Source organism: Parasteatoda tepidariorum, chromosome 4, assembly GCF_982258835.1.
Source record: "Parasteatoda tepidariorum strain Cologne lab strain chromosome 4, Ptep-v5.0, whole genome shotgun sequence".
In the NCBI taxonomy this organism is placed as follows: Eukaryota; Metazoa; Arthropoda; class Arachnida; order Araneae; family Theridiidae; genus Parasteatoda; species Parasteatoda tepidariorum.
The window spans coordinates 71,888,297-71,960,385 of NC_141758.1; positions in this window are offsets into that span (position 1 = coordinate 71,888,297).

Consider the following 72,089-nt stretch of genomic DNA (forward strand, 5'->3'; position numbering starts at 1 on the left):
AAAGATAATTTAACTTTACCCTATCCTCTTCAGAAGTTACAGGTATTTTATCCTGAAATTCTGAGGGTGGGTTGAGTCTATGCTCATGAATATTTAAACTATTGACATTTCTTTCATCATAAAAATTATTAGTTTCGAAATATCTATGATTAACACAATCATTCACATTACAATTCACATTTTTAAGATCAATTTTTTGTTTATTGTTGTAAAACAAATTAGTATGATATTTATTTTTAGCGCTATAATAATTATTAGACTGAGAAAATTTATCATATGTAACATCTTTAAATTTTTGAAAAACTCTGAAATTTTCAAAATCAATATGTAACTTAAATAATGAAATTTCATTAAGACCAATTATTGCATAATTAAGAGGGGTGTCTATAAAGGCGCATGTTATTACTTTTGTAATGTTTCCTATTTTAACACTTACCTTTTGGAGGTTTCCTTTGATATTTCCTTGAAATTGCGAAATTAAAATCCTAGTAGAGTTCGAATGTTTTTTTGATTGTCGTATAAAATGTTTTGGAATTATAGTGATGTTGGATCCTGTGTCCAATATAGTTAGTAAGTTCTTATTGTTCACTCGCGATGTCACACATAAATAGTCATTTGATGGTCAGCTGTTGTTATTGCTGGGCTGCGGAGGCTGGGAATCATGCTGAGGTACTCCATAGCGGTTAAGAGAATTCACAAACCTTGGCTGCTGCATTCTGTACTGATTTTGGGGAATCCACTGCCTTGGCTGCTCCATTCTGTACCGATGCTGGGGTATCCACTGCCTTGGTTGCTCATAGTATCTTGGATTATCATTCCAATTGTGTCGTTGGGGAGTAGGTCTATTGATGGCACTCTTTTCATTTTTTTCTAACTTTGAACACAACTTAATAAGTTCTTCAACAGTAGAAGGAGATGCTATACTCAGAAAATTACGAAATTTTTCTGGTACGTCAGCTTTGATGGATTCTAACAACAGCTCCTCATCTATGCTTAGATCCTTCGACGCTCTCCACTTCTCTGTAGCATATTCAGAAAATGTCTTTTTTGGAGATGGCCTCATAGATAGAAAAAGTTCATACTTATCTTCTCTAGAAAGAGAAAATTTTTCTTGTAGTTTTTCCTCGAGTTCGGTCCATTTTTCAATTTCTATGCATTCATTTACGTAGAAGGTAAATAAGTCTTTTTTCAGGTATTCAGATATGTTATTTATTTTCCAGTTTTCTTCCAAATGTAGAATTTCACATTTTTTATTGAAATACTTGATCCAGTTGGGGAAATTATTTTTATCCTCACACGGAGAAATATTAACGCGTGCTGGAGCATCCACCTGTTTTTCTTCTGAATCAGACATTATTAGTTTAATTTTTCTGTTTCTTAATTCCAAAGTCATCAAAATAAAGTTCTAATCGGTGATTAAAGCGAGAAGAAGACAAAACAAAGAGAGAAATAACAGTCCTCGTTCTTCTTAACCACACCCACGCATTCGAATTTCTAATCCAAGGTTACGAATCATTTAAGAAGCGAAAGTCGATTATCAAAAGATGTATTCCATTATTAAATTAAATATCATTTTCAGTTTTCAATAATAATTTTTCGCGACAGGAACTATCACTGCCGACTTATCTGTTACGCTTTGAAAGCCTAAACATTGTAAGTTGTAGTGTGGCCGGTGCTTCTTGGAAAAAGATACAGGAAAGTGCAGGAATCATAATATAATTTTATTAAAGTAAGGGCCAGAGCCCCAGAATGACAACCTTACATGTTGGGGGATAGGTAGAGAATAGCACATTTGACCTTGGAAAGAGGGTTTTTATATCTTTCTGGACAATATAATTAAATGTTAATAGGTCTCAGTAGCGTGGGACTGATCAATTTCCCAAGCTGCTAAAGCCACATCATCACATTTTTTGAGATAATTAGATCAATATTATTACTTTCTTGTGGGAAAAGTTTTTAAACGTTTGCGCGTTGGATAAATGCTCTATTTAAGGATTATATTTAATATATAATTGTTTTAACATTACATATATATATATATATATATATATATATATATATATATATATATATATATATATATATATATATATATATATATATATATATATACTTTGTTGATCAAATAATTATTTTTGTACGTTAGAAATTCATTAATTAATATTTTATTTGATTTCCTCTTATATTTTCGCTTGTGATTCATAATATATTAGTTAAATTGAAACAACAGAGATTGGTTCAATAAACACAGTCAGGAAAACAACTTACCTGCTTACTAGATTTCTTTCATTTTTTTTTATTTCTTTAAGATATTAGACATTATAAATTCATAAACTGAAATAGCATGTTCATCTGAAACAGTATAAGTTTATAAGTAACAAATAGACTACTATAAATAAATATTTACTGATGAAATATTTGAAGAATATATTTTTAAGATATCAAATAACAAGGGTTTCGGATATGAAGAATATCAATAACTATTGTTTGGGGGTAAACATGAAAAAAAAGTTATTTCTTTTACTTAGTAGAGCATATCGAGTTACGTAGCTTTTACGAAATCTTTTATCTTGTCATTTCTAATTTTAAAATTTATTGACAAAAAATACAGCCTTGCTTTTAAATTTTCTTTTAACGGACAAGCAAATGGTTATCTTTTTTAAAAATATATTTTGACTTACAAATTAAAAAGCAGTAAAAATATTTTTTTACTGTTTAATTAATGTATAAATTGTATTTGCAGTATCACTGATATATTTAAGGAAAATAGTCTCAGATACTTTCAGAGAAAAGTTAAGTTCATGATAATTAGATGTTTATGGTGAGCGGTTTTTAAAATGAAGATTTTGTGACAAAAGAAAAACTATGATAGGCTTTACAATTGTTAATCGATATATATATATATATATATATATATATATATATATATATATATATATATATATATATATATATATATATATATATATATATATATATATATATATATATATATATATATATATATATATATATATATATATATATATATATATATATATATATATATATTTAGTTATTCTTCTTTTTCTATTGCCCTGAGTATTCCAGTCGAAAACTTGTTTACTTTAAATTTTTTCATGTTTGCGTAAAACATGAGTAATCCATTTCCATTTATGTTACTTAATTTCCAGGTCAATCGGTTTCTGTTTGGCTTTTCTAAGGTTATCTGCATAACAAATTTTATGGAGCCATTTGATACGCAAGGATCTTCTTAAACAGTTGTTAATGAATCTTTGAAGTTTTTCATGTTATTTTTATTGCGGTTCCTCGGATCCGGTTAGTAGGACAAATTTAACATTAGTATTGGAAATACTAATTTTTGGTGAATTTGTTGTGTTTTTATTTTTTCAGAATTTATTAAGAATAGGGTAACTTCTTCGGACTATGTTTTATCTATTTAGAATATCTTCATCAGTTCCTCCTTTGTTGTTAATTTTATTTACAGTATTCGTAAAGCTGCTTTGATCCTCATGTTAAAAATTTTATAAGAATATGTCATCTTATATATATATATATATATATATATATATATATATATATATATATATATATATATATATATATATATATATATATATATATATATATATATATATATATATATATATATATATATATATATATATATATATATATATATATATATATATATATATATATATATATATATATATATATATAATTTTTTTTAATTTTAGTAAATTTTTTCTTACGGTTACCATAAAAGTTCGTTTGCTGTTTGGGATAATTGAAAGGTGATCTGGTTGGCCTCCAAAGGCGGCTAGTTAAAATGAATCTTTACTGTACGTAGCAACATTTATGAATAAATTTATGAATGTATGGTTGAGAAGGTTTGAAATAAATGTAATATTTTTTACTTATCTCGTGTCTCTACGTTTCTCATTTGATTCTTATGAATCCTCTTCTATTTATTTTTTACTGCTATGCCTTATAATGAAAGGTAACATTACTCAGGACCCTACTTTCTAAAACTTCAGAGCATCATTTCATTAACTGTTAATAAATGTCTGCTATCTGTTCTCTTATCTTATATTAGTAACATAAAATGAAATAAATACTTTCTTTGCTTGTGCGTTAAATAAAGTGCTGTACTCAATGTCTTAAATCTTTTATGATATATTTGGTAGTTCTCATCGACTTTCAATACTTCGGCAACTTATGTTCTGATGTCAATAAAATGATATTCTTGAAGAACATTTTTATTTCTCTTGTGGAGAAAAGAAATTGTAAGTATCGAATAATTTTTGATACTTAGTTTATTTAAGACTTTTTTGTCACCAGAGAAATTGATGGGAATTTTTAATAAAGTTAAGAGCCCATTCTAATTGGTGTATACGAAGAATCTAACATATTGGGTTGGCAAATTCGTGTTAATTTTTTAAAATGTTTTAAACGCTTTCAATGTGTGAGAATTTCATCATCTCTGCCAGTTACCTTGATATATAACGTCAATTTTCAAGCAAAGTTTGATTAATTTGCATTACACTAGTTTAACTCGATTAGAAAAATGAGATGCGTTTTAAAAATTATAAATTTTAAAGCTAGTAAACTTGGCGTATCTATGACGAGTGATTTTTTGCAGCTATGTCTACACTTTCTCTTGTTTGTGACACAACACAAATGTCAGGAAAAGCTTTTTCTGAGACCTTAGAGTCTTAATTAAGAGCAAAAGGGTGACTCATTTTCTCAACTTGGCCTTTTAATTGATCAATTTAATGAACTAAAAATCAACATTCATTAATTAAAAAGAGAAAACATATCCTTGCTAATAGAGCATTTCTTCACTTTTGAGTGAACTAAAAACATTTGAAGCCACGAGGAAAGTTAAAATTGGAAAAAAAACAGAGGGAAACCATTTGTTGACCCAATATTTTAAGCCCACGATGGTTAAAATTAATGACCCCCTTTTCATATCAACATAAAGTATCCCCTGGTTGGCAGGTGTTAATAATATTTAGTATATACGTTATATAAACCGTGAAAAAAATCTGCAAGGAAAAAGTTTAATTAAAGTTTAGATCACCTGGTGAAAAATAGGCTCATATAAAAGAGAGAAGAAAAGCAAACGTTAATTATTCGAAACTCTGCTCATATCATATGTTTAATGCGGAATACAATTTCGACAAGCATGTGTTCTAGAACATTTAACAAGTAGCTCACAGCTTTTCTTGCATAATTGCAGCAACTTGTCTTCATACAAATATTTTTTGAAAATCACTCCCGTTTTCTGTCTAGAGGCATTTATCTAACTCTCATGTCTCTTGAAATTCAATAATCATCATTTTCAATAATCATAAAGTCTGCCTCACACCATTGTTTAAAATGGAAAATGTTGGGCAGGTGGTGTGAACAGTTGGGATTGAAATAGAAGAAAACAGGATCGTAAACTTAACAAAAGTTTATTTCGTTGCAGATCTCGAGGTACAAAATGAAAAGAATATTGTTATCTAAGTGACATTTCAAATAAAATTATACATTTTGAAGAAGAATATTAATAGGGATAGGTCAGGGGTGACAAATCCCTCACGATCTATCTAATCAAAAGTCGATTCAAAAGTGGCATTTAATTAACTCGTTTGGAGTGCAAGGGTGATATATAGCTAGGCACATTATCAGAAGAAGGACACTGCCAAAAGTAAAGTCAATTCAACCATCCTCACGATATCTCATGTTAATAGTTAAATAATTTGGCGGCCGATTTAAGGTTAAAAAGTTCGCTAGAAATTAAAATAAATCTAATAACGTATATGCTAATGTTTAGTGTGGTCGTTGAAAGGAAGGTTTAAAATAGATATTGATGCTCGTCGTGACATTAGATAATAAATATTTACATACTTGCATTGGAATAAAAAGTCAACCAACAATTAGACATGAATTAGACTAGAAATATTTGCATCGGCTTCTTATGATATTGAATAAAATTAATTAATTGATTTATTTATTTAAAGAGGAATTAGGAGTAATTAAAGAAATTTAAAAGCTAAGAAATATGTAATGCATATTAATAACAAAATCCTTTTAGTAGTCTTTTTACCATCGATATTCTTCCAGTGTGAGGGATGAATTACTTTCAATCTGATTAAACAATTTTTTTTTCAAAATCTTTTTTTTCTTATCTTTTGGTGGGATACTAACTGATAAATGCACTTATTTTGGCACAAATAGTCTCACTTAACATCCATAAGTAAAACTTACTTACTTATTCTTTCGTGCTTTCTGGTACATAAGGCCTTCAGCATCTGGTACATAAGGCACAAACTTGGCCTTATTCCATTCAGAAATTTCAAAGAGCTGTTACTCATTTATTGACTTGTGTTGTAAACTTGAATTTTCCTCTAGTTCTTTTTCCTTCTGGAGCCCATGTGACAGAATCATATGATATATTTCGTTGGGTATTATAAATAATTCACCCAGTCAGTCCCATCTCCGTGAAATCATGTCTTCTTCTATCTCTTTTACTTTGGTTTTTTTCTAAAATTTTTGCCTGTTGTCTTATTAAATAAAAATTTTTAAAATTAATTTAAGGTATCTGATTTTGTTTTTTCTCTTTTCCTTTTATCTGTTTCCATGTTTTTGAACTATAAATAGGAAATGCTTTGACAATTGCTTCGCAAACTACAACTTTTGCTTTTATTTCAATATTTGGTGTTCTCTAGAATCCATACAGTCCCTTAAAACATGTCCTAGATTTAATTATTTTCTGCAGTATATCTTAACTACTACTACATTTTAATCAACGTGTAAATCCAATCAGTTATATGATTTAAATGAAAGAGTGTATATGAATAGTAGCTTGTTTCCTGACAAGCAACCAAAATAGTGCACAATTTCATCTGATATGATCTAAGTTGAAAAAAATAACAACCCAGTCTCAACTCAAGTTTGCATGTTGTACAGACCATCTCGATGGCAAAATATATCGACACTCTCTGATTGGTAAATTTTTATAACACAGACTTTTTTCTTTGATCACGACAACCATATACTTAAGTTGTGGGTTATAGTCCATTATGGGTATAGTCCAAATAATAATTTTAGAATCGGCCATATTAACCTGCATCACTCTATCGTGGCTCACCACCAGCTTGATGAGGATATCATAGATCTGAATTTGCAAGTAATCAGCCTAAGTGAGCCCTATTTTGACGGAAGGAACAATATTGTCGGCTTTCCTGTTAAGTGGAAAATCCATTATAAGAGTATAAAACCAAGAGCAGCAATTTTAACTGCGCAAGGGGTAAATAACCTGTTTAACGTTATGAATGAACGTGACATTGTTGCAGTCACCTTTAACTTGAATAGAGAGGAGATAATATTCATATCAGTATACCTTTCTCCAAATGAGGATATTACGGGGAATCTTTTGACCCTGGGAGCACTCTTGACCAAACACTCTGACAAAAAAGTTATTGTTGCTGGAGACTTTAACGCAAAGTCAAGAGCTTGGGGTCCCACTACAAATGCCAGGGGAGAGATTCTTCTGGACTTTTTCGCACAACATGATCTTGATGTCGTTAATGATCCTAATGGACTGCCAACATTTAACTCTATCCTGGGCCAGAGTTGGGTGGATCTTTTTGTCACCAATATTAAGGAACTGGCGCAATATGAGGTCCATGACAACATTTCTTGTTCCGACCATGCACTCATTACTGTGGGGATCGATAGGAGCGAGATCATTCAGAAAACTAGACAATGTAACATTAAATTTGAAAGACTAGACTGGCTAGCCCTCAGGATGAAACTACGAGATATCATAGAAATGCACGACCTCAGTCTCATTGAGACACCAGAACAAGTGGAAAACAGTATTGTGAGAATAACAGAGGATGTTGTGAATGCATGTAACGCAAGTAAACTAAAGTCAGTTGCGGGAAGGCGTCTGCATTCCTCATGGTGGCATCCGGCTCTGGGCCAAATGCGTCGGCATGTAAGAGCGCTACGAAGACGATACCAACGGACAGTGGATGACCAAGAGCGGGTGAAATTTAGAATTGAATTCAAAAGGCAGCTGTCGATCTATAAAAAAAATATTAGAAAGGCCAAAATAACTAATTTAAAACTCTTCCTAGACAAAGTAAATGAAAACGGGGCATTTTCTGCACCTTACAGAATCGCAAAGGGGGAAGATCTGAGGGCGGAGAGTCACAAACCGGTTATAAATGAGATAGGTATTCCAACTTCAAGCTTTGAGGAAACGATACAGGTCATCATGTCGTACCACTTCCCTAACACCAACTATGACCCTGGGAATCCTTTATTGAGGGGTTTTGATGACCCACCGTTCACTGATTCTGAACTAGAGGCGATTGTCAATGATTTTAAATGCAACAAAGAGCCGGGTCCTGACGGACTACCTAATGAAATTTTTCGGGAAATTTTTATTATAAATAGGGCTTGGTTATTGGCCATTTTTAATATTTGCCTCCTATTGAATATTTTTCCAGCATCTTGGAAATGTGCCAGAGTCGCCCTGATCCCAAAACCAGATAGGGATAAAAGTTTACCGGCTTCTTATAGACCAATCTCCCTGCTTCCCGTCTGGGGAAAAATTATGGATAAGATGTTAACAAAGAGACTGTCTTATCATTTGGAAAGCAGAAAGCTTCTTGACCCTGGCCAATTTGGATTCCGCACTGGAAGAGGAACTGACGATGCTATCTATGAGGCCGTATCTTTTGTGGAGGAAGCAAAGAAAGAGAAGAAACATACCATCGGGGTTATTCTGGACATTGACAACGCTTTTAATAACGCAAATTGGAAAACTTTAAAAAATGAGCTTAACAAATTGGAATTGCCCGATAATCTAGTTAGAGTGATATTTGATTTTTTAAAGGATAGAGAGGTTATCTATAGAGATGAAGAGGGCAATGATATCTTCAAACGAAATATTAATATGGGAGTTCCTCAGGGCTCGTCACTTGGCCCGGTGCTTTGGTTGATTTATGTTAATTCAATTTTTAGCTTTTTTTATGGAATCAATTTTAGCCAGTTTAATGATGTGAAAGTTGAAGATTGCCGTATTATTGCTTTTGCGGACGATATATTGTTGTTATTGAGACATCCAATTCTTTATCGCTTTGACCAATTGGCCACCTTCTGTCTCTCCGAACTGTCATCCTGGGCTCATAATAATAATCTTAAATTTAGTGATAACAAAACACAATGTATAACCTTTCCAAAAACCAAGAAGACAATAAAGAGGTTACCAAATATTAAGATGAGTTATCAGCATACACAATCTATTAAGCAGGTGCAAGTTCTTAAATATCTAGGAATTCTCTTTGACCCAGGATTGACTTGGATAGCTCACTTGAATCACGTCAAGGAGAGAGTTGGTAAATTTAATAATTTGATTAAGAGGGTGGCCAGGGCAACTTGGGGCCTGAAACCAAAAATTTTAAAGATTATCTACCAGAGAGCAACGGAGAGAATCATACTTTATGCCGCCAGTGTCTGGTATCGTAACACTACTAGAATTAACGATAAAATTAATGCCATTCAAAGAACATCCTTAATAGTGATTACAAGGGCCTATTCAACAACTAGCACTGAGGCCCTCCAGATACTGGCGGGGGTGAAACCCATTCATTTAAGAATTATTGAGGATACTTGTATAAAGAGGTTAAGATGGAATTACAGAATTGAGGAATACGACCGTAATATTCAAGAAATTCTAAGAGCAACGATACTCGAGAAACCAGTTATTAATATTCACCCTTCTCTTTATAAATCCGTCCCCTTTGGTGGATTGACCCCAACTAACAAGGGAATTGAGATTTTTACGGACGGCTCGCGGATGGAGGTTGCCGATGCTATGAATAATACCTCTGAACATAGAACAGGAATGGGAATGATAGTCAGGAGAGATGGAAAACTCATTCTGGCAACCTCCATCAGACTGAGCAATAACTGCAGTGTTTACAAGGCCGAGATGATGGCGATTAACACTGCTTTACAATGGCTTGCAAATAACCAATATCCCAATGCAACTATTTACTCTGATTCGCTCTCCTCGTTGCAAGCTTTAAAAAATCCTAAACCTGATTCCGAATTGGTAGAAAACACCAAACAAATCTGGAAAAATAATATTCTTCTCGGATGGGTAAAAGCCCACATTGGTATTGAAGGCAACGAGGAGGCGGATCGAGTTGCTAAAAACGCCATCAGTCTCGGCAATGTTGACATTGAGGTCCCGAGCTCCACCGCCCAAGTCAAAACATTGGTCAAAGGCTATAATCTCATGCGTTGGAAACAGGAGTGGCGGGATTCCGAGAAAGGCAGACAAACGTATAAGTTTATTAAGGATCCTAATATTAGTAGACTTCAGGCGAATTTTTATTTTAATCAATTTCTTACGGGCCATGGAGTGTTCGGTGAGTATCAGAATAGATTTTTTAATAGAGCCCTTGATTGCAATTATTGTGGAGAAATTCAAAGCATTGATCATTTAATTTTATACTGTCCACGCTTCCGAACACTCCGTGGAGAACATTTTAAAAATTTCAATCAAATTCAATGTTTTGCTAATTCGATCTGCAGGGGTATTATTAAATGTATCATAAAAAAGACACTTGAAGATATTTTGGGTGGTGACACTTAAGGATTCGGAACCCCGCACTCCAAATTGGGTGTCTCAAGCTTTTTTATGTGCGTTTATTGTTAATTTGATTGGTTTTATACCTGTGTGACTTGGTTTTGAGTCATGTTTTAAACTGCTAGTTTTTTTACCAATTTGTTCTTAATGTAATATTTCACTTTTACTTATTCCTTTTATATGATCGGTTTTATTCATGTTTGACTTGGTTTTGGGTCATGTTTCAACTGTAAATTTTATTCCAGTTTGTTCCTTATGTAATCTTTTACTTTTATGCATTGCTTTTACCACGCACGATATGGATGTTTTATTCACTTTTATGTATATATTGTTTTTAATCTTTTAATTATGATCTTTGCGATTTTCAATGTGTTGGCTGGATTTGGGGTCATGTTTTTAACTGTTGTTCGCTTGTGTTTTATTCTTTTTCTTCTTGTTGTTGATATAATTTCTGATGTTTTGTGTAAGTTTTATGTATGTTGTATGTATCTACTCTCGCATGCCCTTAAATAGGGCGGGGCGAGATACAAATAAACAATATACTTAAGTTGTGATTTATGAGGGAGATTTTGCTTTGTTGTGTGTAGTGTCATTAAATGGACGACAAATATCAGAATCGAAAATGGGAAAGTTGAATCTGCCTGATAATTTTATCTACTGGACTATAAATAAAAACCCTAATTCAAGACCAACAGAAAATGATATAGAAACCAATCGACATTTTCATCAGCGTAGATGTCATTAACAAAAATTATTGCACCAAATGCATGACAACTTGAATATTAGAGTTTACAGCAATCGCCAAAAAGAGCTGAAATTGTTCACCAATCAGAGAGTGTCAGTATCTTCTGCAATATAGATGGTCTATATAACTTTCAAACTAGCAGTCTCACTACTATATCTTTCACCAATTTTCATGGAAGAAGTTCGATGTATAATTAATATAACAACTCTTAGGGCGTGTGTATAATGCGAAAATTTGTAGCGAAAATTTGTATTTAATTTTTGTTGTGCTGCAGCGCAGGACAGCTGGACTTAGATAAATCACAACCACATGAAGGTACATATGTGCGAAATATAAACATTACCTAAAACGAAGGAGCATATTTTTTATCACTGTTGTAATTTTGAAACAAATTAACAAAAATATTGAATTAAAAATAGAAAACAAAAATGAGCAATTGAATAAAAATCTAACAGATTCTGTTTTCCAAAATATATTAAAATAAAATATATGTTAGAATACTTAGATTTAGCATAGATAAGAGATAAATATTTGTTCATTATATTAATAAACTATTTCAATTTAAGATGCATAAAATGTGATTTATTAAAGCATTATTTTTCAAACAATCAGTGTTTCACATTTATTTAAACGAAACTCTCTGTTGCGCCTTGTAATTTCCATAATGACGTCATTAAATTTCATGTTTTCTTTCATCGGCTTCTTTCAAAGAAGGAGTTTTCTTATTTATATTTTATTTCGTACATGAATTCAGGGATTTTAATGTGTTTTTCACTTCAACAAACACATTTGGAAGTTTGAGAAGAGTGTGTGTTTCTGAATACAAAACCTATTTTTTTCTAAAAGTGCCATTTGTTATTTACTTTTCCGTGAATCTATTCTGTTTCTGTAAAGTTTTAAATCACTATTTCTCAAACCTGTCTTTTTAGTTTTTCTTTTCTCAAATTTGTTTTAGAAAAAAATTGTCTGAAGATGAAATACATACGTCAGTTAAAATTTTCAGAAAGGCATGTTTTACTTTTTTAGCTATGCAGATTGGTTATTAAGTGATTACAGTTCTGTTTTCTTAATCAAATTATAAACATGAAGCTGAAACAAGTCAAATTTTAAACTAAAATGACACGCTGACACAGCAAAAAAATTTTTTGTAAGAAAAACAATAATGCGTTTTTTAAGTAATTAGTTAGGATATTCGAGAGTTAAGTTAACGTTAAAGGATCGTTGCTTTATTGATCGTTGATTTTGCGCACTATTATTAAACATTTTAACGAATGACATATTAAAATGAAGCTGAAATGAAATGTTTTAAAGTGAAGTGAAGTGATTTGACTATAGCAAACGCAATTGGTATATTTCAACCCATAGTCTGTTTTTTAAATTTGTTTTTGAATTAAATAACTTTAAAAATATTCAATCCTTCAATTTAATATTTTCCATAATTTTCTAAGTAAATGATTTGTGATAGATAATTTCTACAATATGTGATAATATAAAAATGTATAATGATATAAAAATATATAATAATATTAAAAATAGCTAAAGATATGTAAAATTCCAAAAATGTATATTAATATAAAAATAAGGAATCTAAAACAGGCCCTTATACACTTTTATCCTACCATAACAGCAACGTCTTTTTTATTTGTGTTACATTTTACAAGTCTTTTTTATAAGTATTTATTTTTTATTTCGTAGTTTATTTTTTAGTTATTTATGAGTCAATTTATATTTTCATCTAAATAATCATATAAAGACAACACATGCGCGGTTTACCGTATTATTTGGCCCAGCTGTAATAGTTGTAAAATAATAATCAATGTTTCGGAATTTTAGTCCTAAACTGCCTCGCTTCACATTAAGTGGACGCATTACTTTGCTCTTTTATGGTTTTAAACTAGTGAGATTTGGAACTTTCATTGGAACAAACAAGCATAAAGCATATTACATATCGAACTATAATGATATCCTAAAGGAATTTTTATGAAGCAAAGTTGTTTCTTAATTATGAATAGTATTCTAATTGTAGTCAATCATGATTGATAAAAATATGCTTCTCCAAATTGAACATAAAGTTTCATTGGATCACACCTACATACAGAATATTACATATCAAACAATAATGATATTCTAAGAAAATTTATATGAAACAAAGTTATTTTTAATCTACGAATAGCATTTTAATTGTAGACAACCATGACTGATCAAATTATCCTTCTCAAAATTGAACAGAAAATTTTCGGCGTAAATAAGCTAACATAGTTCAGTTGTTCAGATTAATATCACAGCTTCAAATAAAGTTTTTCAATTTCTGACCCAAAAAAAAAAATTTTTTTTATTGCTGAAAATTAATGCATGCTCCATTCTAAATTCAAAAATGCAAAATATTTTTGTCAGCAAGCAGTCTTTTGTTTGACCTATTTTTGGTGAAATATGTGATGTCCCGGCAACTGATTTTCTTGTAATGAACCCAAGTTTTATCTTAAAAAAATACACTGAGATAACCTATGCATTAACTCTATTGCTTTATGGTGTTTATTAATATCTGCATAGAATAATTACTAAAATTAGGTAAAAAATATTTTAGGAAATAATTTTCCGAACTTACCATAACTATTTTCCAACCTTTGTGAACGAAAATTTTTTTTCGAATCTTATACATCAGAACTATTTTGACATGGAACGGTGACAATAATGAAACCGAAAGTAAAAAATGATTTCGATTTCAGTTCAAGGTGGGAATCTCACTGCGAAAATTGTAAAGAAAGTAGGACTAGTTGCGCCATGTTTTAGCAATCTTGAGAAATGCAAAAATAGTCGCGAGATTTAAAGAAAGAGACGGACGTGTAAGTAGTGATGGATTCCATTTCACTGAATCAGTCTTTTGTTTCTCCGCACGGCATGCAATGCCGACCATACGGGCATGAAACTTATAAGATAAGACGCCGACAGAGAAGGGGTTAAAAGTAATATTTTCACAAAAGAATTTTGCGAGGTTGCCTATTACAATAAGGACAAATAGTGATGTGTAAATACTGTGTCAGATAAGGGACTTAGCTGATTAATAATCATAAGTTTTGATATAAAAAATAATTTTTAGTCAAAAATAAAGCTTGAGTTACAACGGATGATGCATTTTTATTATAATTAATAGGAAAAAGAGTTAAAAAATAGACAAATTTCAGGTAATGGCAAGGTTTTATAAAATGAAATATCTATTAAATTTTACTAAATTTAAATATCTTCTAATTTGTCGACTGGTAATAGAATATATTTTGGGAATTAAACGGAATTACCGGAATAAGTGAATTAAGTATAACTGAATAATGTGTCGTAAAAAAATTTCAACATGACCTATAATACCCCAAACAACCATACTACTGTCTACTATAATTACGTTACTACATTATATGATGGAATTAAATGTAGAATATGAGTTAAACATTTATTCGTTGCGATGCTATAAAACAATTTGCAAGCGTATATGGTTTTGTATAAATTTTATCATCAACTGTCGAAGTATAAAATATAAACTCAAATCCCTTTGTGTCAATATATATATATATATGTATATATATATATATATATATATATATATATATATATATATATATATATATATATATATATATATATATATATATATATATATATATATATATATATATATATATATATATATATATATATATATATATATATATATATATATATATATATATATATATATATATATATATATATATATATATATATATATATATATATATATATATATATATAAATATATATATATATATATATATATTATATATATATCAATTTTTCAAACAAATATTTTTATATGTCAGTTTTATAGAAATACGTTAAATTGTATAAAAAATGCATGGTTTCAGATAACTTTTGAAAAATAGTAGTCCTAACTTACTCTCCATTGAGCTTAACAAATAAAAAACAATTAAATATTAAAGAACAAGAAAATTCCTTTTTTATTAAATGGAGCTGCAAACTACATAACGTCATTGAAATTAGGTTCTTAATACTTGAGAATAAAAACAAAATATTCTTCAGTTTAATTTATGACAAGGGCTAATTCTAAACCAATGAGAAAATTCATTTTCAATTCATTTTGATCGATTTTTATGATTGGGGATTGAAATCGTCCAAATTTCAGAACACTGGCACTGTCGATTTAGAAAATATAATCCGAATACACAAAGATGTTAATCATGGAAATTCATTCTCTGTTTTTATATAAAAGTGAAATGTAGGTAATTTAACTCTTGTAAGTATTGTTACTTTCACTAATTTAGAAGTTTATTATACTGATGGATAAGTTTCTTATCTGAGTAATTTAGATGAGTTTGGCTCATATACACAAGTATACCAGTACTCTTTAAACAGGTATACTAGACTATTAATTTTTACTTTTTAGCATCATCTGATGAGCGAGCTCAGCAAACATAATTGCGAAGCGATTAGGTATGTTGCTTTAAGGGTTGTATAGTTTGTAATGAGCAGTTAATGAGCAGAAGGCCTTAGAGCCCATATATTTTATGCATGTTATATAATTAAATAAATGATATTCACTTGTGTTGCGTAAGACACTAATATATTGCCTGATTACTATAAATAATTCTAGGGATACAAATATAAATTCTTCCGAGAATAACTTTTCTTCAAATTTGCTAAAGTTGTTCTCTGAAAAGTTAGAAGTAATGAGAATTGAATTACCACGGAAAGAATGCCGTTTAGTAAATTAGGGACACGGCAGGAAGATTAATGAATATCATTTGATCTGAACTTAGCTAATGAAGCTGTTTCAGATGAAAGACAATATAAGACGTTAGACTGAGAGACTACGTATTTTCGAAGTTTTTAGAAATCTTATTTCCAAATCTTTAGAATTCTCTGAAAAAAGGTTTTTAAGGACCAAACATTTGTAAGAGTATATTTTTAAAAGATTTATTTGTCGTCGTCTTACTCGGTTCTCTTACTGCCTTTATTTCTTAAAAATTTTGATCTCATATTTTTCTCCATCCATCTCATTTTTTCTTCGTTTCTACGATCAATCAAACATATTTTTAATGACTGAAATTAAGCTTTCTTTAAACGGAATTCATTAAATTTTGGTAGTGTACTTTTTTTCCGGCTCAAATCTTATTTTGGGACCTATAGTTAGTATACTGCTCAGACTTCATTTTGGCAAGAATTCTAAAAATATCCTTAAATGTACAAATAACTGTATATTTCGAAATTAACACCAACTCTTTATATTATTTTATATGAATTTAAACCGAGTATTTTAAATTTAACAGTTAAAAATTGACTATGAAGACAGTATTATTTGTTTTAAATTCAATTCACTACAGGGTGGTTTTATAAAAGGACTAAAAGCATTTGTATGAAATAGGGTTTTATATAAATGGTTTTTATATTTTTAACCGATAAGTAACTACGAGTTGATTTTTTTCAGGAACATATAAAATTATTTTAAATCAGAATTTATGAAAAAAAAAATTTTTTGTTTTTGTATTTGCAATGAAGAATAAACAATGTGTCAATTCCTCCATGAGTAGTTTATAAAAATATCCTTTATAATTTTTATAATTTAAATAAAGAACAAACAATGCTTTGAATTCCCTCCGAAATGAATAAAATTTGCAACATAATCAGTTTTGTCGTAAAAAAAGGCGAACAACCTGTTCAAATTTACTTAAAAACATGCAAAACTAATTATGTTTACAAATTCATTCCTCTTAAATCTTTCGAAACTGCCTACGTATTTAATTGAGATACCTAGCAACTGTAAAATGTTTTCATCATAAAAAATAATGAAATACACGTGAAATTGTTGAAGCAATGAAGAAAATATTGTTTAGTGTAAATAGCGTGCAAACTAAATTAATTATAATTAAATAGTGTTAAAAATAAGTTTGAACTAAGCAAATTAATTTATAATTCAATATATTAAATAATTATTAAATCACTAAAACGAAAATTGAATTGTTAAATTGTTTACTATAAATATTTTTTTTCAGAAATAAATTTAAATTTAAGATTTTTGGTGAGCAGTAAATGTAGGTAATCATTAAAATTTACAACAGATATAAAAATTATATCCTCGTGAAAACTTTTAATGGATTACATTTTTAAATATCGAAACATCAAAAATCACGTTTCTTTGTTTCTTTTTTTAATGGGAATCCAGCTTCCCACATTACGTAGGAGTAAAATAATTTCGTGAAATACGGTTTTATTTTAATTAAAATTACTAATTTTTGATTGCAGCTTCAGTTTAAATATATACTGTATTTATTCATATTTCATTTTCTAGTAATATATTTTAAAAGAATGTATTAAAAATTATTTAATTTTTTAATTTTCTTTGCTCCAACCCTTAATATTCTGATCTTAAAATATTTTTACGTAAAAAATAACTTACTCTGAAACATTCATATAGGTTTTTGTAATTATTGATAATAGTTCACGCCATCGATTTCAAAAAAGTGAGGGCCCATTAAATTATTTTATTGTATCAATATTAAATACTGAAAAGTTAACTTATAGTTTCATTTAATATTGTGCATTACGTTGATAACATTAATATATCGCTTGAAAAACTTTGTTTCTTTAATAAAAAATGTCTTTAATAGAGTAAACATTGTATGCTCATTAAATGTTTTAAAATTTAATGAAGGGTTTTAAAATCGGATTTTACGGCAAATCTTATTACTAAATTGTTTAGCAAAAGTTTTTTTTTTCAATTTGAAGGTCAGTTTTAATTTCTTCAAAATATAAGTTATTCATCCAACAAGTTTATGGGTTAAGCTTCATTTGTTACCTTTTTTCTTGAAGTATTTTAAAACTTTCTTGTTTTTCTTCTTGTTTGCAGCACAAAAAAGCATTTATTTAATCAATATTAGATTTAGGAATATCCTTGGTTAGATGCATAAAATGTTAAATACAAAAAAAAAAAGAATTTTTACAGAAGAACATAAATTTTCCCTTGTTACTTAGAACATTTTTATCTATTTATTACAGGCATTGGACAGCTAAATAGTATAATCCATTGAAAGTTTGAATGAGTTCGAAAAAAAATGCTACTGAGATGGCAAGAAATTTTGAAACAGATTCTGCTTTGTTGGAGATTTTTTTAGTTGAATTTTTTTCCATATTTGCGTTGAATGATTAATAAAATAATTATTCATTTCTCTAAAATAAACCCCTCATTTTGATTCTATGTTTTTATGTGAATTTTATAAAGTTATTTTCTAAGTTATGCAATTTTTAAATTTACTAGGGGAATGAAAGTAGGTTGGGGTTTCTATCAGTTGAATTGACAAGATAGGCAAAGCTATCTGAACAGATATGCCCTAAACTAAGTCACTGCTGATGGTTCTAATGTATTGGTTTGAACTAATCATTTTGTAATAATGTGATAAACTTCACGAAATATTATCAAAATAAATAAATTAAAATATCATAAAAAATTATTCAAGTTAAAACTTTTATTCTAATTTTTTTTCTTATTTTAAAAACTAATCCAGAAATAATGTAACCTGATAAGAAATTAATATTTTTCAAACAATAATTTTTTTTTTAAATAATTGCATCAATGTTCGCAACTGTTTGTTACTACATTATTGCAGACCTTCCCTAAACTTTAGTTCATTCAATCTGAAAATTTATTTACAAATCAAGAAAAAAATTATTTTAGTTTAATGTAAAAGGGTGGAGATATTCCAGCTAATTATATGCTCACAAAGGAAGCTTTATATTATATATTCATATTGCAAGTCTCTTAAGTGTTCAATAGTTTTGAGAAACTCTATTTTTCTACTTTGCAGGGACATGAAAAACTAAGAATATTGTTAAATGTTGGAGATTTTCCAAATTTAACGAAAGGAAATTATTAAACTAGGGACACATTAGATTTGGTAGCCATTTTTGATTTTAAAATAAAAGTTATTTATTCAATTCACAATTTAAAGCATTTCCTCCATATTTATTATTAAACTAAACCAATTCGTTAAATATTTTGGTAAAATCGGTATTTTAAGATTCTTGAAACTAATTTAACAACCAATATAGTACTAGTATTAAAATAAGCTGCTATTGCACTTTTTGAAAAAGATGATAGATTTGCAAAATTTACTTTCTTGAACTATTCTTTCTTAAAATAACGCTTTAATGAAATAGATTTCTTTTACCTAAGAAGTCACATAATTGATTTAAAACCTACGATTCTTAATAATTTAGATTTTTTCTGTTTTTATTAATTTAAAGTTTGTTGAAGATAATCAGACAAATACATGATATGTACAGAAGTTTTAAGTTAAGATTGTATGCTAACTTATTGTTTTAGTAAAATGACGTTTCTCGTGCAATATTTATTGAATTCGATTTATATAGACTTTAATTTCTTGCGCTCAATTTATTATTTTTTTTTTATCTTTGGATTATCTAATATTAAAATTAATTTTTATTGCGAAAGCATACTATAGGCATGGAATATAAGAAATATATGTATATGAAATATAAGAGAGTATATTGAAGTAAAAGTGATCCATTTATTAAAGCATCCATTTTTTGTTCGTTTAAACTGATCGTACTTAATCAAAGCTAAAACTACTAGCCCTCAGAAGTTTTACATGCAATTTCCTTTTCCTTGCACCCTCAATTTGTCTTTTCTTTTCGCACTTTTCTTATTTTTATCTTACTCTACAATTCTCTAACTTGTTTTTGCCATATTATATTTTCTTTCGGTTATCACTACCTTTCATTTAATTTACAAAATGGCAGTTTCGTTATAATGGTACTGGAAGAAGGGATCGCTATCTGCTTTATGCATAAAGTCAAAAATACTAATTCGAGCTCTGGCTCGAGTCTTCACACAGGCAAAGAATCACTCTACAATCATACAATAATTAATTTAATTGATTAATTAATTCATCAATACTTAAAAATGAATTTAACAATATTTAATACTTAATTAATAAAATTAATTAACTTTCCCTATACAACAAAAATTATACCATGTAATACTTATTTTCATACGCATTAAATTAATTTATTAGTACATATCAGAACACATAATAATTTATTAGCAGCATTTAATAATTCATTAGTTCAAATGCAACAAAATTATTTCATAAAGAGAATTACTATTTATAAGACTAAAAAAGTACTGAGATTGCTTTTATACAAAAAAATGCTCTTTATGTTAAATAACGCAAATAATGTTATTCAGAATTTTTCAGTGAGAAAATCTACAGTATATACAGTAAAATCTATATAAGTAATAATACAGTAGAACCTGCTTATCTTGAACTTCTTTATCTCGAAATCCTCTATATCTCAAAATTTTAAAAATGTACTACATTTACAGTTTAAAATCAATGTATTTTCCATGTCTATGATGAATTTTTTTGAATCCTCCGTTTCTGGAATTTCTAATAATAGAGCACCCATGTCAAAACTTTCTTTATCAGTAGAACTTGCAGACGCAGATGAATTTCGTGAAACTAGAGGAAGTAGGGATGAACAGATTGAGGGTGTTTCTTGGAATTTCAATCACTATCACTGCACTTCCTTAACTAGAAAGGAATACAATGATTCTGGCAGTAAGTGAGGGGTTAATGAGTAGTGACCACCAGGGGTTAGCTTTTCAACATAGATAAGGAAGCTAAGAATAGAAATTCATTTTCACCTCAAAATTCCTAACCAAGGGATCAAAGGATAATTATGAGTTCTAAAGAGAACTACAGAAGACAGTTGGTACGCAAAATTGTAGATGCCATAGATAAAATAAGTTCTCTTCCAAAAATAAAGATGTTAAATGCTATCAGAATTACTGTTTTGCCTGGAGAAATGTATATTTAAAAACTAAGCAAAATGGTTTTAAAAAGCAGGTTTTAAGAATAGCTGTGAAGGTGATGAATAACTGGTTGAATACATCTGTGAAGAAGAAGAAACTGTTGACGAGGAAAATGCAGTGCCAGATTTGCCAGAATGAAATGCAATAAAATCTGGATTTAATGTTAGCATTAATTTTGAAGATTTTCACAAGTAGACCCCTTTGGAAAATTTTCCATAGGATTGCCATAAAAAATGCCATAGGATATTCCTATTGGGTTTTGCCTATGGTAAAATTTTGCCATACTTAACTTAAACTTCTCAAACTTAAGAAAAGATTAAATTGTTAAAAGCATTTTTGGTAACAGCAGCAGATGATATTGCCAATGACAGTCCCGTTGATGATATTGAAGCAAAACAATTGTCAACCAGTAATCCAGCAAATCTAGTTAAGTGATGACCCTAAGCTATGTATAAATATGTAATAGAACATTGTACAAATATATGTGAATACTTAAGAAATATTGTAAGATAGTAAAACACAGAGACATGATAAAAAAAAAACAATTTAATGGAAAACAAAAATTAAACACAAAATAAAAATATAAAGTAAAGCCCTAACATATGTAAGATAATGTAAAAAAGCATTGCAAGAACCCAAGTGGAATTAAAATCAAAAACTAATGAGAATGTAAACACTGACTTTGATATTGATATATGACAGCAATAAAATTAAATTGTCACCGAACAAGTTAAAAGAATTAAAAAAAATTTATTATTAAAGAAATGATGAATCTGGCTTGATGATAAGCACTTAACTGCGTTTTTCATCATGAGATTGTTTACAAATTGCTATGGGAAATAGAACACCATTAATAATGGAAAAGTGATGTGACTTTAAAAATTTATATAAAATCAGAGGGAGGGGATAAAATAAAAAGAAAGATGTCGTTTAACCAGAAACAGCTGAGAGAAAGAAATATAAAAATTTTAGATAAAAATAGAAACAGCAAGATATTAATTAAAGTGTACAAAGTCAGCTTTAACAAATGGCAAAATTTAACATAACGAAAACCTATACTCAATCGCGACATATTTTGAAAAGATACAGATACTAAAAGTTCCAGACCACCGGAAATTAAAAACTTAATAAATTCAGATAGATAATCACATAGGCGTTTGCAATAGAATGTTTTTGACCAAGAATGAGATCGAAAAAGTATTAAAATAAGTAGCTAAGTTAGAGAAAAATTCCACTTGTAGTGGCTGACACGTTAATATGGCGGTCTGATACTCTAAGCCTAAATCAATGGAACATCAGATTTCAAACACTCAAAAATGGGAAAATTGGCCAACCGGAGGCCGGTTGAATTTAATTAACTTCGTGGTGAAAAAATGAATATTTATTTCTTTTAGAAGATGTTTTTGAGGACTCCATAGGAGTTATTGTTTCGTTGGTGGGGATCTAGATCAGCTTTTCCCTATGGTATACTGCCATACAAATCTTTATGGTTACCATTGGCCTATGGTACACTGCCATACAAATTTCTATGGTTGCCATAGGCTTATGGGGTTTTTCCATACAAATCTCTATGGTAACCATAAGCGTATGGTATCTTGCCATACAAATTTCTATGGCAGCCATAGGCTTATGGGGTTGTGCCATACAAATCTTTATGGCAACCATAGGCGTATGGTATCTTGCCATACAAATTTCTATGGCAGCCATAGGTTGCCATAGATTACCATAGGCTTTTCTATGGCAAATTTTCCTAAGGGACAACTGCCTGGCAACATGCGGAACATTGATAGATACGGAAATCATAGATAATGTCAGAGGAATATCAGATGAAGAGGAAGAAGCAGAAGATCAGATTGATGAACCAAAAGTGAATGCAAAAAAAACAAAATTTTTTATAGAAAAAGCTGTAGAATTCTTATAAACTATTCTTGAAGCACAGAAAAATGCTGGCTATGAGGGATTTGCTCTCTTTCTAAACTTAATAGCATAATCTAAAAAAATAAGGTTATGCGTCAAAAATCTTTGAAAAATTATTTTCAGTCTTAAATGAATGTTAAATTTTCTATATTTAAGAAGATGAATGTGGTATGATTAACTTAAAGAAATGCCTATTTTTTCTACTAAAAACAATTAAAGCACTTTTAATATAATTCCTAATGAAATTTAATTGTTTGAAAGTACCTGCATAACTCGAAACTCTCAAAATGTTTTGCCTTTCCCATGAGATTCAAGATAAACAGGTTCGACTGCATCTACTACTGCATTTCTTTCTTCACTTAAGCAACGGTCTTAGTTCTAATAAAAAATGACGGACATTTTATAATTGTAAGAAATTGCTGAAAGTAATAGAATATTTAAAAGCAAAACAAATTAGAAAGGAAAGTGCTTTTACACAACAAAGCATAAAATAACTTTTATTTTAAGCCTGGAGTCTATAAAACATTATATGAATTACATTAAAATTATGTATCCATTATTATTAATCTTGAAAATTTAATTTAAATACAGATAATATCATGTTGAGACTAACACTCTATTCGCCAGTCACAACAGAGAGCGCCTAAGAAACATCTTGGAAATTATTTTTATATGTATTTTATTAAAACCATGATAGTAATTTGCTTTGTGAACCTGGCAACTTCGATGCATAATTAGTTTGTTGTTTAGCAAGGCTTCGTGCCTGTCTTTGTGTTAAGTAAGAAATATATCGTGAAATAACTGAAATTTTCGTGAAATATTCTTTGTGAAAGAATATAGAATGTGTCACTTAAGATAATTGATACTTGATGGTCTTGACTTACTAGAAATAAAATCAGAAGAGCAGTTGCTAAGGTAAACAATTGCCACCTTTGAACAGTCAAATAGGCCTTGATAATCACTCTTCGTCACTTGCAGGTCTCATAGGGTTCTTGAACAGTCGCTGTGAAAGTTGTAAATTGTTTAAAAATATTAATTCAACAAAGAGCTTAACTAAGTAAAAAGAATAACTAACCTGAACTTTTCCAATTTCAAAACTGATAAAAAATACTGCGCAATTAGATAAAAAACTTATTTTTACAATCGTAATTATGACGGTATTTTAAATTTACAATCTCAAAACAACCTTAAAAACAACTTATCTTTTGTAAGACAAAAGTTATGTTATAAAAAATTGATATTCAGGAAATCCATTAAAAAAATCTAAAGTGCTATTGTTGCATAAATTATAGTAATTTTATTAATAAAGCCTTTTTGTATTATTAATAAATTTTCTGAAAAACTATAAATCATGAAATATGTGAGTCAAATCTCATTTGTTTAATGTATTTTATGATGTCTAGCTCCTTATTCAGCAAATGTTTGTAATTACTTTCTTCTTTCATTTCAAACTAATTAAGACGCAAAGAGGCTCATTTGCTTAATGATTTCACTTTTATTATTGCGTCTTCGAAAACTTTTTTCTGTAAATTGAAACTGGTAAATAAAGAATTCTTTTTATATTTGAATAGGTAAAGGTGTATTTTAAAATGTTTAACCGAAAACCGTTACATAAAAAGTTAATTAATGAACAGTAATGCATTTATTTCGTTAATGTATCACATTTTAAGAATAGTAATCCACATTCTTTCTTATTTGTACTCATTAAAATAAAACAATTACAAATTTAGGCACACAGAGTGTATTCTATTCATTTCTTACATTTTAAAACAAAATATTTATTGCATCGAAAATCATTAAATTAATATGAAAATTAAATTTAAAATCCAATTAGTTTTTTTGATGCCCTTGTTTTTTCTTTCAAATATAACGAGTCTACTTTTCGCTAACAGTCTACTATCGTTTACTTTTAATGATGATCCATGAATTTAGGAAATTTTAGAGATTGCTTTACTTAATAGATTGCATTACAAGACGACTTTACCTCCCCCCCCACGCACACACGTTGCCAATCCCAAAATGTTTGAGTTGAATTTATATAACGACTCTTTTGTGATTCCAAAATGGTGGAAAAAATTAAGATTACAAATGATAGTGAAAGCCATGATAGTTCAGGGGATAGAGTCTTCGTCTTCCAATGAGGTGAACCGGGTCCGAATCCCAGAGATGGCTGCTCAATACGAATACCGCATCCGGCTTGCACCAACCACAATGCTGACGTAAAATATTACCAATGGTAGACGGTTCATTTGTTAGAGTCCTCTTGCCATGTGGCTAACCGTGGGAGGTTTTCATAGTTTTCCTCTCCATGTAACACAAATGCTCGTTAGTTCCATCAAAAAGTCCTCCACGAAGGCGAATTTCTCTCAATACTTGTTCCAAGAGTTTCCCTGTTTTCGTGTCTTCTGGATTGGGTTCAAAATCACAAGGCTACATTGTTGAACATCTGCAATCGTAAGCCCGAAAATTGTGTCAGCAGTTCAACGACGGTCAAAAAAGAAACATTTCATAGGATTATGTTATTAGTGTGACAGTTCTTTTGTGCTCTTGAATATATGGTAAAGTTTTAAGTGAAGCACTTCAAATAATTAACTATTTAATTGGCTATTTAAACGTAGTTTAAGAAAACTTAGATTTAGTGTCCTAAAACTTGATTCTAACTCCTCTCTAACATTTTATAAAAAGTTTGAAAATTAAAATCAATGTATTTAGTTTATAAAAAACTCTTAATTTAGAGCAGAATAAAGTGTTTTATGTAATTTATTTTTTAAAATTAAAGATTGATTGTGTAATTTTAATTAAATACCATTGCATCTTTTGATTAATAATGAAACACGAGCAAGTTAAAATGAGGATTTATCATGAATTATATTAATAACTAGGAGGCTCTGCCCCCTGCTCGCTAACGCTCGCCAACCCCCGAGAATTGCTACGCAATCCTATGTGGTTCACGCCGTGAACCATGGCTCACTGCGCTCGCATGCCAATGAACGCAATGTTCTAGCACAAAGACATAATATATTATCATCAAAGACATAGTATTTTATCATCAAAGACATAGTATTGTACTTATGTAGAAGAATTCTACCAATGTTCTTATTGGCTTTTAAAAAAGTATATTAGCTAAAAAATCAAAACATTAGCTAAATAAGAAACATATTAGCAAAATAAATTATCAAATATTGCTTCACTAATATTCTGCATTTTAAAGCGTGAAAATTCAATGCATAAATAAACGCGAAATATAAAAAAATCCAATGCATTCAATACAAACACTTAGACGTTTATTAGACGTTTAGGTAGCTCCCAGTAGAAAAATATCAATTCAACAGCGGCCTTTTAAAGCATTCTCACTTCAATTAATTAATTAATTCCTAATTGAGTTTAAATTAAATATTGTCATGTTTTTAGTGCATGAATCTGAATTGAACAAACTGATAATGCTCACTCTGGTTATTGTTATCTGGTTGCTCACTACGTGCTCTTGCGCGCCGAATCCAATCAATTAAAAATGAAAACTGTTGCCAGCGCGAGAAAAGAAATATCATCGGTTTTATTGATACATACATACATACGTACGTATTAGCGTTTTATATAATATAGATTTTCATGAATGTTTTAAACTGGCGACTTATTTCAGGATTGTAGTAGGCATTGATGAAGCAAGTGGTTTGTTTGATCCGGAAACAGCATTTGAAAGGGGGGAGGGAGTGAAGTAGATGAGACAGGGTGCTTTACGATCTTGTCAAAAAACACGTTTGTAAAAAAAAACTCAAATTCTGTAAAAATTCTGTTATAATAAATTATTACTACCAAATATTATTTTACAATTCAATTGTACTAGTAAAAATATATTTCGTCACATAATGATGTGAAGGGTTTTTGTTTTACCAACAATGTATTATATAACAGAAGGAACAATAAAATAAATTTAATGCGTTAAATATGCGTTAAATAACTTTTTCATGCATAAAAATGATCAAGTATATGTTTCAGCGTGTCAAAATAGTGTTCTATGCATTATTACGAGTACAAATAAGGATGAAAAGGCAAAGGCAAAGGAAATAGTTTAAATAAACTAAAGATATATTTCCCTATTAAGCACAACCTCAATTTATAACTATATGTTAGAGATTTAAGTTAGGGTGAATTAAAATTAAATTTTTAAAGGGATCGAGAGGGGAATTTTGATTCAGTTAAATTATGAGGAAATGAAGTTATGGTATGAACATATGAACATAATGACTAGACATATGATTTTGTGGTTATAAACTTAATATATGTTTTTTGTAATTATGCATGTATACTTTCTATAAAATAGTAATTTAAAAACATAGAATCAAACATTATTAAGTATTTTTAAAAGCAATATAAAATGCATTTTTTTGGAAAAAGAATACATATATATTGTTTTTAACATCATAATTTTTTCAGTACAAAAATAGGGTAATGCAGAAAACACTTTCATCATTAAAGTTTTTGCATAAAGAATGAATTAAACAAAAAGTGAACGCGGAGTTAAAAACTTTTTCAGGCATTTTAAGGTTGATTATGTTTCTAAGCTTACTAAAATTTCTCTATCGATGCTCAAGGTAATACAGCATAAATGCCTCATTACCAATTCTGATTAGTTTCATGTTCTTGATCAAACTCTTATAATTTTATTCAAGAATTTATTATTTCAATAAGATTTTTCTTTCTAAAATCCAATGAATAGAGTTTTTGTCTTTCGCTAATTTGTAAAAACCATTTAGTATATTATATTGTTTGAAATCTTTGTTAATAACAAGTAGCATTTTCATTATACGAAGTGTTTTTAAAATTTTTTGTCACAATTTTTATATTTATTTGTTTCATTTTACTAAGCGATAAGAATATTTCTTTACATAATGAAGAAAAAATATATTTTTTACGCATAAAAAGCTAACACATTTAAATATTTTTGTGCATACATAATATGATGTTTGCATCTAGTTCATATAAATATGCTGACATTATTCTTCATAAAAAGTATAAAATGATAATTGTATTAGCTTTCGACAAACGCTATAGAACCATATTGTTAGAAAAACTGATATGATTTAAACTACCATGCCGCAGGTGATGAAGAAAAATAATCAAGTATATGAAGATCTACGGTTCTAAAGTTTTCTGACTTTTAGAAAATCGTTCGAGAGTTTTCACTATTGATTATTTGCATAAACAAATTGAATTCATGGTACGAGAACATAAAGTTGATTATATGGTATGTAGTACTTCACTACTATATTATTTTTATGCGCTTTTAAGAGTCAGTGAAAAACATCGACTTTTTTAGATGGTAAACCCTTCGATACAGAATTCTTCTAAAATATATTTTTCATACTTTTTTAAGTGTTTTGTATTAATTTAGGACAAAATAAAGGAAAAATATAGTTAACCTTTTAATAATTTATAGTAACGTAATATTAATATAGTTACATAGTGCATAATAAGTATATAATAATAATGTAGTCAGGTAAAAATGTAATTCCGATGATCTAAAAATTTTTCAGCAACTATTAAATGGTTTTTTGTAATAAAAAAAATTTCAAAATTTTTTTTACTTGTAATTAAAGTATCAAAAAACTATAAAGAGAACACCGGTGTCAGATCAGTGATAAAATGTTAAAAGATTTTACAAAGATACTGCGATTAATAAGACTATGCTTGAATATTTTTAATTTGTAAAAAAAATATTTTCAAATTAAATGCTACTTAATTTGTAAATCTAATAACTTGTATTGTTTTCAAAACAGTGGTAAAATTTAAAATTTCTTCTGCGAGATTTAATACGCTCGATTCGATATAAAACTTAAAAAAAGAAAATACATTTTTTATTATATACTGATACAAAATAAGTTTTTTTGGTAAATATTAATATAAAATATAAAATACTAAATATATTTTGTTAAATATACATATAAATATTAAATATATGAAAATTTTAATATTTAGATACAATTCATAAAACGTTAGCTTTGAGTTTCAGAAATTTTTAATCTCTTTAAAATATATAATAATTTCTATGCCCCAAAAACATTTATAAAATATTATCTTAGAATATTGTCTTAATGAAACAAGCTTGAGAATTAAATTTTCAATGTTTTCTGATTTATTTTGCTACATACGTCTAGTTTAATTTAATAGTAATTAAAAATAAATTGTTCTTTGAGAATAGTGTTAAAACGAAAGGATTTAATTATCATATTGGAAGTGATTATGGTATTAATGAATGGGAGTGTTATCATGAAGTATTGTGCATTGACAATAGGGTTAACAAGAAAGGATGTAATAATCATGTTAGATATGATTATGGTATTAATGAGTGAGAGTGTTATCATGAAGTCTTGTGCATTGACAATAGTGTTAACAGGAAAGGATTTAATAATCATGTTAGATATGATTATGGTATTAATGAGTGGGAGTGTTATCATGAAGTATTGTGCATTGACAACAAGGTTAACAAGTAAGGATTTAATAATCATGTTAGATGTGATTATGGTATTAGTGAGTGAGAATGTTATCATGAAGTATTGTGCATTGACAATAGGGTTAACAGGAAAGGATTTAATTATCATGTTAGATGTGATTATGGTATTAATGAGTGAGAGTGTTATCATGAAGTATTGTGCATTGACAATAGGGATAACAAGAAAGGATTTAATTATCATGTTAGATGTGATTATGGTATTAGTGAATGAGAGTGTTATCATGAAGTTTGGTTATCAAGAACAAAATTGACCAAAGTAATTATATTGATTACATTTAAATATTGATGATATTGATCTATTATATTTGCCATCCATTGATTATGTTGATGATTGACACATGGAATTAAAAACAAAACTTAATTTTTCAAGCAGATACATTTTAATTTTAATATTGTTTAGAAGAAAAGTACATCATAGATAAAAGGACGAATTCTTGAAAACACTTTTACATTTTATCCTTTTACTCAGTATATTTATTAAATTTTTGACGAAAGAAATTAAAACATGGTTTCATTTTTTTTAAGCAACCTTCCCAATTTTAAAAATATCACATGTTTTGATTACTTTATTTAAAAAGAAGGAAAAATGTAAAGAGTAAGAAACTATATCAAAACATATAAATTATTTCCACAAACAAAGTAATTATAAATTTCTTAAGACTCTTTTGTAAAGTAAGAAAATTATATAAACATTTTTTTAAACAAAAATATTTTTTCGTTTTGTTTAAATCCAAAATAATGTATTGCTATAAATCTTACATTTGTGACAAGAATAGCTCTAAGTAATTGTCTCAGCAATTGTAAGTCTCATTTTGTTCGAATATATGCTTCTTGTTTAACTTTTTTCAATTTAATCCCATCAACTTTTTATTTTAAATATGACAAAACTTTTACGTTAATACATTTTCTAAGTATTATTTTTTTGATACCTATGGTCTGCAAGACTATATTTAATTTCATTTATGAAATATTTAGAATTCATGAAGTGATCAAAGTTAAAATTAAGTCAATGAAACTAATAATTCTTTTTCCTTGCAGTTGTATAGAGAAATCTAGGATTTCTTATTCTTTAAGCTTCACTTAAATCAATAAGTTAGAAACTAACTCATGTAACTCATTCCTACTTTTAATCAAATTCGATTTCTGTGATTAAAGCTTCTTTTTTTTATTTGTAAATAATTTGGAAACACCATTAGGATTGAACACACCCTACTGAGTGTAGAATAAACAGAATTTATATATACACAATTGAAAGATTACGCATACATTGCAGCATTTTTAAAGGATTGAGGTTTAAAATGAAATTGTGGAGAAAAATACCAAGATCGACAAGTCGATAGTGAATGATAAGGCGTTTTGGGGAATTATGCAATCCTCTAGTGGAAATTTAGGGACGTTTATTAAACTACTTTTACGCAAGTATTAGAAATTTTAATTCTAAGCATATTTTGTAGGATATTTTTGTAGTATATTTCTTGACAATATGGTCCTGCAAAAACATTAGAATTTAATAATAATATATTTACTTGCCACAAAAACTGCACAATAGTTGACAAATTCCTTACCACTTTTTTCATTGCATTAAAAATCTCTGACCATACAAAGCACACTTTTACTTTGGCAATCTCTGAAAAAATTGTAGTAAATATTGTGTATAAATGTGCAGCAGGATGAGTCTCAAAATGATGCATACTCGATGTTAAGAGTTTTTTATAATTTTTTTGTATCAGATATTCTGCTTGAGCTTAATTTTCAGAACAAGCTTTTCATCTGAATTCACGTTTTAGAAAATTGTTTATCAATATTTTATTAGTTTGATAATGTACAGTAAAATTTGCTACTTAGCAAGACTGCTAAATTCATTGACATCACTGATGATTTTAATTGAAAAGTTGAAAAAATTGTTTATGCAACTGCTTAATTTATTAATTAATAAATAATTCAAAAAATACTCCAACACACGGACAATATACATATTTATTTTCTATATCATGTAAGAAAGTAATATTTTTAGTTAATGAAAATTATTATGATAACGATAAATATACTTGAATGAGTTATTCCATAATTCATTGTTTTTTTTTTTTAAATCGAAATGGATAATAAATGTATTATAAAAAAGCTAATATTTTATCGTCTTCAATCTCTTATTTTCTAATAAAGTAAGAAAAAAGAAAAACGAAAAAATACTTTGAAAAAATGTACATAATTTGCTTATGGAGGTGTGCTCTTTAATTTTCCTTTTTTTTTTTTTAAGAAAAAGGTAAAACACCAGTTTTTTTCTCTTCCTTTTTTTGATAGAATAAATACGAGTTATACGCTAAAGATAAGATTTATTTTTCAAACTCAACTATTTTTTTGTAAACGACTGAAAATAATGAATTATTAGTTTCCTGAGGCTTTGAAAGTGATAATTATTTGGATATCTTTTTTTAAAAGTTCCTTTGTGAAAGTTCCTAAAATTTTCCCTCTTTACAAGCACAGAATTTTTTTTTTTTGTTTTTCTTTAATTTTGCAGTCATAAATGGTTTCATTTCAGATAATTCCTTATTAAGAAAAAATTATATGTATTTTCTTTTCGAAAACTTTTAATCATAGTGTCTTACAAAATTTAAGAAAACATTCGATGCTTTTATGTGAATATCTCAGCTTAATAAATGCTTGTTCACTAACAGTTGAATTTTTTTTTTAAATTTTTTATTTGCATCTACCTTTATCATTCTGTTTAATTTTCTTTATTATTTTATGAATTTGCATTTAAATTCTCAATACGCCACCCATTTAAGGTTTTTAACTTCGTTAAGTAAACTCACTTCTAAGACTCTAAGGTGCTCCATTATTCTTAACTTTCTTAATGAACCTATGGAATCATAATTTAAAATATGAACAAAGATTAACTTAAAGTGCTCCGGGTATATTAAAAAACGATCTGGAAAATTGATTGAAGATAAACAGTCGACATGTTTTAAATACTGGAAACACGATAAGTTATTAAGAAATGAATACTACATGGAAATTGAAACGAAAATGTATACTTGAAGAGTTGACACTTCATTTGCTTCATAAATTAACATGGTGGAAAAAGTCGACACATTAAAATAGATAATTGATCAATCAAAATAGTCCATAGATCCATATAACACTCAAAACTTCAAGATTCATCTGACATGGATAAAGGACATCTGACATGGATAACTTAAAAAACGTTGAGAAAAAACTTTAAATTTTGAAGAATTGAAGGTCTTTGTTATTAATTTTGCATTTTGATGTGAATAAATATAGTTTCTTTTAGAAATCGTATTTCTTTGTTCTACCTGTTTTTAAAACTTTCAACAAATTTCGGTACAACCAGTATCTGTGTCTTTAATTTAAATCAGCACCGCACCACTGATTTTTAAAAATTGTCAGTCGCAAACATGTCAGAGTTTTTTTGCCCTTATTATTCATTCTTTTCTTTCTAATCATAATTGTCTTAAGTTTAAATTCTAATGACAAAGAATCAATTTATAATTCATTAGAATGATAATGATGAATTAAAAACGGAATATTAATTATTTATTTGGAGAAAACAGTAAAGGATTATACTGTTTCTAGCAGCTATTTCAAATAGTTACTAAGTGCTTCAGTTCATTAAGATTAAAAATAATGTTTGACTTCTTGAAATTCAGATGACTATTTAAAATTTAAATGTACATCTCATTAACAGGGATTATTTTGAGCTATTTTCAACTGCTTTAATTTGTTTTTTAATCTTACCTTGTTTCATAATGCAGAAACCATCCTATTTAAAAATGTTGTTTAAGAAATTCTGAATGTGAATATCAAAGAAATTAAACAAACTAAATATCGTTGAGATTATTATAACAAAGAACTTAACATATCTTACTTAATTTTGTTTACTTACGCATTCTATTCAAACTATTTTTGAAAAGAATGAAAGGACTTGAAATGTAAATAAAAATTGCTCGTTTTATTACAACCAAAATATTGTTAAAACTCATATATTTGAATTTCAAGTTGCTTTAACTCAGGTAAACAGCTTATAAATTTTATAAAAAAACATATGCGGATTTTGCAACTTCTTAAACTTTTAATTGGAATTAAATGCTTAGATGAGGGAAAATTCGATTTCAAGCTATTACTTTAATTTTGAAAAGCAACTCATAAAATTTTTACAACAAAGTATATGTCTCAATTGTAAACTTTTGTATAATATAATTTATAACTAAAGTAAATATAGCGGAAAAAATTATACTGAAATATAGGATATTACGTAACTTTCTCAAATGTACATTATAAAAATACCATTAAGTCTTAAATGGCAATAAAGCTTCCTTTTGTAATTTTTTAATCCCATTTTAATTATTTATGTTCGAATTATTATTATTATTATAATTATTATTAACAAGTAATGGACAAAAGTAATTAAGATTTCAAGAAAATATACTGTTCTTTGACTTTTTATACACAATGGGTCTAGTTGCATGAATTTGTGTCTAATAAAAGTATAACTGCACCTCTAAATATGAAATCACATAATTAAAACGTAATGGTAATAGGAAATAAGATAATTAATGTTCACTGTTGTATTTATAACATTTAATGTACAAAATTAAATTTTGTATATTAAATATGGCAAACGATAACGTTTTATAGAAATTGTGACTAGTTCGATGAATTTATATCTAAAAAAATATATTCACACCACGAAATATTAAAATCACATGTTTAAAAAGTAATTGCAATAACATAGATAACTAATGTTAAATGTTGTACTTGCAACATCCAATACACAAACTTAAATTTAATACAGAAAATGATTTTCCAATAATGTAAAAGGAAAATAAGAAATTTTGAACTCAATTCAATTTTAAGAGGTATTTCGTAAATAAAATGTATACTTATTTTAGTAAATTATCCATATATTTATTTGCTATTACACACTGCTGGAAGTGTTTCTGAAAAAAATGGGTAAATAACGATTATTTCAATATTTTTTATTATATTCAAATTAATTAGTCAAATAAAAAAAAAAAAGATGGTATTCAAACTATTAGCAGTGAAAAAACCCATTTACTTACTGTTTTCACCTAATAAGAAATAAATAACCAGAATTTTATTGCACCAACTTGGCTCAAGGAAGTTACTTGTTTCTGGGTACATATTATTGCAGAGAGAGTTAATACGTCAATCTCATGACTGAAAGGAAGTAGGTTAGAGTCATAGCGTTGACACCACAATGTTTACTCTGTTTCTTTCAACACGCGAAGAGTTTCCGCTGTCCCGTGTATTTCCAGAATTTTAATCCTGGGTTGTAAGTATACGATACTCTCATTCACACATAGCTTTCGGCTTCAAAAAGCTTATTAAAATAAAAAAAAGCCTAGTATTTTTCATCTTCTACGATAGGTGGAACAGCCACATAAGCTAATTAAACCATATTTCAGGGTTAATTTGATAAAACACAACTCATCCATAACGTAACTCCAATGCCCATTACCTAACAAGAAACCTAGCTCCAATGTCCAGTTAATTTTTTTACGACTTTGAAACCATGTCAGTTGTAAAAGGTTAAAAGCCGTGAAGTTTAGAATTTATTGCTTTTCAACAGTAGTAGTTGTAAACGGTTTCAAAACATATTCTTTAATGTAAACTCAATAGTGGTTTCAATGCTAGCGTAGTCCATTTCATAATAACTCTAAAAACACTAACTTAAAGGAAATAATTTCGAAGACACTTTGATATTTTCCTCTGTAATTTATATGTGAGCCCCAATTTTTCTCCATTGAGCTAAGGTTCCATGCTTCGTTAAAGCTTTATATTTCTGTTCTTTTTTCTTATTGTTTTGAAAACTAATGAATGAGATAATTTATGGTTTAGAGTCAGTACATTATCTGCACATAATTAAAATTAATTCAGACAAGGATTTGTAATAAATTAAAAGGAAAATAATAAATTTTGAAGTCCATTAAACTTAGAACAGAAATCGTAAATAATTTGTACATTTATTTTCTTAAATATTTTACAGTACATATTAGCAATGTATAATTATTATCTCTTCCTTCCTTAAAAATACCTGTTTAAACTGTCGCAATAAAAGAAAGACTTAAAGCAAAGAAATAATTAATGGTTTGAATGAAAGCGCAAGATGGAAATTGAAAATTTAAGAAGTGAACTCCATTTCACAATAACTCTAAGAGCACTAATTTAAAGGAAATAATCTTGAAGAATGATAATTCTCGCAGTAATTTATATGAGAGCTCCAATTTTACCCCATTGAGGTAAGGTTTCATGCTTCGTTAAAGTTTTATATTTCCCTTCTCTGTTCTTATTGTTTTGGAAACTAATGAATGGGATAATTTATGGTTTAGAGTCAGAAAGCGATTAAAAATCAAGAAAGCTAATGCTGTGCAGAAAACTAATTATTATTCCCTACCATTAAAGTGTCGCAAGATCTTTCAAAACTAAGTTACTAATTTTTTTTTTTAAATGTAATTTGTTTTCTTTTTGTTTCCTTTAAGGAATGTTTTTCTTTGATATAAAAAAACAGAATGCTTGACATTTTAGGCTTGCAAAGATGTAATTGAATTCAAATGTGATTTTAAACATTGTATTACTATATTTTTTTGAAAGTACTTATAGCATTTTTAAAGTACTTATAGCGTAGTAGGAGAAACTAACTGCATCTATCTTTTAACTAATTATACAGCAATTTTAAGAAAAGTAACTCTGAATAATATAATTTATATTAAACTCTAAGAAAATAATAACTCTTAAAGCTCTCTAGAATTATAACTCTAGACATATAGTTTGAAATGAAAGCTAAGCGCAATAGTGATGATATATACATTTTCTAAAGGTAGCGTTTCTATATCAAACTATTACTCAGTATTCTTTACAGGAGGGTACGTTACATACGTATAAAGTAACGTTGCATACGTTACTTTATTTGGTGACAGCACTATATGCAGAAACATTTTATTGTCTGCAAGAAATTTCTTTTTATAAAAAACTGAATGTCAAATTAATTTTTCTTTGACGTTAAATATGAATGCTTGACATTTTAAAAGTAATGGAGCAATTAAACTTTCCTGTAAGATCAAGAGTCACATGACATTATTTGATTAATCTTTTTAATTATAAAATGAATTGTAATGTTTAGCACGATTAAAAGCTAATATACATGGTTTTTAAAGATGGAACTTTTTACATACACTGATTACTAAGCATTGTCTTAGAATAGGTACTTTGCAAATTATAAATAAATGGAGGCTAAATACATAAACACGTTTTACTGCTTCAAGAAAATAGTGATGTTTTGGTTCAAAGCTACTCTTTTGGACAGACATAAAAAATTATCAAGGCCATTTAAGTGCAATGAGATTAAAATTTGTAATTTGTAATTTAATGTCTTGACATTTTAAACTTTTCTAATTGCTAGTCATTTTAACACCTTAAACTTGATTGATGTGCTTGACTAAAAATATACAAGAAAACGAATACATAATTTACTTTGAAAAAATTTCAGGAAAGAAATTAAGTAGCGAGGAAAACGAAAGATATTTTTTCAACATTTCAACGTGGTTTTCTTTTATAAGATTTTTATAGATGACTGGAATTTAGTTTTAATCCATTAATTAAGATAAAAATTAGTATAAATTATATATTTTACTAAGCTTCTCTTCGAAACTAATTAATGCACAAAAAATTTCCGTATTTAGTAATAAAAATAGAAAAAAAAATCAGATCCGAGTAATAAACTGTTTTAAAGTTATAAATAAAATTTTGCGTTGAAACTGTCCCATTAAGAAAACTTTAGTTTAGATTAAATAATATTGAAAAAAATACATAAAAATGATTCATTTCCCTCGGAAAAACATTTAAAGTAATATCTATCTTATTAATTAAACTAATTATATACTTCTTTCTCAGTGTATCGTTTTAAAATGTTGTTTCATTTATCAAAACTGCTTGCCAGTTTTACTTTCAATTTGCTTTTTTCACTTCAACTGCATGAATGCTTTAATTAAAGAAAAAGAAATTATATCCCGAAAGCTACCTACAAAAATAAATTTCTCATTAATATTTATCAAAGTTCTCAAGTTTACAAAAAATAAAAGAATGTTTTGAATTAATGATTTACCTGAGTGCGATGAGTAAAATAATTCCTTATCGCTTTGAGAGCTCATTAAAAGGATGTAAATTTGTTTGTTTGCCATTAGCCTGAATTTTAAGACTCGGGTATCTTTTTTTTTAAATGGCATCTTTCTCATTACTCAAAACTTCAAACTAAAATAATTTATGAACAGGTGAATATGCTTGGATTTTGAATAATAACGTAAATATAAAAGTAGAAAAATAGTAGAATATTAACTTTATCTGCTAGTTTTATTTTAATCATTTCTAAGAAATTAATATATTTTTCATACTAGTTTAATATATAATTCTATTTTAAGAAAAATTTGGTTCTCCAGAAAATATTTTTGATAAAACTACACTTTAATTTATGATTCGATGGAATCCAATTACCAAACTAATATACCGGGCAAAAAAGGTGAAAGCCTTTATTTGTTCTGATATAACAATCGGGATTTCAGGTGATAGGACTTAGCTATTCAAAGACTTCAACAAAGATCACTTTTATAGTTGTGGAGCTATGACGAAATATGCAAACAAAAATTTGAATTAAAATTTAGGATCTCTAACTTACGACGACCAATCTAACGACGGTTGTTCTGTTTAAACTGTTGTATTCATATTTTGTAGCAATCCCCAGTATTTAGGACTTAATAATCCGAACCTGTCGAAAAATGAGATTACTCATAGAAAAAAAATATCGTATCTATTCTTGTAATTTAAATATCATTTATACAAATTAATTAGCATTTTTACCCTAAGGTCATCGAAATATTAAAATTTAATCTAAATACGTAAAAATCTGCTAAGTTACTCAAAAATTATTAGATGTACCCTTTTTTGCTCACTATACTCTGTGTTACACATTTTTGTAAAATTATACATTACTTAAATTTCAGCATGGGGAAATATTATTCTAAAATATGTAATTCGTAAAACTTCGTAACATTTTTCATTTTCCATCTCAAAGAAGCAAATGCGTGAAAACAATAATATTCTCAAATATGTAATTCGTAAAGCTTCGTATCAGTTTTCCTCCTCAGAGAAGCAAATGAGTGAAAGCAATAATGTTCTCAAATATGTAATTCGTAAAATTTCGTATCATTTTTCCCTCTCAGAGAAGCAAAGGCGTGAAAGTAATAATATTCTCGAATATGTAATTCGTAAAGTTTCGTATCATTTTTCCTCCTCAGAGAAGCAAATGAGTGAAAGCAATAATATTCTCAAATTTGTAATTCGTAAAACTTCGTATCATTTTTCCATCTCAGGGAATCAGATGCGTGCAATTTTCAACAACTATTCCCATGTGTTACATTCCCAAGAAAATGTGTTTAGCGTTGAATTATAATACCGATACCTTTAACCATAATATGGCACAGAGATTTGCTAAAATCTTAAGGTGTAAGACTTAACCTTATGTTGAATCGGGTTTAAATAAGTTTACTTCAATTCGGTTCAACCTTATGTTGAATTTCATTGAACATTAATTTCTCTGTTTAATTTAATTTATAACTTCGAGTAATCAAGTTTTAGAAGTTATAATTTTTTTTGGTGATGGATCAATATTATGTTAATTTGTTTTGACTTGAATTAACTTGAATGTAAGGTCTCGGTTGACATTCTATAACGGAATTTTAGTCATTGCTCGTTGATTAGAACTAAAATAGTTAACGAATAAGTGAAGTTGCATATTTTTGAGCTTTACTTAAAAACGGAAATAAAAATAGTTGAAAATTATTTCCATGAGTGATGATTCACTTATTTATTAAGAATTTTACTTAATCTCCATCTTATAACGTAGTTAGCTATTCAATGATGCTAATTATTTTAATTCTTTCAATGCAAGTCGATCAATTCAATAATTTTTGAGAAAGCAATTCGTGTATGATGGTATAGACGTGTATAATGGAAATTAACTCGAAACAATACTGTGCATCAAAACAACTTTTGCATAAATATTTTTTTAACTTTTAACTTAAAAGTGATAAAAATCAATAAGAAAATCGCAATGTGAATTTTCCATAAAAGTAAAGTGAATGTCTATTGTTCTTAACAAATATTCACAATTATTACACTCTAAGGATGTTGAACCATATTATTTCTTTTATCTTGAGCCACGTTGTAGTGCAAATTTATTGCGCTAATAAAATTTTTAATAGAACCATTAGAACTATTTTTCACCTTAATATGAAATATAGTATCATGTGAATAAGTTTAAGTAAACTCAAAACTTTTTTATGAATTCACTAAAAGTGTGTTTATTTTTCTATCCAATTCCATTGACTTAACTTTTAAAAACAACACATCTTTTTTAGTGGAACTTTGCATATTGTTCTTTATTTCAAACCATAAGTTAAGATTATCTGAGGTTAAATATTTTTCATATTAAAGATTTACGCAAATATTAGAAGAAAAATAGTAGGTTTAATTTTCCACATTTATTAAGATGCTGATTTCATTTCATTGTCATTCAAATTGTAAATGTACGCAGTTTTGCTTCATATGGTAATTTAACGCAAGATAAGATTCTTCATATTTGACTAAAAGTTATTTATAAAAAAATAAGTTCATTAGTATTATTTTTAAGAAAGAAATACTTTGATAACTGCGTGTACAATTGAAATTAATTACAAAACACACACGCATCTATGCCATTGAATTGGTAATTAAATTATGAACAATTCCTATTATGAAAGTAATCAGTATTAACGCATAAATACAATTGTGCCATAAAATGTTTCCGGATCAGAAAAGTAGATCTGTGACATGCTTAAGAATCATTCAGAATTGTTATTTATTTGGAATAAAGAACTGGCAATATTATTACAATAATTTTTTTTCTCTCCTTAATTAGTAATTTTTCCATTTTGCAATGATATTTTAGGAAATAATACTTTTAAGCGCTATATTTCTAAAGAGTTCCAGAATTCTTCAGGAAATGTCTGTAATCTTATAACAGAATAATTAAAAATACAGGGAAATAGCGAATAAAATAATAAATAAAAGAATACAGAATAAATAAAATAAATGAAATACAGAATAACATAAGATTGATAAGTATATTCTTATTCTGGAAAAAAAAGTAAAATAATGACTTAGTAATTAAAAAAAAGTGAGAACTTCATTAATTAAAATGCAATGAACTAATTTTGCTATCCAGTTGCTTTAATCCAGACAATAGGGAGTCCTACCAAATACTTAGGGGTGATATCATGGCTAAATAAACTAGCTTATAAGACAAACTAACAATATACTTTATATCATTATATTATTTTATGACTGTCGTTCAACTGCCGACCCAATTTTTGTTTTATGACTACTAATGTAGCCTTGTAATTTTTGAGTCTGTCCATATGACAAGGGAACTCTTGGATCAAAGTGAAATTTGCTTTTGTGGAGGACATTTTAATGAAACTTACCCGCATTTTCGTTTCAAGGAGAGGAAAACCCTGAAAACCTCTCATGGTTAGCCTGACGGCAAGGGGATTCTATCCCATGATATATCTACCACTGAGGATATACTTAACGTCAGTACTGTGATCGATGCAAGCCGGGAGTGGAATCCGTATCGACCAGCCATCGCTGGGATTCGAACCCAGTTCACCCCATTGGAAGGCGAAAGCTCTATCTCCTGAGCCACCACCACTCTATCGTTATATTATTGTGAAAAACCAAATTATTATAGTAATTTGGTTCGTATTGTATCTACTTAAGCACAGTATCCCTCCGTTATATTGCATTTTGATTTGCGTAACATCTTTGAATTGTTGAAAAAATCTTAATTATTATAATAATTTGGCTGAAATCGTAATTAAAATTAAGTATCCATTCTTTATTTTGTGACCTGATTTTCTTTACATTAAGTAATTTAAATAATTTGATTTAATTTGATTATAATATAGTATACCATCGATGCATTGCATATCCGTTAAACTTCAATTTTTAAATTTTTGAGAACAACTGAATTATAATAACAATTTGACTAGTACTTTATGTTTGTGTTGCATTGCAGTATTATTTTGTTTTATTACGCCTTGATTTGTTTAACATAGTAAAATCGTTGAAATCAAATAAATTGCTGCAAAATTTGGCCAGTATTGTATGTATTATATACATAAATAATTCTGAAAAAATCCTTTCAATGTGATTGTATCTTGATGCACATTCGGAAGTCATTTTTTACTGTCTCCTGAAAAAAAAATGAATGCTTGCATATAAAATTTTTTATTTCTAAGAATTTCGAAAAAGAACTATATATTTTTTTCCTTAATAAAAAGTGATGATTATCATATGCTACGAATTCATTGCAAATTAAGATAATAGATATCCTACTTCACCTTAATAATAGCTGTTTTTTGGGGGGATAGTAATAAGGTATGAGATTACTTTGGATTAATTTTTTTACTGAACAAAAGTAATTGCCCTTATTGTTTTTTTTAAGAATTTGCATACAAAAGAAATAATAAAAAATAAGCGCTCTTGTTTAATATTATTTTTGTAATATCAGGCTTATTCCATTACACAAATGCATTATTATTTTTTATAATGACACTCGGTATATCAAGCATTTGTATTTATCGCATTATCCCCGGACAAGAACCCTGTAACGAGGTGCTAAAAATAAAATATAGAAAAACAGTGTGATATTACTGCCTTTAGCGCAATAAGGTAGATGAGATAATGTCTTTTTTTCGAATTGCTGCGTAGAGTGTTTCGAATAAATGTTATTGCAGGAAATCTGCTTTTCACATTAAAAAGTTTGCATCTGGCTTCAAATTTTATTAATTAAACCTGAAAGAGTAAAATCAGCAATTTTAGCATTTTATGTTCAGTCTTAGTAAATATTAGAAATGGCATTTCAACGTTACAAAAACGTTACTTATTCTAATTCTAAAAGTTTTTTTCTAAAATTTATATTAATCTATTTTTTTGAACAACTTTTCAGAATATGCATAATGGCACTAGTAATATTAAGTAAATAATCCCAATAAATAATTCAAAACAGAAACAGTAGGATATTATCACATTAAAAATTTCATTCGCTTCAAAAATATATAACCAGTCGGCTATATATTTACCAGTTCCAGTATCATATGTATACCAATCAGTATCATATGTATATGTTCCAGTATCATATGTATAGTTACCAGTATCATATGTATACCAAATACATATACCAGTACATATATTCAAATATATATGTACCTAAACTAGAAAATACCATTCGGCATATTTCAAGCACTCAAAAACGGGCACCCATTTTCAAAACTTGCCAGTCTAGAAAATGGGTGCCTGTGTTTGAGCATTTGAAAACTTCTATATGTTATTTCCTATTTATAGATTTTTGTTTCAAGTTCTTTTTCAGGTGATGATACTGGTAATAGTTTTTTCGAAATGTCTCTTTTTGTTATCTTACTTGGCTAAAATATAAAAATGGATATTTTTTTGGTGTTTAAGAGTTGTACCTTCACGTCACACAGAGGAGCATTGAGGATCAAAATCCGGTCAAGTGCAAGAAATGCAAGCTCAAAAAAAGACGTTTCAACATTGTTTGCTTTTTTTCCTAATATAGTATTGTAAATTGGTTCCAAAATCTGTTTAGTAGTCACGTGTTTGAGCTACAAAAAGTGTGCATTGAGAAAAGATGATGCTGAAACGGTTTAGTTACGGTTATGATTTTTATCGAATACGTGCGTAATGTAATGTGTTTACTAGGGGCTGACCAGCTTGTACAGTTCTCAAGAAGTTGGTCTTAGAATAGGAAGGTCACGGGTTCGAATCCCGCTTCGGACATGGATGTAATTTCCTTCTCTTTCTGCCCTGTCTGTCCTATTTCTGCTGTTGGGGGGGAAATAAATTTATGACATGCTCATATTTTCCTTCCACACTCATATTTGATACAAAAACGTCGTCAAAAATTAGCAGGTGATGCTTCGAGTTAAAATACCAACCTGTTAACAAAAGTGAGTATTTTGTTTTCAATTTTAAATACCCATTTCTCGAAGTGAAGTTCTTATATTGGGTGTCCGATGAAGAGGCTATAGCTATAAAGGTTAATCAGACTTTTTTTTTTTTAAATTTTACTGTTTATCACTTTAAAAATTCAGATTTCTTTATAAAAAAAAATTTATTTTATTTCGTTTCGAAACTATTTCTTAGGATTCCCCACTTTTGCTTCATATTTTTAGTCTGGTAGTACTCAAAGCACATCAATTGCTTTGAATCTTATATGCAACCATCAAAAACATAAAAGCAACTATGCTATAGAAATAAAATTTTATTCGAAGTTTTCTTCAATTTGTGAAAAAGTATGAAGCCTTTTACCATTCTCTTTCAGTGTGAAGTGTAAGTACACAAAACATATCATCAATCTTTATGACACTTTTTAGTAAAATGTACATACAGAGAGAAACAGATGGATACTTACACTGAATTCGAAACTTCTTTCGAGTCTCAGATAGAAGTCCGAAAAAATATCTTTAAAACGGTTCTAGAAAAGTGTCAGAATATGTTATTATATAGCATAAAATATGATTGTAGAAATACAGATTACACTTAATATTTTTTGTGGAAATATAAGAAGTTTTCCCTCATATGGCTACTTATATATACTTTAAACAGCACGCAACCAATACATTTGACCAGCAATAAAACAATTATAATATACTCATATTTTGCTTCCTCGCCCGGTGTACTAAATATAGGATGTCCTGTATAATAAGTTAAAATAGGTAAATTAAAAAAAAAAAAAAAATTCTATTTTTTTCAAACACAGTCACAAATAAACTTGAAAAAAAAAACAATCCAAATGCTACTAATAAGGACAATAGTTCAACATATTTCAGTTTTAGCATATAAAATCAAACAAATTCAAAGTTTTAAGGTAAAAAATACATTAATATGGGGTAGGGTAAGAATTTTGGGTGATATTAAATTTGGTTTTATTAGGTGATTTGGGGGATATTAAAATTTTAATTTCAAAAAATACAAATATGTTATCTTTCTACACAACTTCCGAGAACCTCTACACCCCTTTTTTCAACGTTTTGCATGTTTTTTAATCCTTGTGGAACAGAAAGAAGTAGGCAGTGTATTGAACCAATTGAGCATAAAATCCTCATTTTCTTCGGACGAAAGCATCTCTCACCATTAAGCTTCTTTAAGGAGTCCAAACAAATGATAGTTCAAAGATGCCAAGTTCTTGCTGTATGGATGATGTTCAACAGTTTCTCGGTGTAATGCCTGTATCTTTCGTTGTGTGACTGCGACCATATGGTCCCTTTTAAAAATGCCTCTTCTTCCATCATATTTATTTGTGTTCAAAACTGATATTTTCCACCCACCTAGTTGATATTTTTCGATATTCCAAATCGTCATTAATAATGCTTTGCACACTTTCATAATTCATCTCTGTCTTAGCAATAATTTCTCGAACTTTCTTTCGTCAGTCATTATGAATAAGGTCACGAGAATGGTAATTTTTTTTCTGTCGTAACACTCATTCTTGATCGAAGAGCACGATACAAGTTTTCAAATTCTTCACGGCCTTGTTTAAATAACTTATGCCATTTACATAATTGAGCGTGTGACGTAACTACCACTATAAATGTTAAATATGAATTCACTAGTATATAAGACATGCTAACTTGATTTAATCTTGAGGTACCTATTGATAGATGAAGATTGGCGTAGTCTAAATCTAATTTTCCCACATTGGTGACCCGCGGATATGATATGACCACGACTACTTTGATGGATGGTCCACATTGAATAGTTGACTTTCTAATTGTAGCTGCGTCATCGTCCTCCTCGCGCTGTAGCTTCTCAGTCTCATCTATACACAATGAAATCCTGCATACACTCGACTGCTAATAGTACCTGAGGATTGACCACACACACAACCATGAACTTAATATAGTTCTCATGGTTAGAGCTCAAGCTCAAAACCCGGTGACCTTAATTCAGCTCTCCCGGTCATTCACAAATACAGCAACTAGTGGCATCCGTGCATCGAATTATACCCCTGATTAAATTCTGGTGGGGGAGTATTGTGGCGTAACTACCACTACATTATTAAACATCAATTCACTAGTATATAAGACATGCTAACTTGGTTTAATATTTAGGTACCTTTTGATAGATGAAGATTGGCATAGTCTAAATCTACTTTACCTACAAGCGCTCAACGGAGTACAATAGCTGAATTGTGCATATAGTTCACGCAAAATTTCAATAGGTTTGACATTTTCTCACATTAAACTTTTTGTAATATTATGCGTGCTAATACATTAGAAAAATTTTATTGACTTATGATTCAAGTTACTAAAATAAAAATAAACTTACAAAGAACTAAACGCTGCCAAACAGTTATTTAGATATTAAATAAAGTTCCATTGCTGTCATGATTGTGAGAATAAATATGGTCCACTGCTATTAAAAAGTATCATTTATATTCAATCCACCTACTTACATCCCGTATCTTTGGGCAAAATCATTTTCTTAGTTTGGAATAGAAATAACAGTACAATAAATATTTAAAAGAATTTAACCACTTGGTATTTTTGGATACATATTTTGATTTTGTATATTTTAAAAGCATTGTGAATTAATCTTATATTTCAGTTAAAAACTCTTTTATTTCAATAGTTAATTGAACTTAAAGTTTCAGAAGTAAGGAATTTTCTTAAATGTGAAGAAATAATTATAAAAAAACCTTCTAAAAATATCGAATTCATATTTTAAAAATAGAAAAAAGTCTATATCACAGTTTACTTTAATTGTATTGCTTTTGGCATGAAGACCATTAAATATTACATCATCGGTAAAATCCATTTTTTTTCGTGAAATGTTATTCCGTAATTCTTACAGTGATATTTATTCAATTAGAATGATTCAGTGATTTTACGGTAATTATTGCTGTAAAAATTACGGTATATCAGATTATTTATTCCGAAACATGCTCCGCTAAAAATGTGTTTCATGGTAGCAGTCAGAGTGCCGGTATCTTTTAACAGAATTTAATCCGGAATTTCTTACAACGTAGTGATGGAACGTGCTGCTAAATAATTATTTGTTTTGCAGTCTAATCATTTATCACAATAATCAAAATAAAAAAAAATGTATTCTAACAAATATATCTTAACAAATTATTACCTAAAAAGGTTGTAGTTCACAATCTTGCAACTGAACGTTTAGAACAAGATTAATTTCTTTCAGGTTTTTTTAAACGCTATGATTAAATTTAGTAAACGGTTATTAAAATTATTATTGTCAAATTAATGTCAAAGTAAGAATGAAAAATAATTTTTGGTACAAATCGTCCCTCTTATGTGTAATAGAGAGTAAAAACAAGTCTTTAAAATGTGATAATATGTTTCATCCTGGAGGTCTCGATGCGAAAAAGGCTTCTTCTGATAGACGTTATGCCATTTTTTTTTCTTAATTCCATGGTTTCAAGAGTTTTCGATAAAAAAATAGATAAAAAAAGTCCTGAAAACATATTATTCCATTATTAAATATATGCTTTCCTTATTTAATATATATTTTTTTATTAATAAATATGTTTTTACTTTAGTTTTATTGGATATATTCTTTCTTGTACTTTTTGCATGATTGATTAAACTTGAAAATTTTGATTAGTAAGTAAATTCCTTTTACCATTTCCAACAAAGAAATACATATATAAAATTTTGAATGCGTTTTATTTCATTTGAAGAAGCTGTGAAAAATGATATTTTATATTTTATAAGCGGATTTACTTTTAATTCTTGAAATTCTTACCTATAAACAATTTTCTGCTGAAATCCCGTTTTGTAAAATATCAGTTTTCAAAATTTCCGCATTCCTGCAAATCTCACTCTTTCTGCGATTCTAAATATTTGAAGAGATTACAAAGTCTTTTTTCATATAGCAAGACAGATTCTTCTGAAACAGAAAAAAAGATTGAGGCTTTAAAAAACAGTGACAGAAATAACTATTTTAAGCATCCCAAGCGCTGCTTTTAAATCTATCAATTTCAATATCGAATAAAGCGTTAGATTCAAGTTCGATATATTCCTTCAGAATTCACATCCTATGGGAATTTATTCATTTTTTAGCCCAGAAAGAAAGTTTCAATATCTTATCCAACATATACACCTAGTTCATATACATGAGACATTACTTTATGAAACAAATACCTCCTAGGATTTATCTATAGCTATATCCCTGCCATTTTTGTTAAGAACATATCCAAACAATGTATTATATGCACATGGAAAAGTAGCTATAGTTATTGCATTAAAATTAGTTTTGTTTATCATTTTCATGAAAAACTGGAAATTCTTCGCCTAAATCAATTCCTGACGTATATGAAAAATTTAATTTTAATCTAAAACATTGAACTATAAATCCAAAACAGCTCGGGTTTGAACACTGCTCCAAGATTGGATATTTTATTCATTGTGGACACGCAATCATTTATTTTGCATACTGCATAAATGTTAAAAAAAATAACATTTTGAATCAATGTAAGCTGTTAAATTTTGAAAACACATTACTATTTGAATAGTACAAGATTATTAAAAATGAATCGAAAAACAAAGTGTTAGAAAAAAAAAGAAAAAAAAGAGAGATGTGAAACTATTTTATCTTCGAATCCGAATATGACCTCCATTTTACCAAAGCACCCACCGTTTTGTGAAAACATCCAGGTAAATTTTTAATAATTTTTGACAATTTTCGCCATGGATTTAAATTTGAGGACGGAAAAAGTAAAATGTTTTTATTGTTAAATTTCGAATAAAGGTAAGAGAGCTGTGGCTGCTCATACCTTTCAATGATGGGATCCAAGTTCGAAACAGAGCGGTGGTTGGTTGACAAGTTCCCGGTTGGTCCCAGGTTGTTTTTTTTTCCCCGACTTGCACCGACCACAAAGTTGACGCAAAATATCTTTAGTGGTTGACTGATCATGTTCAAAATTCTCTAATCATCCAGGTAACCGTGGGAGGTTTTTGCAATTTTCCTCACCATTAAATGCAAATGCTGCTTAATTTCATCAAAAAGTCCTTCATGACTAATGTGTCCTAATGATTTATACAGGAGTTCTCCTGTTTTCTGGATTGAATTAAAAATTAGAAGGCTACAGAGTTGAACTATTACTAGTCTTAAACTCAGAGTTGAGTTGGGTGTTCAAAGCCAATTATAAAAAATTGAAAGTATGACGGGATAGAGAGATGATCGTTTATAAAAAATAGGCAGTTGTAACAGAGCTGAAGATTGGGGGGGGGATTCTTCTGTCAAATAGTTTGAGAAAAATATATATTTCTGATTTCTTTTTTCAATATTTTTTGGCATTTGCCATATCCCTATATTTTTTTTCCAAATACACTCTTGTTATTAAAAGATCCAGCCACAATTTGGACTAAAAAGGGCTAAGAAGGATATGGTCGTAAGCCTTCGTGCAGTTTATCTTCTAAACTTTCTCTCGTGAGATTCCAGCTGAGACAGAAAGTATTCTTTTGGGCTATGAAGGAAAAAAGTTTTAAAACATGATCACTTGTATCAAGAAGGGAAATTTTGTCCCTAAATCTTTGAAAGAATAATCATTTACCCATGTATATAAGCTCATAGTTTATTTTTCAATCCTTCAGACACCCTCAAATACTAAACTATTTCTTAAAATTTTGACTAAAACTGAGTAAGGGGAAGAGCATCCGAAGTTCATGTGAAAAAGTCTATAAACATCACTGTTCGAGGGCTTCCTAACCTCTCTCTTGACAAGAAATCTATAAGATCTTCTTAACAAGATATTTATATTGTTTGGGTCGTGGTATTGAAAGTTTTTAATACCTTAAAAATAAAATAAGAAACTTAAAGAAAATTAAAAATTTGGTCATTGTTAGTGTTTTTTTTTTCAATTTAAAGGAGGAATCCTGTAAAATCCCTCTCTTTGTTACAACTTTTGATGTCTTAGATTTTTTTTATATTTCTAACCCTTCAAATTAAATAAAATTAAAGAATAATCTTTTTTTCTAAAAAAAGGCCCGTAAGCTTTTGGGGAATGTGTGAAAGACTAGTACAATTGCTAATTAATCTTCCCCCCCTTATCCACTCTTATTCAAAATTGTGGAAGAAAAATTAATATTAAGTTAAATATATGCAAGAAAAATCTCAAAAATAATGATGGTTTACAACATTTTTAAAGTGAAAAAGTCCTCAAATTCTATGCTTGATTTATAAATTTTAGCTACTCTAGTCCTTGAGGAACCTTTAATGGTTACATATATCCTTTATGCTTTTTTCAAATTAAATTGATGACTGTAAAATGGAAAATTATCAAAGATCATCTAATGCATATTCATTTAACATAAAATCAGCTGCAACCATTGTTTCTTGCATTCAACGCACGGAAACTAGCTACTCAAACTAAGGGAATAAAGGAAATATTGTGATGACAATGCTGGGGCTTGTACCAAAGTCTCCTAGAGTAGGGGAACAAGACGTAATCATCTCACTGTGACGTCAACAGTCGGGTCCCTTCCTTCCGTAAGAATCGAGTCGATTTATGAGTTTTTTCATTTCTACTACTCTAGGAGGCTTTGCTTGTACCCCAGCTCTAACTGTCACAAGACTGACAGATTAGTCATCTTTGCTATACCCAGATGCAGAGAACTAAGTGGTTACTTTAGGTGGGTTTAGTTTGGGGTGATAAAATTCTGATTGTTTAACTATATTAGGTAAAAGCAGTTAATAAACGGTTTTTCTCACAGCTAAATGTTTGAATACCATCTTATTTATGGCTATTTGACCGTTTTTGTTTGTATATGATTAAAAAAGAAAAAAATTAATTGATATAAAACCATTTTTTTCGAGAAATTTCTAACAGTGTGATACGCATTTGTCATAATGTCTCCTTATGATTATTACTTTACCGGAACTGCCATTCGTTGTAAATAAAGAAATTTCTGACATTTATTTAAGTTTTATATTTAGAGAATATGTCAAAAATTTACGTTAAATTTGTATGCAAAATTTACATAAAATTGATGCTTAAATTAAAAAATTTAGAACATATTATATTATAAATTTCAATAGTCATTTATTTTTTTAAATGATTTTAACTTTCAGTTGTTAATAGTAATTTTTTTAAATGATAGTAAAACAGTAACTTAGCATTTTATTTTCTAAATTCAACCACAAGCACTGCAAAATGTGTGCTTATTTGCAAGAGGGTAATCACACTAATTGAATCAAAATCTCATCGGAATAAATCTTTAGTCTCGTGATATTCATAAAAAAATATTTCAACTCATATCCAAAAGATTTCAACCTCAAGCAATAATGGAGGCTCTGGAGATATTTAAACAACATTAATGACAACCTTTATTGGGGCAAAGGACTCAAACATTTCTTGACTATTAAAGATTTCCACATACCCTTAATTCTTTTAACTAATTTGACTCTGATTCGTTTACAGTTTTCGCCAGTCCGTCACAGCGATTTAGTAACAACTGATCATTTAGATCTTATTAAATAGCTTATCTTTAATAACATAAATTACGCAGCATTTTGAGAAACAAATTCATATGAAAAAGCATTTATTTTAATATCATTAAAATATTTAAATGTTTTTCTCTAAAAGAAATGGTTTATAAGTTAACAAACATATTATACAATATAAATAATAAGGATCTTTATTTGATAATGACTGATTTTCAGAAATTTAATTATGGGTTTTTAGTAAATTTAATGTATTTCGTTTTTAACCATTTAACTACTCATTCTTATAGCTCTTTATTTTACAACTCTTTTCCAGTAATAGGAATTCTTACTTTAAATATGGTGTCCTTTATTTATGACTAAATATCTGGTTTTAATTTTTTAAGTACAAATTGATTTTCAAAAAATCACAAATATTCAGCGAAAAATGCTTAACAACAAGACCATAGTTTGCTAAATTATATTCAAAACAATTTTCAAATTAAAAAAAAATATTAGGATTTTTCGAAAATTAATTACTACAGAAGTCCTTAGAAAATCAAATTATGGTGAGTAGCAAATTTAAAGTAATTTTGACACAACTAGTCCCTTTATTCAAAAAAGCCATTATTTATTTTTCCGTTCTATTGATTATCTTTAATCAGACACTAACTTAAAATATAGTTTCAGGAAACTGAGACTTGTTTGTATTTTTTTTTTCAATTATTTTTTAAGATAGTTAGGAAAGATGATATTTTGCATAGTAAGCGAAGGTATTGAGGCAACTTATCAATCAAATCATCCTCAAAAATATATTGCATTCGTGAAAAAAAAAATTCGTAGAGGAGCACTAAATTTCTACTGAAGACAGAAATTTTGAAGCATCTCTTAGTGAAGGTACTGATTAGAAGGAACAATTCACATTCTAATTTTTTAAATTAATTTTTTTTCAAAATTAACTCTTAGAATGTTTGTATAACTTTTATTCCTGTAAAATCTAAAGTTATGACTAATTTAAAGTTTAATCAGTTACAGAACTAAGCTAGGGAATCTTAATACATATATTGAAATTCTCTTTCATGTTTTGACCCTAACCTATTGCCATCAAATGGAAAAGATCAAAACAACACAACTTTGATTCTTTGATTTGGTACTTTAAAATCACCTCATTGAAATTGATAAACGATGAATTTTTTAAAAGTGGATTTGTCAATTCAAGAATGGAAAAGTTATTCAAAGAGAAAATAAAATTTGCTTATTTATAGGGAAATGAAGAAAAAAAGATACCCACTGTGAATTAAAAATGTTAAATTAATATGTTTTAATAATTCTTACACAAAGGAAAATACATTTATTTAAAATACCCCATTTTTAAAATGTAAATACAGAAGAAGAATTTGCTGCGAATCGTTTAAAAATCTATGCAAGATACTTTTCATCTAATTTCAAACGCAGCGTGATAAAGATGTTCACAGACACTTTAAGAAATCTATAACACACATAAAACACCGTGATTATGAAGTTTTAGTCTTAAAATGCTGTAAAAAAGAAAAGAACCACTGCTCACAATCACCTGATGTTTCTCCTGATTTTAATATTTCATTTCTCCTGATAATATATGAGCGAAAATTTTGTCAAAATGACGAAATAATAAGTACCTCTTCTTCGAAGAAGTGAATTTCGTCAAGAGTAAAGAAATATATCATCATTCTATTTATTATATCATGGTATTCAACGGGTGATTCTTATGATCACTTTTTCGTTCGCCAACACAAGAAGCACAGACAAATCACATCTTTGCCCTAGGCGGAATTCGAACCCGGGATCTTCTTGGTATCAGGACAATTGCTTGATTACTATACAGTTCTATATCAGTACTGCATTACCAATTGTCTAGTTTGCATTCTAGCTTCGTCATTTTATTGAAAAGTCTTCCACAATGCACAATGCAATGTTGATGAGGTTTCGAGTTGAGGAAGCATTTTCAGCATATATTTAAGAGCTCATGTTTTGTCACAAATCACATAATTTCCTGACGAAATTATTTACAAAATTAACGAAATACAGCTACGGATTTCTGAATCGTCCAAAGTGAGAGTTCTATTTCTGTGAGTGTAATTTTTATTTATTGATATTATGTAAAAATAGTAAAAATTTAAAATATCGAATTTTATTAACATAACCGATTTTTTCACAATTAGTGAAAATTCAAAGCATACAAAAAATACTATACACCGATTACAAATACATACATTTGACCGAAATTGGCGTATTTTTGAGATAATCGAAAAAATAAACAAATGGAATAACTTTCGAGCTCGTAAGAATAAATGGAACGATATTAAACTGCCGTTAAAGACAAGAAGATGCTGAGTCGCTAAACTTTTTTCCTTTTGTGTAAGGAAAACAAAACAGGATTGATCGATATCTTTTGAACCAGAAAAAGAAAAGAAAATAAACCGATAGATGGCGGCTTTCATTGAAATGAAAAAAAGAAGAAAAAAATCAAAACTTTTGTAGTATCAGTCTTTTTCAACGAGTTATTTGTTTATCATTTAAAAATAGGAATTCGTTTTAAAATTTGTTTTTCTTACAAAATCTGTATTAAAATAGATATTTCAAAATATTTCGTTTGGACGTTAGTATTGCTTAGAAGTAGTATATATAGCAAATAAATGGTTTCAAACAAATTTAAAGATCTAGCCCGAAGTAAAAACATTTTAAAATAACGGGTTTTCCATTTGTGATTAGATTGGTTTGCCTATATTTAAAGAAGCATTTTTCAAAAGGATTTTATTTTAAGTTTTCTTTTTGCTCGATGTTCATTTTTTGTACAGATTATCAATTTTTTCTGTTTAAGACACTTTAAATTACGTTTTACAACTTTTTAATGATTATTATTTAGCCCTTTAAAGAGCCATTTTTATAGTAATGTTATATTAAACTGTTTCTGAAATTTAGAGTGATTTAAAAGATTTAAATTTAACGTAATACCTAAATTTTATTTGATTTTTGAGACCATTTTTTGGTGGGAAAATGGACAAGAATTTCAAAATTTTACCTGTTATAAAAAATGGCCATAAATTAGAACTTCTAAGTTATCAAAGCTAAGCTTTTCAGCTATTTGTAGTTATAAATGCATAATTTATAAATTCTGTATTCATAACTACTAATATACTCGATGAGAATTGATCAAATGGATGAACGTATAACTTACAAGATGAAATAACTCTTTAGAGTTATATAACTCTCTCAGAAACAAAACTCTCACGTTTGACTATTCATCAATCTTTGAGCTGTATTTCGTTAATTTTGAGAATCATTTCGTCAGGAAATCACGTGATTTGTGACAAAATGTGAACTGTTCTATAGCAAAAATGTTTTCTCTACTCGAAACTCAGTCGTAGAGCATAGAAGAAGAATGTTAACTGTAATGACGAAACTAGGATAAAGGATGCTCGAAAAAAATGTGCCGAAAAGAGGTCAGATTGCATTGTGGTCAAGGAGTTGGCATCGTACCAGGAAGAATCCGAGTTCAATTCCCGATCCGGGAATAGGTATGATTTACCTTGCTGTTCTAGCTGCCCCTCTTGTGATTTTAGGACGACTTTGATCTACCTTAATAAGGCCCACGATAAATTGATTATTAGAAAGAGAGATGCGTTAGGTAATGCAATGCTTTTTTTAGGAAAAAAAAATAGAATGACAAAATGTGTTTCTAATTTTGATGAAATTTGTTTCCTTAAAGAAATGCTGATAGTCATTTTGTCACTTTGACGAAATGCTTGTTCGGAGTATACTCCAGGATTTGGTTTCGTCAAAAACAAAGTAAGTTTCCTGATATTTGAGTATCCATTTTTTACAGTGTATTCTTAAGTACATTTATGTTAACAAACACCTCAATTGTGTTTATTTTTAAAGTATTAGAAGATGGTTGTACAAATCATAGGTGGGGAAAATATCTTCCCACCGACTTTTAAAAAATAGTGAAATCGTTGGGTATAGTTACCCACCAATTTCAAGTATACTTTCCTCGTTCTTATATAGGATTACATGAAAGAAATGACACGTTGTATAATAACACAATTTATAAAAATAGGAATCTTTTATTGAGCGTGTGTATACCATTTTTGTATCCATGCTAAAATGCCAAAGGCTATATCAGAAATTTTGTTCTGATCCCTATTGTGATAGACTATAGTAAAAATTCCAGAAAGTGTAACACATCTTTACGCAGTAAAGAAACATCTAGTATATGACATTTCCTTTTCAAAATATAAAATAAATGCTGGTATACATACACATGTTGTCATTATTATTTTGTTGGGCTTATTTGTACAATTTAATTTACTCTTAAATGTTGGCATGCATGATTAAATCGTTCTAACTCCAAATACCATTTTTAAATTGCAGCCTTTAAACTTAAATGTTATGAAAATTCCTTAATACTAGCCCCAAACCCAAAAAAAAATCAAATAGAAAATGTTTTAAAGAAAACCTAGTCTAGTGTCATTTTTTTGAATACAACTCTGTATACAAGTAAGGTCAAAACTACCAGAATATAGTTATATTTAAACTGTTTCTGGCTCTCTGGGAATACCAAAAATTTTAGTAATTTTTACTGAAGCCAGTTGGTATAGACTTTGGTAAAATTAACAAAAAATATTTTCTTATAATATGTGATAAAATTTTATAAATTTTGTAAAGTTGGTAATTCAATCCTGATATTTCAAAGCAAAGCATAAGAGCCATTTATTTGGTTTAAGTTACTTTTCGCTATCGTGTTTTTGAATTTAATGCTTGGTAAGAACTATAATTTTGAAAACCATAATTTTCGGTAAACCTTTACCATAGGAATGGAAAAATAACCAAATGAATGGTTTAAATACTGTAGATTTTGGTTTTATCAACCATATCATTTTTCAGCGATGTATTTTTAAACAGAAAAAAATGTGTAATGAACTGAAATCCATATTTATTATATTCTATGAAAGTAATTTTAGTTCTGATAATAAAAAATAGCTTAAAACCGGCTTTTAATTTGTCTTAGTCATAATTTATTTTTAAAACTAGATTAAACTTGTTTAGCAGACTTTTGTAACAGTAAGAAATACCTAAAAATTAAAAAAAATTCATTAAGTAATTCCCTGAAAATTATGTTGAATGAATGCTAAATAGTATTTATAAAAATGAATTTCAGTTTGAGTTCAGAAAATAATTTTCATCATTTCTAGCTTTATTGTGCTTCTGAAATTAGATTATACTATATTTTTCAATATTATAAACTAGATTCGATATGGACAAATATTATTTAAAAATACATCAAATTTAGTATTTTTTTACATGATATTTAAACGAATCTATTTGAAAAGAAAATGAAAATGTTTGAAAGTAGTTTACATTGGAAATGAATAAAGAGAAGATACCTATTGAATTAACCACGAGTAGAAATTGATTTGCAAATTCCAGACTGTTACAACGTATCCTTGTTTCCTTGGAAATAAATGCTACGCTGAATATATTCCATTAAACTGTAAATTGAGCGATTCGAACGCATCACGTTTGGTATATTTTCAGGTGGACGCATAGAATATCAAGTGATTTTCTCTTTTAATCAAGCATTATTTAAAATATGTGATGTGTTGAAAAAAACTTAAGATCTGAATTATGGAGAATAGACTAAAAAATACTTTAATATGAAAAGGTTTTTTGAATTTAATTTCGTTAAATTTAATTTTAAGAAATAGATTTTCGTTTTATGCGTGAACTGGGGAATGTTTCAGAATTTGATTTGCTGTTTCAAATTTTTTTTATAGAAGGGTTTAGTTAAAAAAAATCACAAACAATTGTTTGTATTTCTATATTGAGAGACATAAAAGGTATTATTTGTATTTCTATATTGAAAGACATCAAAGGTATTGTTTGTATTTCTATATGAAAGGTATATTGAAAAGCATCCACTTGAAAAATTTCTTTTTCATGAAATATTTCTCCCTTTATTGAATACGATGAAAATGTATTCTCTTTTATCTCTTTAAAGAAAGAAAAAAAATATGATGATCTAATATTTTCCTTAAACTTGAATTTGAATTTGAGCTTAACTTGAATTTAAACAACTATTAAAATCAACCATTTGACTTAACTTGAATTTAAAAAAATAAAATATTGTATTGTTTTACTTTTAATTAAAATAATATTTTGCAAAAATTATCCCACATTTAAAATAATCAATATTACGAATGGTATTTTTTTTTAAATAATCTGCTTCAAGTAATGTTTTTATAAATTAAAAACTAATTCCTTAGTAATGTTAGATGCTGTTTTTTCCATATTTTTGGCAATAAAATAAAATCCCCTGTTCAATTCCAGTTTTTCTTTAAAAAAAAAGCACTTTTTCTTTAATAAAACAATCTTACTTTCAGAAGTAAAAACCTCACTTTTTTCAGTAATCCTTGATCTGTATTTCAGAAATTTCGCGAATCCTTTCGTCACTAAGTCACGAGATTTATGACGAAATGTGAACTCTCAAATGTATGACGAAAAAGTTTTTTTCTACTCAAACCTCATCGTAGTACATTGTAAAAGATTGTTAACTTAAATGATTAAACTGGAATGAATAATGGATTACCTAAAATTTAGTGACGAAATAAGCTTTATGGTGGTCAAGGAGTTTGCTGTCTAGGAAGATCCCGGGTGGAGAATCACACTTCAGAAATGAGTGCAATTTATACATCTGTTCGATCTGCCCTTCTTGTATCGTTGGGATGACTGTGATCTACCTTTATGATACCCATGATAAAGGGATTATTAAAAAGTATCGATACACTAGGCACTACGAGTTGTTTTTTTAATCAGGAAAAAGAAATAGAAAGATGAAATATTTCCTTAATTTTCACAGTATAATATTTCACGTTAAAAATGGATTTTAAGGCAAAATAGATTTTAGGAATGTTGCATCCAAATTGTCGTTACTTTGTACAGTAATTTGATCGGAAATTTTTTACATTGCTTAGAGTCAGAGCCTTTAATTTTCAAATCAATTTCCTTATTGGCAAATGGGAACTTTGTATTAAAGATAATTTGAAGTGAAAGAATATTAAAAGTTTTTTCTACACATTAAATGATTCTCACAATAGCAGTTTAAAATATAAATATTAAAATTTTTTTTAATGGTGGAAAAAAACTATTAAATGCTGTAAAACGTATAAAATAAAAACATTATGTATAGAAAGGCGCATGATTTATACTACAAAAACCGAAAATCCAAGTTTTCTTCTGAAACAAGTATTAAAACTAATTGAACATTCATCATATTCTGACTAATGGAATAGTTACATTCCTAGCTCAGTATTTTGTCAATATAACCTAATTTTATTTTATGTTTATACACTTTCTATTTTGTTTATTCTAACATTTAGCTACATGATAAAGAAAAAATATAACATTAAGGAACAGAAACTTTTAATGAATTCTATTTTTTTATATTTCCTAATGCTTTTTTGATGGTGTTTCGTCAATTTTTAATCCTTATAGTTGCCAACATATCTCTCTAGCGTTAAAAATTTTTGACCAAAGAGCTAATTTTCAGACGAATTTTTTTTGTTCACTTATTTCCTGCCAAATTTCATAATTAGTAATTTCTATTCTTTCCTTTTATTCTATTTTCTACTATTATTTTCTTGCTACATTGTAAGTATTATCCTTGATTCATGAGTGAGCAAGGTATTCATTAACAAGTAGATGCATCAAAAACTGTTGATGTAATACCACGCAGCCTCAATAACGATGTTGACGAAAATGACAATTCACCTGTAATCGAATAAACAATATAAGCTATTACCACCGCAACAATTTCAGAACTTCGAGATAAATTTCAGGTGATTTAGAAATTTTAGATTGGTGCAACATCACTTATAGAAATGGGAGCTATATACTCAGATTGAAGAAGGAAAGTTACTAATAAACCTAGTATTAAAACAATGCTTACATGAAAATATTTAGAAAAGCATGAATTCATTAAGAAATAAGGAATATATATATATATATATATATATATATATATATATATATATATATATATATATATATATATATATATATATATATATATATATATATATATATATATATATATATATATATATACTTAGCAAAATATATTAAGTTAATTATATTTTAGTGCAGCCATCTATGAAATAAACTTTATAATAATATTAATTGAAAAATGTAAGCAGCAAAGCCAATAATAGGAAGAAAAGTTAATAAAAATGATTAGAAAAATATTTAAATTGTAAAGTCATTAGTAAGAAAGGGTAATAATTGTTGAGCTTAACTTGCAAACGTAAATTAGGAATAAATTCTCTTATTGGTTTTCCTCGTCTCTAAACGTGATTATTTAAAAACCAGAGCCTGTATTATCTGTATTCATCGGGGAAGGCTGTTCATATACGCATTGTACATGCCATATAAGCATTAACTTTCAATAATATTTGTTTTTTTTCCAAAAGGTTTTTAAACAGAGACTCAATCATTTTGAAACATAAACTAGTAATTAAACTAGTTAATTTACTTTATCTTCTTTCAAATTTTTAACAACAATTTTCTACGGACAAAAATTGCAATTAAATCTAGCGAAATACTTCAGTTAAAAAGAAAGATAATGAATGGTAATCAAATAATACCTCCGCTTTACAAAGTGAAGAAATAGTTAGAAGCACTAGCAGATCTGTAATTACATTAACGCAGATATTCTGCCTGCAGAAGTTCGCTACTAAAATGGTTTCGATCCATTAAGTTACTCAATGTCTGTCTCAAAGTATAATTAGCCTTGTAATAAATTTCTGAACTTATTTAATGAAAATTTTTTTATTCATATTTACCTACATTTGAATAGAAGTATATTACATTAAAGTACTTAGTTGCAATTTTCCTGAGACTTAATCACTTAATCTGCCCCTTTTAGTTAAATATATTTAAATCAAATAAATTTCATGATACGCTGTTTAACTCCGCTTTTTAAAATAAGTTTATTGAAGTTAAATAAAAGAAAATATTCTGAAGAAACTTGCTTATTGTTAATTTACCTGTCATTTTACAACATGCTGTTAATTAACTTAAATAAAGAGATATTAAACTGTACTGTAAGCCTTAGAAACTTGAAATTACTAAGATGTGTAGGAAACTGCACACTGAAAAAAATTATTGAATAAATAAATGGAATAAAAAAATTATATCATTCGATAATTTTTTTTTAAAATTCTAATTTGCCAGGAAATTATTGCAATTTTAAGTGCTTTTTAAGTGAGAATTTTGTCCACTTTTATTTTGCCTTTCGTTTCCTTCTGTTTCGTCGTTCAAGATCTATGAGACTTAAAATTGAAATTTAGTATGTATTACAGAGGAAGGTATGTAAAAATATTTTGATGGAATAAAAGCATTAATATGATAATTAGTTCGAGAATTGTTAATTGTAAAACTTGAATTAAAACAGCTATATTGGTTGATCTACTATCCACCGAAATGCTGCTAGAGAGTTGGAATTTAACATTCTGATAGAAACATTTTGTATTACATATTTTTTCCCCTTTCTGTATTTCTAAATTTTTAGCTAGAGTTTTATTCAAAATTCCTATGTATTTGAAAGTTATTGCAAACTTATATACTATTTTATGATTTACATATTTTATGATTTACATATTTTTTCCCGAAAATTGCTACGCAATCTGATATGGTTTGCTTCGCAAACCAAGCTCACTTCGCATGCTACTAACTTAGGCTAATTGCAAATGCACAAAATTCTAAGAATTCAAAACAATCATTCAAATCCAAATAAAAACTTTCTTTTTTAAAAAAATTACATCTTTTTAGTAAATACTAAGTCATTAAAATAAATTTGAATTCAAATAGGTGACATGTAATTCGTTAAACCTATTTGAAATGTGCTATAGTATAATTCGTGATATAAATCAAAAATCGTCAAATAAATTCGTAATACATAAATTCGTGAAAAAAAGTGCTTTCGACAAAATACTAAAATAGAGATCTATCGACAAAGACTACTCACTTCTGCCTAGCTTAATAGTATGAGATTGCCGCTGCTGATGCTCTCTGGTTACTTCTGTTTCCGTTTTTAAAAGCGCTATATGTTGAGCCACTTCAGCTAGATTTAGCATGTGACATTTTCAGCGGCAATCATTGGTCGATTCGCCGTGTAAGAGAAGTAATAACGTAAGCAAAATGGACCCAAATTTTAACAAATCATGGAAATTTTAAGAGATATTTATCTCGTTTCCATCTGCAGACCAGTGGAATTTGTGCTTGCGGTGATGCTGATGAAGATGCTGAACATATTCTTCTTCATTGCAGTCTGTATGCGAGTGCCCGAATGAATTTAAAGACTGATTTGAGACGTCTTTCTATTTGTTGGCCACCTGTCTTATCAGAACTGGTCAAAAGTATTGAAAATCTTGCGGCCTTGCGGAAGTTTGTTTTTAATGTAAATTTGAAAATTTTTCTTCTTTTTGTTTTCTACTTACAACTGTAAGCCTCATGCTATACTTTGTGGTGCATGAGGAGTTTTAAGTCGTTTAAATAAAAATAAAAAAACAAAGCAAACGCTGCCACCGGTGGAAAAGAAATACAGCCAAAATTTGGGAGCCACGTTAGAGAATTATATATATTAGATTTTGAATATATATCGTATAAACACAACCCTTCTGGAGATTTTTTTAACGATATTCAAGTTACAAAATTTAAATAAACGCAAACTATTAAACGAAACTTTATATTTAAATTAAGCTTATGAAAAATTTTAAAAGCAAAAAGTGGCTTAAGCACATCGAATAAATATTAATGTTTCTAAAATATATGTGCATGCATCAATAAATATAGTTAAGTAGTTGTACATTGATTAAAAACTATAGTTAAAACTATCAGAATATGGTAAAATTTGTCGTGTTTCAGGATCTAGGGGAACACTAAATCACTTGGTGATTTTTATCGAAGCGCTTTTGTCACGTGTTTGGTAAAATTAACATTAAAATATGGCTTTAGAATAATTTATGACCTTAAAGCATGACATAAAAACTATTTATTCGGTTTTGTACTTTTTACTGCATGTGTGGCAATAAGAACTGAAATGTTTGAAAGGCAGACTTTCCAGTAAACTGTTTTTATATGAACAGGAAAATAATCAAATGAATACTTTAAATGCATTATGTTTCAGTTTTATTAACCGGAATTTAAATTTTCAGAATCGTAATTTTTTTAATTTTTTTTTCCATCAGATATATTAATGCTATACAGGACGGTAATTTTACCAGAATTTTTTTTGTTCAATTATTAAAACAATAAACTTTGTTAAATAATACAACTATAGCAAAACACAAAACAACTGAATAAAAGCTGGAGCGTAATTTAAAATGTTGGTAGTTTGTGTTTATCAAAATTGATTTTTCGAATATTTTTATACGAAATTATTTTTGAAGTTCTAATTCAAAATTATTTTTCCCTACAGCATTTCTTTTCATATATTTTTAGAAAACTATCGAGTCTTTTAATTGTTTGGCTCATTTTTCTGATGTTGTTGCTGTAGTTCATTTACGTCGTTCATGCACTAGAGCTGCACAATGGGCCATTGGCAATGGTCTGGGAAACATTCCTGAGGATGATCCGAAGACATGCCATAGCAATTTTGATCCTCTTCAGAGGGGATGGCACACCTGCTTTGGTAGTCCGATGACCTGCACGCGAAGTCGAGCACTTTATGGTAGAATAGTTTAAAGAGAACCAATACCGCACACCCTCGGTCCCTACGCAGACTGATCCAAGTGGTCACCCGACCGGGCACTGACCGCAGCCAGTGATGTTTGACTTCGGTGATCTGCTGGGAACAGTGTGTTAACGATAAGTCCATTGCGGGACCTCATTTCTCTGTAAATCTATCATCTTTTTGATGAAATGTCGACTTTTACTTTTAGGTACTTTCTGAAAAATAATTTAATCTCTCAGTAACACTTGAAATAGAAAGCTTTTTTAACCCCCTCCGAAAACTCATAAAATGCAATTTTAATGCTTTATTAATCAATTGCCTTTTTAGTTCCCTCCGAAAACTCATAAAATGCAATTTCATGCTTTATTAATCAATTGCTTTTTTAATCCCCTCCGAAAACTCATAAAATGCAATTTTAATGCTTTATTGATCAATTGCCTTTTTAATCCCCTCTGAAATTTTTTTAATCCCTCTGAAAACTCATAAAATGCAATTTTAATGCATTATTGATCAATTGCCTTTTTTCCGAAGTACACGTATGAAAAATCAAACGTCTGAAGCCTACAAATTAATTTTTAATTAAATTTTTGTCGTTTATAACAGTTTTCTAGTAAAAAAAACAATAAATCAATCTCAAAATCGTTTAAGTTTTTATGGGAAATATTTATAAGAGAAATATTTCTATTACGCACTATATCCGCCTTTTCTTCTATATCTGCAGTTTGGATGGTAAATTTCGTATTAAATTTTAGTTTCTTAAGTAATTTATAAATCCACCATAAAAAACTGTCAGAAGTAAGCAAAATCCACAAAGTGGGATTCATGAAAAAAATCTAAAAAAGAAAAAAAAATTTCAAAATGGGTTGGTTAATAAACGTAACGTTCTTAAAACTGTATTCTCCATTATATGACAAAAGTTTTCTACCAAGTATTCTTACTTTTTATATAAAAAACAATTTAATGTTCTTCTTTGAACTTAAAATTTCTTTGATCATTAACAAAAGAATTTCCTTTAAAAAGAATTTCTGTGAGAGGTCCATTAAAATTTCACGCAGTTAATTTCTATGTTCAAGATTTCTTGGTTATTTATTTAAGTACTCTGAGACAAATATCAGCCTAATTTAAACTTTAAAGTTTTCATCTCAATTTAGGGTACTTACAAGAAGTTTAACTTATATTTTTTCAGCCAATTCGGGAAAAAAAAACTTAAAACCTCGCAAAAATTAAAATGGAAAAAGGAAAAATAAGCACAAATACTGCATTTCTACTTTCAAATTAGCATGGATTTAAAAGTTTTTTTTAGTTTTTTAAAAGTGTTTCGACGAAAATCATTTAGATTCATTCTGTTTAAATAAAAATTAAATGGAATCGCTGCATTTTTTAAACTGTTCATGGTTCGAAAGGCGCATTCGAAATTTTTTATCTGTAGTGTATGTAATAAGTTTATTTTTAGTTACATTTTTAACCTAAGGATTATTTTAAACGTTATATATTTTTGTGGCATTTATAGAACAGACCAGAAAAAAAGTGATTATTTTATTTTGAAGGCTTTCTACGCTGAAAGCGTTCAAACATTTTCTAACCAAATGGAAATATAAAGTTTAAAGTAGTAGCATAATAAAAAATGCTTATTTCTAATTAGTGTTTACACAGAGAAAAAAAAATTTGGTCAAAACTACCACAATGTATTAAATTTACCGTGTTTTTGGCTTTATAAGAACACCAAAACGATCGGTAACTCTTACCGGTTCCTTGATAATGATTTTTATTCATAATTAAAAGCGAAAATATATGATTGTATTATGTGTGATACAATTTGATAAATGTAGTAAAATTTGGTAAATGCTGTAAAAATTTGGTAAATGTGGTAAAATTCGTTAATATTGTTACTATACTTTAGAGCGTGGAATAAAAACTGTTTATTCGGGTAAAAGTTCTATGCAGCTTTGTATTTTTCACTAAATGTGCGGTGATAAGAACTGTGAAAAAACTGTTTTGAAAAAATGAACTTTCAAGAAACCATAACTATACGAACTGCGAACTGAAAAAATATTAAATGAATGGTTTAAATGTCGTGCATTTTAGTTTCATTAACTAGAATTACATTTTTTCTAAATTTTTTAAACCAGAATTGTCATTTTAAAACAGTAGGGTAATTTTGTCAGAATTTTTTTCTCCGTGTATTAGGTCGAATATAATTTTTTGGTCGAAATATAATTTTTAAAAAAGGTCGAAATATAATTTTTTGTAATGTGCATTTTTGAAGAACTGTCAAGTTTAATTTTTGCTTCTGAGAAAAATCAGAATAATTACAATTTACTACTTATGACATTTGCTCTAACAGATTCCAATATTAAAAAAATAAATAAATAAATAAAATGTATTATTAAAAAATGCTAAGTTATTGACTTTTTAATTCCTATACGCATTTGTTATAGGGAGAAATAATAATTATTTATCCCTATATACTCACTTTTTATATTCTTTTATACCTTATATACTATTATATACTTAATGCACTTAACATATACTTAATATACTTAGCACTAATTATATGCTTAATTATACCTGAATTACATGAACTAATTACATACTAAATTATGCACACTTAATACATTAACTATAAACTATATCAATTTCTCTAATGTATACGTATATCAATTTACATACTATTATATACTCACTGTTTTACATGTTTGGTTAAGTGTTATACACTTAACCTACTAGCTTTTAATCTTTTTGGTGTATATTATATACTTATGTTCGGCGAAAAATTATTATTTATACTACGCTAATTTGTTGATTTATAGACTAACAGTTAGGAAATACAAATGAAAAATTTCAACCCTGAATGAAATTTCCATTATTATTCTCCGTAAGTAAATATTGGTTTGACAGTTATTTCTTAAAATAAAGTTAATTTCGAATTTAAAAAATCTGTTCTTACCAATATGCAACTACTTTTAACAACATATCATTGACCTTATTAAAAAATTTTTTAACAAAAATTTATAATTATTCAATAAAATTTTCAAAATTTTAATAATGGTCGAGTATATGAGGTATTTCTTTGGAAAAACCCAACAAAGGTTTTGAGTAGAATTGAACTTTGTTGGCACATAGCGTTGGCAATATTTCAGCGTTATTAGATATCTTTAGTTTTTTTAAAACTTATTTATAATTAAGAGGTATTTATGAAATAAATATAACTATAATACTATCATATTGAAGATGCACCACCCTTCCCTTACCCCTTTTACCTGATATTTGCTTTTATGATATTACCTAAAAACAATTCACTGATCTACGGTACATTTACTTGCAATGGGATACAATGGAAGAGTAGCCAATACTGGTGTGAAAAACGGTGTTAAACGATTTTTGGAGTTCCAGGCAAGGACACCGTTGCAATGGCTCACATGGTAGTTACATGCCAATGATCTACCTTTTGTTACAGCCACATCTAGATAGAAACACTTATGGTTCTTTTACAAATTGAGGTCCTATAGTAAAACTTCTTGAAGCATAGCAGCCATCAATTCTGAAGTATAATGAGACCACTACTAATTAGCCTACAACAGATGCAACTGGAAAGTAGATGCAATGCAAAAAAATAAAAGAATTAAAGTCATATGTCTTGGAAATTGTCCAAATGAACTGTAAATGACGCCTGGTGGCTGAGTGGTAGCGCATCGCGCTTCCGTGCCACAGATCCTGGGTTCGATCCTCGGGTCGGGCAAGGTTGACGCAGCCTTTCATCCCTTCAGTGGGTCGATAAATGAGTACCAAGCATGCTTGGGATCTAAACACTGGGGGTTCCGCGTTTGGCTGACCACCTAACCAGAACATCAGCTCATGTACCCCAGAACCCTGAGAAAACTGAGATAGAACTGGTCAAGAATACTGAGATAGGCACAGTAGGCCTTGGCCCTCTATGGGCTGTTGCGCCACTGAGTTTAGTTTAGTTTAGAACTGTAGATGTGTAAACTATGCAAGAAAGCTTTCTCAGTCCAGAAAATGTGTGGCAGCAAGTGGAGAACTTGTCAACATACTAATACACATCACTTTAATATATGAAAAAATCCTTAATGTGGAGTATATCATAAATGCATAAGCAGAAGTTGGATTTCAAGCTAAAAATGACCCTTTTTATACACGAGCTACGTGCAATTATCATCTACTTAAGCTATCTCATTGATAATTTAAAAATAATAGCATATTCTGTTATCCCAAGAAACAGGCTTTTATAGTCATCCGGAAACTTTAATGGTTGCCATGTTCAACCTAAAATCCTCCTTTGCTAAAAAAGTAAACTTCAGAAGAATCCGGAAGATCTGGAAAATCAAATCTAATCATATATGATTAGATTTGATTTTAAAGGCTTACATCTAATTATATCTAATCCATGAATCCTCTTTGTATGATGACATAGTTTCTCCTCCGACCAATCAGTGTCATTCTTGTCTTTAAAGAAAGTTGTTGATATGACTTGTGTTCCAAAAAAATGTATATAAATAAACCCTACTGGAAGTCTTGCTTTTCTTCACTGGCATTATAGCAGTTCGTGACTAATACTACCGGATTGTTTGCAATCACCCAGAAGAAAATTATGGTGCCTTTTATTGTGCTGTCATCGGACCATAATACAGACAAACACCATTAAGAATAGCACGCATTTCTCAAATTACGAGCTTATTTACGCTTAGTTACGCTTTTGAAATTTATCTCTTTAAAACTAAATCATTTAAAACAAACTGCAACGGAAATAAAAATAAAATAAGTTACGTCGAGCAAAATTAATGAAAAAACAATTATTATTATTGTGACTCTCATTAATTGGCCACGATAAGTAATGTAATGAATAGGAATTTATTGGAGTTTTTTTTGTATCAATACTTTTCAAAGAAGGGTTATTTTTCAATAGATGGCACCACTATGATAAAATTTAAATGCAATCAAAATTATGATATTTCATGAGAAATTTTTATTTATCCTTTTAAAATGGGATTTTTTTGGGTAGATTGTGGATATAAATTGTATTAACATTTAAGGAGGATTGGATTATCACTTTTATGGCGTATTAGTGGGTTTGTAGCTGGTTTTTCTTGTGGATCTTTTTTTTGTTCTGACGTCTCCTGGATGCGGGATGACTTTTGAGCGAGTAAACAGGTCCGTATGGATTATTTCGCCTTGGTGAAAAAAGTATAAGAGGCGTGAAGAGTGGCTGAAAAAGCAGTTAGAACTTTTCAAGTTAGCTTTAAGCACATGAAGTCAACAAACAGAAAAGTAACAGCAGGAGTACCCCAAGGAAGCATTCTTGGGCCCATATTATTTATATTATTTACCAACGACTTTCCTGTCGACAAACAAGACTTTAACAGCATCACAGCACTTTTCGCAGATGACACTGGAATCGTAGTGAAGTCAAAAAACCCCAACATTGCCCTACAAAAACTCCAAGGAAAACTGAAGGAAATCGAAACATGGTGTCTAGACTGGAAATTCAAAGTAAACGGACAAAAATCAAAACTACTACTCATTCAGCATAAAAGAAAAACCATCCTCCCCAAAAATCAAACTGTTCTCTTTAATGAAATTATTCCCATAGTCAAAAGCGCAAAATACCTTGGTCTGGTCATTAACAGTAAATTTAATTGGAAAGATCACATCAAAACAGTTATCAACAAAGCACAAGCAGCCTGCCACAGATTACAAATCCTTCTTCAGAATCCCAAAATGGAACTTAGACTTAAACGAACACTCTACATCTCAATGATCCGTCCCATCCCAACTTATGCATCTCCAGCTTGGTGCAACATCTCCACATCACTCCTTAAAAAACTCAAAACATGCCAGAACAAAATCCTCAGGAAAATAACAAAAGCAAGATGGTTTATCAGAAATAAAAACATACATCGCGACCTCAACATAGATTCTTTAGATCATCACATTGCAAAGCTAAATTTCAGATTTTTTGAAAAAACCATTAATTGTGACACCGCAGGATTCAACGAAATTTTTACTTTTGAAAACATAAGAGAAGACATAAACCTCAGACCGATGGCAGCTCATTTCTGTAGTGACGTAATTTTATCTAAAATTCAAAATATTTAATTTCCTTTTACTTAAATTGCATTCAAATTACCAGAAAGAACCACTCTAAAGATCACAATTCAAGACGAATGGGAAAAAGGCCGCTAACGGCCCCGGGCGCCTAGATAAATATTGATGATGATGATGAAAAAGCAGTACGACGGGAGTGCGGATTGTGACCGATGGAATGTTGGGTGGAAACATCACCGCTGACAGGATCTATAATGACTGCTAGAAGTGTGTTCTGAGCCGGTATCATCGAGAATGAGATTGTATATAGCTGGAGTCTCGGAGTGAGTTGATCTAGGCTGAAAGGTTGATGTTTGGAAAAAGTCTCTGGATGCGGCGACTAAGTACGCAACATTGGTCGGATGAGCTGTTGTCTGGAAGAAAGTTGATCTAAAGCCTCAGAATAGTTGACGGGAAGTGATAGATTGAATGTCGCTAAGTTCAAGACGGTTGGCAAAAATTGAGCGTTCCTCGGCAGAAAATCGAATGTTTCTAAAGAACTGAATAGCGGTCAGAAAGTCGAAGTTCTCCTAGTCCACAAGTCTAGCTGCAAACCCGGTGGGCGTTCCAGAAGGTGATCTGCAAGTTCCTTTTGTATTTATAAACTCTAATTTCTTACCTTTTTAGTAACTTTTTAGAAGAGCATTTTATTCCGTATTTTAAATTATTTCTATCAGGTGTTAAGATACCTATTTTAAGATGAGCCTTGGATATTTAATTTTAATTATCTGTTGTAGGAATATAATGACCTAAAGTTTAAATGTTTTTTGTAAATTTAGAATGAGCTAGTATTTTTATTTCGTAAATGTCTCTTTTAGTGTGAATTAATTGAATGTTATGCATATGAAATTTAAAAGTGCTTTTTATCGAAAAGTTTTATCTTGCATAACCACTTGGAAATTTAAAAGTGTATAAATTGGAAATTTTAGTGCACATGAAGGCACCTGGAGATGATTGAGGTTGTGTTTGTTGAAAATTTATAGTTATAATAAAATTTAATTTTCATTGTTAAATGTTTCATGTAATTCATTAGTTATTTGTCTATTTTTGAACCTGGGTAATTGTTACCAAAATTCAACTAAAAGATCACAGCCATGCCAAAGTTTGAAGGGTAACGGTACAGTAAGATGATTTCTTGTGATGAATAATACTGAGTATAGTTAAACTTAATTTTGAAGAAATTTTTTTATTTCTTATTCTATAATTTTAAAGTCTCCTGTTAAGGAAACAAATAGAGATAAATAAAAAAAAATAGTAGAATTATTCATTATTTGCTTCTCTATATACCTTACAGTTATGAGCGAGACATAATAGAACCGATGCGGATATATTGATTTTTTACTTCCTTTTTTACTTAACACGAAGATTAAGCATTAACTAACTACTGATAATTGCTTGGTTTTTCTTATTTGATAACTTTTACAATGCTATCATAATTCATGTTATTTTTAAAATAAAAAAGTTTATAAAATTCAATTTTTTTTTTTCATTTCAGAAAAGTTGCGATATTAAATCATGAGATTGTGATTTATGTTTTTGAATAACGGAATTTAATGCAATACTTTAAGTAACACATAATTATTGTAATTTCATAAAGCTTTAAATTGCCAATAGGCACCTACTTTTTACCATTATAAAACATAATGTGCATTTCTGAGTTACACTATAGTGAAATGTATTTATTAGTGTAAATACTATGGTAATAGATTTTTTTGCATTTTTTCATACGTGAACATAGGTAAATTCTGTAAAGCATTCTAATTTCCTCCTAATGTTGCATCTTTAACTTCACCTACCCACAGTCACGTGCTAGTCATACAATTATGAAAGATGACGGGGCCTTATTTTTAGTTTTATTGGCTTGATTAATACTTAGATTCTGTATTATGTTATAGTCAACAAAAAAAAGACACAAACTAAAAAGAGTAAATAAATTAATTACCAAAAACAGTTTAGACTTAGGAAAAAGATAGATATGGACGTTATCAAGAATACTAAAAATCATTAATGACTGCACATTGTTAGAATCTTGTGTATAAATTCAATTTCGACAATGTCAAAATTATTTCCATCCTGGTCACCTCAAATCATCTTAATACTCCGGAATCTTGTTTTATTCATAAGAATAATAATTATCTTGTTAACGGCATTAGTTCCTCAATTCCCCTCTATAGCACGTGGAAATGCATTTTACTATGATTTTCCATTGTCAGCCTCAATGGTTTCCTTTGGTCTTTTTTTCATGTTTATTTTATTTTTTCTCAGATATTGAGGTTTTTTCCAGTTTGGTTTCTCACCCTTATTTTAAATTTTTTGTAGACAACTTTTCGCTTTATACTTCAAATCACTTTTGTTTCCTCTCATTCATGGCTAGCAAGTCTTGAAAATATGCGTCTGCTTTTGAGTGCTTGAAACATGTTGAGTTCCATTCTCAATCTTTATATTTTTGAAACAAATGAAATTTTTATTCAAGTATTAGTTAGAGTATTTGTTTACTATAAGGTACAATAAACATGATTATTAGGACTATTAATTTTTTAAACTATTCATTATCGCGCCATGCGCAAACGTAAATTAGAATATTTTAATTTGCAATCGAGATGAAATATTTAAAGAAAATACTGTAGAAACGTTTCTTTTACTATGCTTCTATAATAAAGTAGCATAACTCTTTCTGAAAGCATATAAATGTAACGTTAATTAGACATCGGAATATTTATGGGGCAAAAATTAGCACATTAGCTCGGTAAAAAAAATTGTGCAGTGCAAAAACTACAAAATGTTTAATAAAGTCATTAAGTTTAAAAACAAACAAAACCTATGCAATACATTGAAAAAGAAGAAGACTTAGAAAAAAAAGCAATCCTCCATTCAAAAGGGAAAGAGGTGTGATAACTTAGAAGACTGTGCGCA